The following is a 72,089-nucleotide window of genomic DNA, read 5'->3' on the forward strand; positions in this document are numbered from 1 at the left end:
ATCTCAACAGCCCAGCACATGAAGTATTCGTTTTCCTGTTCTAAACAAAAATTTTTACTTCATCTGACATTTTTCATAAGAAGGCAAACCACAGAGAAGTTAACTTTTGACCCAAGTAAAGGCTTCATTCATTTCAGCTTCCCTGCAAGTGAAAATAAATCCTGTCTTTAATAAATGCATTCTCCCTTTCTGCATTGAGGGGGCCAAGATGACCCAGAACATCAAATATTCCAGACCATTATCACTCAGGGAGAGAAAAGTAGGAGATGGTCACACTTTGGGTGCCTTTACTTCTGGATTCAACTTTTTTTTTTTGAGGAAGATCAGCACTGAGCTAACATCTGATGCCAATCCTCCTCTTTTTGCTGAGGAAGATTGGCCCTGAGCTAACATCCGTGCTCATCTTCTAGACTTTATATGGGACGCTGCCACAGCATGGTTCTATGAGAAGTCTGTCAGTGGCCGCCTGGGATCCGAACCAGCGAACCCCGGGCCGCTGCAGTGGAGCGCCTACACTTAACTGCTTGCACCATTGGGCTGGCCCTGGATTCGACTTTTAAGTGTGACTTAAAGTATTCCCTCAATTTCATGTCCTCCTTTTCCATCCTCCCTTGATCAACTCAGAAAGGAAATCAGTCAGGAATGGAAATGAGCCATTCTGGTCTCTTTCATCCTTTTCCACTTAAGGCCTGATTGGATTTATGAAAAATCCAAACCCTGCCAATGCTCATTCAGCCTTTTTCACCATCAAACTCAAAATTAACAATGACTTGAATCAAGATGAACAGACAACCCACCAGCTGGGAGAGAATATTTGCAAAACATACATCTGACAAGGGGTTAATCTCCATAATATATAAAGAACTCACACAACTGAACAACAAAAAGAACAAACAACCCGATCAAAAAATGGGCAAAGGAAATGAACAGACACTTCTCCAAAGAAGATATACAGATGGCCAATAGGCACATGAAAAGATGTTCAACATCACTAATCATCAGGGAAATGCAAATCAAAACAACACTAAGATATCACCTCACGCCCATTAGAATGGCTATAATCACCAAGACAAAAAACAACAAATGCTGGAGAGGATGTGGAGAAACAGGAACCCTCATACACAGCTGGTGGGAATGCAAACTGGTGCAGCCTCTATGGAAAACGGTATGGAGATTCCTCAAAGAATTAAAAATAGAGATGCCCTACGACCTAGCCACCCCACTACTGGGAATCTATCCAACGAACCTGAAATCAACAATCCAAAGAGGCTTATGCAGCCCTATGTTCATTGCAGCATTATTCACTATAGCCAAGAAGTGGAAGCAACCTAAGTGTCCCTCGACTGACGACTGGATCCAGAAAATGTGGTATATATATACAATGGAATACTACTCAGCCATAAAAGACAAAATCGTCCCATTTGCAACAACATGGATGGGCCTGAAGGGTATTATGTTAAGTGAAGCAAGCCAGAAAGAGAAAGACAAACACTGTATATGATCTCACTCATATGTGGAATATAAACCAACACATGGACAGAGAAAACTGTATTGTGGTTACCAGGGGCAATGGGGGTGGGGGGTGGGCACAAGAGGTGAAGGGAGACATATATATGGTGATGGAGAAACAAAAATGTACAACCCAAAATTTCACAATGTTGAAAACTATTAAAACATCTATTAGAAAAAAAAAATCAACATGACTTGGGAGTAGCTACAACAAAAGGTCCAAACACTAGTTTCCACTGAGGCCTCAATTGTTGAGCAGTTCTCAAAGAATGAATTAGACTGTGATGCTTATGCCCATGAGATGAAAGCTCAGGAGAGAATCCATCTTGTGGGCACGAAGAGAGGGCTTCATGGATTTAGGGGTCAGTCAGTACCATAATCGAGCCCAAGCTTGTATAAAGCTCTAAAACCTAGGATCTCTTTGCTGAAAATCCCATGAGGTGGATGACCAGTGTTGTGGGCTCAGGTAACTTCTGCCAAATATAGGGCTGGAGATCATGCCACCCAGCAAACATCAGCACCAAGGACTTATGTTCAAACAGTGGCACAGGTCAACTGGAGGCTCACAAAAGGCCCTCAGTGGCCCTCCAAACATGTTTCAAAACCTACTACAGCTCTTCTTTCTCTGCAGACTTGAAATCTCAGTGAAGGAGAATCCCTAGAAGAAAAAATTAAAGAATTCCCCTCAGAGGAGAAACCTATTACTTGAGAATGCATGGTCAAGTTATATGGACACGTGCAAATTGTGAACCAATTACCTGTGAATGTTTTTGGAGCTTCAACCTAATATGGTAATGCGGCCCTCTGAGAGAGGTGCTGGCAACCACCGGGGTAGAGAGGTCAGATGCAGGTACATGAAACCTTTAGAAAGATCAAGCTTACAACAGTCTTCAAACCCACATCAAGGATCTGTGTCCTCATACTTGTGTCCTTATCATACAAGGCCTTAACATTCCCAGTAGGAGAGGACAGTCTCCTAAATGTTCTCACAGCACTAATCCTTTTGTTTTTTGAGCTTCATCAAATGTCTGTTTGTAACTGAACATTAGCAATTTCTTCTCAACACAAGTCTAGGAAAGAAACTTGAGCGGTCAAGGCTGCCTCTGTATTTCATCACTGTGGATACAAACCCCAAAATGGCCATGGCTTAAGATAATACAGCCTTTAAGATGCTGCTCCATTTTCTAATTAAATTCTTTATGCTCACTGAAAATGGAAATATAAATAAATATACATACTTCTCTTTAAAGACTCTAAATGGGAAAGCACTTTCAAGAATTTTAAATGCAAAGATAGATGACTCATTGAGACAAAGTTATAGTTCAATATTACTCTTAATAGTTTCTGGGAAAAAATGGCCTCTTTTGGGAAAATGTAACCAAATACAGGAAACAAAAAGAGATCATAGATTATTACACACGACAATTAAAAATACAGAGACTTTATTTCCATCTTCTTACAGTCCCCAGTATCACATCTGGTAAGAATTCTCATGTCTATGAACACAAAAATATTTCAAGAAAGCATGTTACAAGATAGTGTACATAAGCAACAGTTTGGGAGAATTTTATCAACTCTAGTTTCATACCCACCCAAAAAAACGAATTTTAAAATTCAAAAATAACAGTTAGCTTTATTTAACATATATTACACCTTGACACTTAAAATACCATGCTCTAGTTAAATATATCATCGACAACACTGTATACAAATAAAATATTACACAAAATATATTTAAGAAAACATTTTGGTCTTTGATCTGAACAATAAATAAAAACACAGGCACTTCTACACTGGGACAGGGAAGCAGTCACTAGTCACAATAGTAATTTTGTATAAGCAACGTGAAAACATGGCAAGAATAAAATCATGGAATTTTTAAACTGATAAACCACATGAAAAAGTCTGCAAGTTCAATCTTTTCACTTACAAAAGTTACATTATGCTTTCCTGGTCCACACTGAAAAATCATAAAACAACATGGTTGCCAAGGTCAATTCAATCTTCAAAGTTAAATTTTCTCTTTATTAAAACCATAAGACCATTACAAGATAAAGTAGATAAATGTGACACAGTGATTCTCATTTTGCAAAATTAACTGATTAGATTAACACACACACACACACACACACACACACACACACACACACACGCTGTTGGGGCGGCAGGAAAATTTGACAGAAGTCAATTTTTCTAGACAATTTAAAAAATTCATCCAAATTTCATGAAAATACATATAATTCCATTTCACAAAAACCACCGAATCACGTATAACAAAGTCTTTGTAGCCAACAGGTTTATAAACACCTAAATTGCAGATAATTCACCCATTATAATGGAAAGTAGGAATATCATGAGAGCAAAACAAAAATAACTTAAAACGGTCAAATTCCAGAAACTTATGATTTCAGATGAGAAGGGGAGCAAATTAGAAAATAATGACCACTGAGCCAGTAGGAAGGATCAGAACCAATCGTCCTGCCATATCCTCCATAAAAAATTATGATCTGCTTTCCTTGTTCAGAAAGTACCACATTGCAGGGTTCAAAGGCCCTCAAATGGATACTACTTAAAAAGGCAATTTTTATGATTTCACATAGAAATTACCCCTAATGTGAGAGAACATGGAAACTATTCAAGATATGTCTTTCTAGGCAAAATTTCATTTGTGTATATTTTAGCAATTTAAATGAGCATTTTGCAACCGAGACCAAATATCAATCATCTCTTGAGGTTTTCTGCTATGCACTAACATCAACTCTATATAGGAACAAATGTTATTCTTGTTCTTCTCTTCTATATCAAATGTCTTGAAGCCTTTGTGTTTCTCCGGAACGAGGCCAAGTTTCTGAAGGCACATTCCAGTATAAACGTCATCAATGGGGTAGAGAAGGACCTGGTCAGTTACATTGTACAACCTCAGGGCCAGATGGCCGGAGTAGAGGAATCCACCTCCCCCCGCATAAGGCGGGTAGACACCAGTGTAAACAACTTCTGGGATGTAGTACTTCAGTTTCTTATCCCGATGAGGTCCAGCATTGTGGATCACATCACCTATAAACAAATCTTTGGCTTTGTTCTTGGACAAGCTATTCAAGTAATTCAGGATGTGATGTGTATTCACAAAAACATCATCATCACCCTTGAAGACAAACTCGGCATTTGGGCAGGAAGTGCTCACCCACCTGAGAAAGAGCACTTCTTTCAGAGACAAGTTGAAGAAAGTGTCCCTGTAGTTCCACATAAGAATGTCTTGGTGCTTCTCACTCTCAAATTTCAGCATGTCTGAAAGGTCGGGATGGTTGTCCTCTGGGGGGGTCTGGCCCAGTAAAAAGACTCGCACCACTGTTTGGTTTGCCACATTGGTTTCTCTGCCCCAAGATTCCCGAATTGCTTGCCTTCTAGCAAAATGTGAAGTGAGGGACTTAATTGCCAGCAATAAGAAGGGTTTCTTTGCACATTTATCCGGTTGATCTATAAGCAGTGAATAATTTCGACACCTCAAATACAGCAGAAAGTCTTTAAATCTGTCAGGCAAATTGTTGAAGCCTGAAACTACTGACGTGACCCTCAGGTCAGGTTCACAATAATTCAGATGGCTTATATTGGAAAACCCGTATACTTCCCCTGTCTGGTTGGTCAACATGTTCAAAATGGGATTGTACCGCCTATTCAGCTTTTCTTGTTCTCTGTTCCAATATGCTGCAGGAGGTTCAGATATCTTCCAGAACTTTTCTTTGGGTATTATTACTTCCCCCTTTCCATTTTTTTCTTGGTTACTGCTTTTGGAGACTTCCACAATCAAATAAATGAAGACATTTAACATCATGAGGATACCCAACAACTTTATTCTTCGACGTCCAACACTCATTTCTCATATCTGGAATAAAAGGGAGGAGCATTGTATTAATTAGGTAATTATTAATTTGCATTTGCTCACACGTCTTTATCTTTCCCAGAACAGTGGTTTAGAGCACAAATTCTAGACTTGCACTGCCTAGGTTCAAATCATGGCCTTACCATTCTAGCTCTGTGACTTTAGGCAAGTTGTAAAACCGACGTCTCACCTTCTCCATCTATAAAATGGGGATAATAATAACTCACTTCATAGGATGGTTGTGAGGGCTATGCGATTTTGTTTGTAAAGCTTTGACAACAGTGACTGGGCCCATAGCAAGCCGTACATAACTGACTGATAACACTGTGGCTGTTTTAGACACCCAAGGGCAGAGATATGCATTTACTAAATAATCTCACAGGTGTTCAACTTCCTTGCTTACAAGGACTTAACCATAGTGAGTGTTCAGAGAGATAAAATGAAAAGACTCATACTAGCTTTATCCTAATAGCCAAAAACTGAGAACACCCCAAATATCATCAACAGAAGAATAGATTACCAAATCCTGGTGTATTCATACAATGGAATAACCCACAGCATAAAAAGTAGAACTACTGCTACTGGCAACAACAGTATATTGTGAGTGAAAGACCTCAAATTCCATTTGTGTTAGGTTTTGACTGGAGACAGGCAGGAGGGAACTTTCTAGGATATAGAAATGTACTACGTATGTCAATCTAGATGAGGGTTTCATGGGTGTATACATTTGTCAAAATTCAATTTGTATAGTTAAGATCCCTGCCGTTTATAGCAGAAAGGAAAAAAGAAATGAAAATCACATTTCAGTGAAATATCAAAGGCCAAGAATAGATTTCAGGCTGTGGGCAACAGAAGAACAAAGAAAGAGTAATGAAACAGTTTGCTGAGGATTTAACTCCAGAGTGCTGACACTATTGAGATGGATGACCTACAGAAGAACAACCATTTAGATAAGCTTGACATTAAAAGACAATCCAAAAAAGTGGAGTGGCAATACACTGTAAACAGTTTTCTTATCAGGTTAATTCTGACCTGAGAATTTATCCTTAGAAAAGAATCCCAAAGTATTGTGTCCCAGGTGCTATGCTTTATCTTATTTGATACAGTGAGCCTATGAGGTAGGTACTGCATTTTTATTCCCTTTCATACCTGAAGGGGAGATTTAAAGATGTAACCGTGTTAAGGGCAGAGCTGGAATCTCAGCCAAGGCAATGGGGTTCCAAGGCCACCATTCAAATGGTAGCCGCTCTTCTCCTATCTCTAGAACAAAGCTGTGTGATTTTTTTAATCAAGGGTGACGTTTACTTTTTTTTTAATATAAGAGGATTTTTAAGTTCTCTGGGTTCTAACAAATTGTCCCAAAGTAGAAGTATCTGTCATGCTTAGAATGCTGTGAAATTATTACGTGTTGTATAGCCCAGATTAGATCACTAGGAATTCACAAGCTATTTTGTGTCAAAATCTGTCTAGTAGATCCTAACCTAGTTGCTCATATTTACCACTGCTAAATAGCTTCAGTTATGGACATCTAAGTAAAAGCTGTTTTCAAAAGACCAGCCCCTACCCCACACTCCCACTCCCCCAAAGCCTTTCCAAGTCTAGAGAACATGGCAGATGATAAAGTTATGTGAGTGCCTCAGCTCACCCAAGTAAGCAGCCTCCCACTGCCACCGCATTTCTCCCCTCACTTCTCAACCACTACCCACCTCCACCCCTCAAGAATCCCACCACAGAGCTACCAAGAAACGGCCTTCTTAAACTTCCTCCAAAGAAGGTAGTAAAAAACCACAAGACATTTCTTACTCCTTAATTACAGTTTTAAAGGGCCCCAAGTCACACACAACCTGAATAATTCGAAACGTCCACACCTGAGTCTAGGATGCACACCCTCGTTAGGTCAGCTCCTTTCAAATAAGCTTTAGGGCAAACCTATGAGCAAACTGAAGGTCTGAGTCCAGCACATCTTCGGCAACCTAATCCTCTTTGCTATGGCCTTGCAAGCACCAGAGAGCTCAAATGGACACTTACAAGTATTTGCATGGGATACAGTTAAGGAATCATCTTTTTAGAAAATAAATCATAGTTTGAAGCTTTTCTTTTTTTTGGCTTCCAGATTTGAAATAAAACACTTTTCAAAAACAAACAATTCTCTCTAAACTGGGATAACGTTCTTAAAGCTAAAGTAGCACTTGACCCAGGATCTCTGATCTCTAGGTCTTGGGCCCTTCACGTGAACAGGCTGAAAGAAGGGCAACCAGGAAAAGCGTGAGGGTAAACGGAGAAACACTACAATGAGGAAAAAGATTTGGAAGGGTGCTCAGGAAAAAAACAGCACACACTGGGAACAGCTAACGATTTGGCAGAAATTTTCAACTCAGGAAAGGAATATGGATATCAGGAGACTATCCCTGAAATTTCTAGAATAAAAGAGGACGGCTTAAGGAAGAGAAAAGGGAAGCACAGTACTTTATATAGCAGGTTGTGAACCTCTAAGTTAATTTTCCTAGGAAAAGATTCAGGGTGAATAATACGTGAGATGATTCCAGATAAATGAGCCGGTTATGCATCCAGTTTATGGGGCAGGGCTATGGATATCTGGAATCCAGCCAGAACCATCTGAAGTGACGGCCTGAAGTTTCACAAAAGCACTAATCCTCCTTTTGGGGATACTCTGAGGAATTATACTAGGCTTGCCGACCCGGGCCAAGATTTCCAACTTCATCCACTGTGATTCAGGCTTCTATTTCCATGATCAAGACCTCTCATCACCTTGCCCAAGACAGGGCTTTGTGGCTTTCAAAGGAACATTATCCTCATCTTAAGTTTGCTCACAGATTCCAGTCTGCAGAGCATTTTCCTGCCCATTTCTCATTTGCACTCCCTAAGGGAAGCTGAGAGGATAGCACTTTACCAGCGAGAAATGGAGGCTTGGAGGGAGTTAATTAAGCTGCCTAAATGTGACATAAGAGTTATGTGACAAGGCTGAGGTGACACAGCCTTCTGGCTCCCAATCCAGGGCTCTTTGGATCTCCCTTTTCTTCAAGGCATGGCCACATTCTTGTAACTTGTCCAGGTCAACAGCAAAGTCTCAAGTGCTGGCTCAAGACTGAAAAGACCCAATGCACGGGGTCATGATGGCACATATGATCGTTCCCAAGACTCTCCAGAGAAAGGAAAACAGGAGCACCTAGAACCTCCCAGCCCCCCTTCCTTGTCCAAACTCCCCAACACACAGGTTGGGTTAACTCTTACCACTACTTGCTGAAGGGCATTTCTTCCAAACCAACCTGAGAAGGAAGGGTGGGAAAACCAAGATTCTCAATTATACATCTCCACCAAGTTTAAATGTCATCTTTCATTTGTGACCTGGGCACAGTCCCTCACATGAGAACTCTGCTTCTGGCCGACTCTTACAACAAACCCAAGTTTATGGAAAGGAGAATAAAACAGTGACCCCCTATAAAAATATCTGTGGGAAAAAGCTCTCTGAATATCTGACTAAATATTCCTATTGCAGACATAAAACCAGTTCCATGTCCTTTCTTGAGCAGGAAGTTATATTGCTTAAAAAGAATTTGAGTAAGAAAACTTATCCCAAAGCTGAGGTAGAAGTTATATAACCCTCACTGTGAAACACAGAATTCTCACTCTAACAGAAATAGGAGGAAATCTCATAGGCAAAAAAAGGAACCACCTTAGCCTTTTACCTTGTGCTTAGGAGTAACGTCTCCCTAACAGGGACTGAACGGTTTTGAAATTTCCCAAATGCTTCAATTGATTTTGTTTGTTTAACGAAAAACAACTTCCTTCTTTATTTTGCAAGATTTAGAGACACAAAAGGCAGAGACATGAAAAATATATTTGTTAGCTGAAAACGGATTACAAAACAGTACAGATGATATGCTTAAACTATGTGAAAATCCAGATAAAATATCCAAGACAAAACTGGCTTAATAAGGGGGCTAGGATTATAGGCTATTTTAATATTCTTTAATGCTGCGACACCATGTCTCCCCTTGAACTGAACAGCCTCTACCGCACACATCTGCCTGGGATGGGGGTAGGGAGCAAATCACACAAAATTCCTGATGCTGGGTTCTCGTTTCTGCAGCCCACGTCCTAGCCTGTGTCATTGCCTCCCAGTCCCACACTCCATCACTGTACTGGACCCCGCAGCGCTCAGCAGAGGCTCCCTCCCAACACTCATCCCTAGATCGCCTGCACGCCTTTCCTTGGGCCCGTGCTGTTTGCCTGGAGCCATCTATTAGAAAAGACTCCTAAAAATAATAGTAAAATATGAACACATCTGCTTTATTTTAATAAATACTTAGGTACCTCTCAGGCACCAGCAATCCCAGGGGGCAGATACTCAGAGAGGTGATTTAACTCGCCCAAGGTCACACAGGTGGTAAATGGCAGAGCCAGGATTCAAACCCACGCAGTTCAGCTCCAGAGTTTGAGTTTTACACCGTGATGCAAGTGAATGCTGCCACTCGGGTTATCACTAAAGGAACTAAAGGGACGGTAGCCTTATTTTCAATGGTTAATCTTCTTAAAAATTTATTAAACATTTTAAAGCTTTATATTTACACATTTTAACCCATAAAACTACCATGAATCAAAGTCACATCTGGAAGGCAGGGTGGTATCATAAGTAACACATTTATTGAATAATTACTCTACAGGCCAAGCTCTGGGTAAAACACCTCACACACCTCATTTTGCTTCCTAATACACAATCCAAACAATCCCAATGTTTCATTCATGGACACTAGACTGGGAACCACTGAAGTGGATGATCATAAAAGGTTCCCCCCAGTTCTGAAAGCCCTATAAACACTGATGCAAAGTTCCGGCCAGAAGACATTTTAATATGGCCATCAACAGCCATGAGGACTCATTCTCACAAAACGGAGTCAGGGATTGACAACGCCCACCTGAGGGGCTTGGGCAAGTGAGGTAGGTGGCCCCCAATAGCTAGTCAGGGACAGAGCCAGCAACCACACCGAGGCCTGACCCAAAACCTGTGCCTGAGACTGCCCTACCCTCTCCCCCCAGTACCAAGGTTAAGGATAAAAGAAAGGCAGGACCTTTTTGTAATCATGAAATAAAGGGACCAGCCACCCCATCCAGTCAGGCTGAGGCAGAGGCTGGAAATCCAAGCTCCTGATTCGAACACAGGAGTCTGAGCTAGTGGCCCCCGTGTCCAGGGGTCCTGCTTTCTGCACAAACTGGACACAAATCCTCCGAAAGAGAAAGAGCCCAAGCCACCGCCACAGCACTGGGGTGGGGGAAAACATGTTTACTCTTCAGAGAACTTGTACATCATTCTGCCTGTCCCCCTGCTGTCCCCCACCCTCCACGAGCCTGGCAAGAGTGGCTTTCCTAAATCCTTTCCTCCCAGGCTGCTCCCATCTGTTGCCCAGCCCTTGCCAGCCCTTTCTATCCAGGTTCTGCTCAGATAAACAGAGACAGGGATGGTTTATAGCTAAGTGGTTCTGGGAGAGATAACAGTTCCCAGTACTCAGGTAGACGGCCGGGTGATAAGTGTGTGAGTCAAGCAGCTCAGTGGGACCAGAAGAGCTGGCCACACCTAGAGCTTGTTCCTTAACAGGAGCTACAAGCCTGGCCTGCGTTCTTGCCCAGAACTGCCCCACAACCTCATCTAGAGGCTGGCACAATGCGCGAAAATGTGTCTGACTCTGCTTTCTGGTCTATAAGTCACGAACAACTACCAACTAAATTCAAGGAATGTGGTTCATAGCCATTAGGAGTACCTTTCATGTTCCAAATTAAAAGGGAAAAGTACAGGGGCTGGCCCAGTGGCGCAAGCGGTTAAGTGCGCGCACTCCGCTGTGGCGGCCTGGGGTTCGCCGGGTCGGAACCCCGGGCGCGCACCGACGCGCTGCTTGTCAGGCCATGCTGTGGCGGCGTCCCATATAAAGTGGAGGAAGATGGGCATGGATGTTAGCCCAGGGCCAGTCTTCCTCAGCAAAAAGAGGAGGATTGGCAGATGTTAGCTCAGGGCTGATCTTCCTCACAAAAAATAAATAAATAAATAGAAAAGTACAAATAATGAATCTATTCACCTACACATCCCCACAGGTGACATTATACATCAAAGTGTTTGGCAGGACATATTCTAGTCCCCATTGATTATAATTCCCCCAAAGCCCCCAGTGTGGCTGACTTCCTCAAATGATATTTATCATTTAAAATAAAATCAATCACTAAGTTCATTCTTCAAATAAACACGAAAAGAACTTTCACAAAAGGAGGAAGGAAAGAAGAAAATTTAACAAACGGTGACAGGGAATTTACCCACCCACAGGCCATCTTGCCCCTGCCTGTACTAAAACTGACAAGATTTTTAGATCTTCAGTGTAAAGATGATGTAATTCTGAAAGAAGGCTGGTAGATGTTTGAGGTGGAGATGTCCCAGATCCATTTTCACTTTGGAAAGTCAGCCTGGCATGTGGAGTCAGATAACCCAGAGTTAAATCCTGGTTATGCTACCTACTACTTGTGTGACCTTAGGCAAGTTATGTGACCTCTCTGAGCCTTGGTTTCCTCATTTGTAAAATGAGGACGATATAACCTACCACACCAGTTTGTTGTCTACCACGCAATAGGCATTCAACAGTTCTCCTTCAGAAGTTCTGATTCCTCCAACAGACACTAACCGACAGCATATTTCTCAAGTTTTGACGTTCATTGCTTCTTTTATAAATTTACTCTTATTAGAAACCCATCTGGGCCGGCCCGGTGGCTTAGCGGTTAAGTGCACGCGCTCCGCTGCTGGCGGCCTGGGTTCAGATCCCGGGCGCACACCGACGCACCGCTTCTCCGGCCATGCTGAGGCCACGTCCCACGTACAGCAACTAGAAGGATGTGCAGCTATGACATACAACTATCTGCTGGGGCTTTGGGGGAAAAAATAAATAAATAAAATCTTAAAAAAAAAAAAAGAGAAACCCATCTATCCCCTGCCTTAAGCTTCACCTCCAAAAGGAGGATCACAAGTCAATCCAGCTAACTCCAGTTATTAGCTTCTAAATGCCTTGTGGAGTCCCTCTTCCCGGGCCCCCATCTGCAATGGATCAACTTCCCAGGCAGCTGGGTGCACACTCCGTAACACTTTTACCTCTAACTATAGCAAACATGTTTATGTTCCACAAATCCCAGATTCTCTCTGCCACCTGCAAAGGGCCTTCCTTCTGCTATGCCTTCCTGGAGAGTTTCTACTCCTTCCAAATTAGCTCAAGTGTCACCTCCTGGCTGAAGCACCCACCTCCCGGGAGTTAGAATATCCACTCCTGGTCAAGTTGGCCTGCACCTGGGCATCTTCCACGATCAAGGTCTTCACAGTCTGCCACGTTACCCCAGCACGTGGCACCTGAGAGTCATCTAGCATTTGCTGAATGAACAGATATTTTGGTCATCCAGTCAAGTTCACTGAACACAATGAGATGTTCAGTAGAAACTGGATTAATATACACACCCTTTCTGCAAAGAGATGACACTGGAAAATCACTTATATGTGTGCTGGTAAAAGACACATGTATTTATATAAATCTGTCTCATTTTTTTAAGCACTAAAGTATAATAGAAAAAATTTAAAGGATTTTCTAGAGCTAGGTGAGATAAGAGTTTCAGAATTAGTGAGTCCATATTAGACCTGGGAGGGTAGGGGCAAGATCTGAAGAGAGAAACTGAGGTGGGAAGCACAGCCCAGCCCCTCACTTCCACAAACAGCCCCAGATCCACCAAAGGCAGCATCCATGTGGGCGAGCTTTGACTGAGCACGCCCGGTGTGTGGGATTCAGCAATGCTTCCAGGTGAGAGCTCCATCCCTCCTCCTGTTAGCCAACGCCTCCTCTATCCTATCCCCAAATAGGGGAGCCTCCATACCTCCTTCGGTGAGAGGAGGGCCTCCAGAAACTGTAACTCCCACTAAGGCCATAACAGTAGAGGGACAGAGTAAACGCGCTTAAAGGAAGGCAGGCACCTAGCATAAACTTAAAACTTGGGGGCATCTCTTACATAGTGGGGGAAATCATTTTAGAAAAGAAATGCCTCAATGCAATGCAGGTAGTCACTTCCTGGGGAGCTCAACATATTTTTGGAAGCCCTTGTTAAGAGCCTGTACATGGCTGTGGCTTGGTAAATGCTTCCACTCCAAGCTCCAGGACCTATGTACAAACAAGTATAGTCTGGCAGGCGCTCAATGAGCCCTCAGAGAAATCCCTAGAAGATTCATCCTTTTCTGTTTAGTTGACTGGGTTACAACGGATGTATTTCAGTCTGGGTCCAACCAGGAGGCAGAAACCACAGAGTAATTTAAGCAGGGGAAGTTTAATATAAAGAATATGATAACTGAGGAACTATAAAGATGGAATAGAACTTTACAGGGTGCCCTGTGGCAGATGAAAAGTATCTGAAAAAGGACAAATGTGGAAGAGGGGTGCAGAGCTTGTTGAAGAAGATATGGACAGCAGAAAAGTTCCAGGGTGCCCAAGCCAGAGATGGTCCAGTCACCAGGAAAGCAGGAACAACCCTCTGGGGTGCAGGCAAGCAAGGCTGGAGGGTAGACAGGCTTGCAGGCAGAGGGACTCAGGCAACACTGCAGGCACAAAGGCTGAAACACAGTGTCCCCATCAGGAGGCCTACAGGAAACAAACCTTGCGGATGCCGGTGAACCAAGACTGCTAGGTGGACGTGCAAAGGGAATGAGGGTGCAGAGGGAGGCACACACACTCACAGGGAGCCAGGGTGCTGCAAGGGGGGGGGGGCGGGGAGGAGAGGAGAGGAGAAGAAAAGAAAACGCCCCGTGTGTGGGATTCAGCCATGCTTCCAGGTGAGTAAATGACACAGGAATATGAAATAAGAGAAAAATGAAGAACTCCAAATTGGATGTCCATGTTGATTACAAATATAGATGGCTTTTGTGTTCGCTGAGGTTTAATTTCTGTAAAGCAGATTCAGTTCACAGCGGGAGGAGAGTGTGATCTGTCTGAGAAGTTTGTCTTCTATCATCCGATCTCTAATGCACCTGACAGAATGCAGGTATCTGGTCTGGCTTACCAACCCCTAACTCATGAATTGTTTCTGATTTTCCCTATAATCGAAACAAAACTGATGAACAGCCTCATATGTATGTCTGTTTTCATTGTCTTATGATTTCCTTTGGAAAAAAATACAGAGAACACACATTTTTAAAGTCATTTAGAATATAATCAAATTATTCCTCTCCCCTTCCATCCTCCCACAGTGAGATCGATCCTCTCACTGTAACCCAAGAGCAAAGAGCTATCCACACAGACGGTGGACACTGTCCTTCTTTCTAATCTTCACAAAAAAAAGACATCTCCCTGTTTTAATTAACACCATCTTTTCATATGCGTCCTCCCTGGTTTTCCTACTCCTTGTGCCCTTTGCCCATTTTTCTGTCAGGATGTTCTCATCCCTTTTAATCTTCACAACAAGCTCAAAAATGTGAAGCAATCCATCTGAGGTCACAGAGCTAATCCGGTGGAGCCAGCACTTGGACCCTGGACCCGACCCCAAGTCTAACCTCTTACACTCTCTGCGTGCAACGCTGTCGCTCAAAGAGGATTTCAAGAATCCCCAAATAAAGGTGCATTTGTGGATACCCAGAAGATATAAACAATTCCAAGGAAAGCCAGGGGGTTGAGTTTTTTTTAATCAGTATGAGAAAGGAATAATGTAGACAAAATCGCCAGCTGGGTACTCTTCACTGGTTTCAGGTGCTCAGAGGTCCTGGTCTGGCAAGGCAGGCACCTTCCCTACCAAGGGGGACGTCCCTGCAGATGTGTGCTAGGTATTCATTCATACCTAGCATGGATGAGAATGAGAGATTGGCAGGGGCTTAAACCGGCCAAAACACACACCCATCTAGGCAAACCCTTTTGTCAGAGCTGTTTACAAAGAGAAAATGCTGCCCTTTCATTCCCCTCCCCTCTGGCACCACAGCCCGAGGTGAAGGGAACCCCCACACAGTCCTCTAATCTGCTACAGGTCAGTGCGGAGCTGGCATAGAGCCCAGCTCTCCTGGCTCTGAGAGGAAAGGACACCAGCTGTGTCAGAAAAGGTGACTGAAGAACAAGTGTTGGCCACAAACTGTACCGTCTCACCCTTTTACTTGTTTTCTCCATAACATGCACAAGCATTGTACACACAGATCATACCCCAATTTCATTACCAAAAAAGAAGCTACAAGAATTTCTTTTCCAGGGCCTTATAGCTCATCTACTCCTCATTTACAGGAAGAGGACACCGAGGCACAGAGTCTTCCCTAAGGTCACCCGTAGGGAAGAGAACCAGGACACAGGCAGGAGAACCAGGACAGTGAGAATTATCATTAGTGACAAAGTCTTACTCTCATAGTCTACAGCTTCCATTCTGGGCCATCAATGTAAATAACAAGAAGGTCAACTGCCCCAGTACCACCTCCTGTGGCCCTTCTCTGATCCCTCCCACGGGCTGTGTTTTTACTACCTCCCCTTGCTGTTACAACACCTATCTGACTTATCACACATATCTAACACCCTCACAGGAAGGTGTGAGCCTCAGGGGGGCTGGGCCATATTCACTTCTGTATCTCTAGCATCTGTCACCCAATTTACTGACACTCAGTCAATGAACGTGAGGACAAGAAGGACATAAAAGGGCAGGGGCAGTAAAGAAACAAGGGCTAAGTCAAGGAGAATTTTTGATCTTTTTGATCAAGAGTCTTCAACACTGCTCTACACAAATCACTGCTGAATAATTTCACACACAAGCCCTACATTTCCAGCCCCCCATCCCTGCTTCAGAGTACCCTCCTGGCCTCTGGCTATCTATTTGCCAGTCCCGGCCACTCCTCTTCATAAGCCTTTTCCAATTTTGGTGCTTTCTCCTCAACGTCTCACCCCTCATACACCAGGACAGCATTACCTGGTGTCATCTAAATGCAGAACCTCACCTAAAAACATCTCTCAGGAAACAGTCTCACATGATTAAATAAATCAGTAAACAAACATAGGCCCAAAGGATGGGGGAAGGAGAGGAAGAAGGCAATTAAAAACTAGTAAAAACACAGAAACATAAATTACAGTACTGGACTAAATAAAAGCAGAATCCCATTATATAAACTAAGTTATTAAACTGAGCTTGCATTAATGCTTCTGGAAATAAGGTGTTCAAAGATGGGAAGGGAGGAGGTAATTTGGTGTCTGCTATGTGAGCTACTTGCGTCTACAGACACATGTGTCTATACACAGAAAAGCTGGTGAAATCAATTAAGAAAGAATATTTTCATATAGGTATTGGAAAAGAGATTACTGTCATTTTACATAGTAAAATCCGTGAAAAATTCAATTAAAGACTAATTAACAAAATTAAAAGTTGACTCTCCTCAAAGTTTTAAGATCGACTCTCAAAATTACATCATTCTCCACCTCTTAATTCCATGGGTTGTGATAACTGATCACAAACAGAAGTAGGCATTTTAGATTTTAAAACAATCACTTTAATGTTAAGCACTAGGCAGCCAATTCAATCTGCCCTTTTCCCTGGCATAATCATCTATGTCTCTTCCAACAGGTACCCTACAGACAAGCTCTCTCAAAACAACCACTGCCCTGCCCAATTCTATTAAATTATCTTTGGCAATTCTTGTCCCCATGAAATGTAGAGTTTGAGAGCATCTCCATCAGTTTCCTGCAAAATAGAAGTTTCCATTTGCCTCCTGTCCAAAATAAAAATATAACCTCACAAAATCAGGAAAATATTGTTTGAATATGCTGCAAGTTAGGACTGCATTTGGCATATTAAAAATAGCCTTCCTGGGCCAGCCCCGTGGCTTAGCGGTTAAGTGCACGCGCTCCGCTGCTGGCAGCCCGGGTTCGGATCCCGGGTGTGCACCGACGCACGGCCTCTCCGGCCATCCTGAGGCCTCGTCCCACATACAGCAACTAGAAGGATGTGCAACTATGACATACAACTATCTACTGGGACTTTGGGGGAAAAAAAAAAGGAGGAGGATTGGCAATAGGTGTTAGCTCAGAGCCGGTCTTCCTCAGCAAAAAGAGGAGGATTAGCATGATGTTAGCTCAGGGCTGATCTTCCTCACAAAAATAAATAAATAAATAAATCTTAAAAAAAAAAAAAAAAAAAAAAGCCTTCCTTAGGGCCAGCCCAGTGGCGTAGTGGTTAACTTCACAAGCTCCTCTTCAGTGGCCCAGGGTTCACAAGTTCGGATCACCAGCTCAGACCTATGCACCACTCATCAAGCCATGCTGTGGCGGCATCCCATATACAAAATAGGGGAAGATGGGCACAGATGTTAGCTCGGGGCTAATCTTCCTCAGCCAAAAAAAAAAAGAAGATTGGCATTGGATGTTAGCTCAGGGCCTATCTGCCTCACCAAAAAACAAACAAAAAAAACCCCACAACCTTCCTTTGTAACTTTAACAAATATTTTAATTAATACAAATGAAATCCACTGTGTTTAAATAATTTAATAAATTGTCTTGGAAAGTCTCAATTTCTTAGCTGTTAGGATGAAGGTTTTGAGTGACACGTTTTCTTAAAGAGTACTTGCCCTTGGTCACGTGAAGGGGACACCAAGGAGCCTAAGGTTCCAGCCATGGTAGGGCTCCAGGAATCCTGACTTACCCTTTTGGAGTCTTTTAGAGGAACAGCCTTGAGATAACTGCCTGACTCACCCTTCTAAAAATACGCATGAAAATCACAGAAAGTTGTGCAGAGATTTAAACAATGTTGTATTAAAATAAAAGGAATCAACAGGTCTGACACCTTAGGGGAAGGGGAAAAAAACAAGAATGAAGAAATGGGGTGGACATACCAAGGACACTCCTTATAACAAGACAAATTAAGAACTGCACACCAGCCCCACCCATTCGCCAAGGGCTTGTCCTTGTGCTGGGAAGCATGCCAAGGGCCCAGCTGGATACACAGACCTGCGAAGTGGTTACTGAGGTATCCTCATTTTACAGATAAAGTGAACTGCTTCCAGAAACTTGTCCCTGGTTCCCAAGAGGAGAGTGGAGGGGGCAGGAACTGAGAACCCAGATGGGCCGTTTCCAGCCTGCAAGTCCATCCTAGCTGCTGCCAAACTTGAAGACAGGCATGGAGCTTCACAGTTGGCACGGCCAGGGTGGAGGGGAGGCAGGCATCTCCATTCTCATTAAGCGTTCTCAAAAAGACCTGACCCTAGCTCCAGGTATGCCACCCTCACCAAATCCCCTCCTAGAGGACTCTGGGCACTAGCACCCCTTAAGAGCAACTACTGTCCTCGCCACCCATGCCTTTGCTCATGCTGGCTTCTCCCAGCCTGAAATGTACATTCTCTTGCTTCTCAATCCTACCCCTATCCTTGAAGACCCAGGTTCAAATCCCACTGCCTCATCTTCCACGAGGACATCCTCGATTCCCTCAGTGCATTGTATTTAATCCCCCTTCCTGGCACTTGGGATTCCCCCAAAACTGGAGCCTCTCAAAAGGAGTACCAAGAGCTAGTTACCTGGAACCCACCCCCGTCCCCAGCAATGCTTCCCAGCCCATGGTTCAGGTGAGCCGAGATCCCACTCTCCTCAACCCCGAGGGAAGCAGACAGAGGTGCCCCACCCTACAGGTGCTGTGACCGCTGAGCGCCAGGCACTGTTCCTCACTCATACTAAGTATCCAATTAAACTGGGCTCCCCCTGGGATGCCACCTCCTCTCCAGAGTCAGGGACCAGTCTCCTCCCAGAAGACAGCCTTTCCAGTGACAAGTGACCCTGGGGTGGCAACTTCAGAACAGGGTACCAAATAAGGAAAATGGCTCCCTCTCTTCCCCAGCTCCCATCTCCCAGATTTCTTTCCTGCCTCTTCTCCCTTTCCCAAATGTTGTCCAATTTCAATATAGGTGCTTGAGAATTGTTGTTTCCAAGTTTGTTTTTTTTTTGTAATATCAAAATAAACCCTATGGATTTAACATACAGATCCTCAAAACAGTGACATTTTGGTCTTTTATCCTAATGTTCCACTAAGGGGGGAGCTGTTCAATCAAGACTATGTCTACATATTTAAAGACATGAAATAGTAACATCACTTTCTCTAGCCACCTGCCAAGAAAAATTTATGTTGCCAAAATAAAAGAGAACATGTTGTTTGCTCAATATATGGGCACACTACTGAGCAGCTTAGAAATTGGGCCTCTTTTACCAGGCAGTTTAAATCATCTAATTTTAAGTATGTCTGTGAATGTCACCTTCATATGTCGTAGGCTCTCACCTACTTGGAAACATCAGGGACTATAGTAATCCCCGTGTCTCCCTCTACCCACTCCTCCTCCTCCTAGGGGTCCAATCCCTCCCACAGCTTCTATTATCTCCACACTGATGACTCCCACACCCGGAGGTCCCGTGTGGGACCCACTCTGGGTGGTGCCCACACAGCTTCCCAGTCATGCATGGGGTAGGGACGAAAAAAGAGAGGCCATCATGCTGACACCAGTGATGGACACCTGAGGCTTCCTTATATCACTCTGTATCTGCATTTGTTTGAAAATTTCCATTATGAGTTTTTTTTTTAAGAGGATCCATTAGAACCTTGAGAAAAAAAATTCAAGAGAGAGAAACACTCAGTTAAAAATAGGAGTATTCATGAGAGATATTTTAAGTTCATTTAAAGAAAATAATTCCTTATGTGATGAAGAGAAAAGAAAAGTACTGCATCTTATTTACACAAAGAATAAAAGCTACAATAAGTTCCTTATAAACAAGCGTCAAATTCAGCCATAAAATAATAAATGTAAAATATATTTCATTAGTTCCAAATGTTAAATATTTAGAAAGAACGGTATTTGTAACAAACCCACTTTGACTCTTTTAATGCTAGACAAATATATTTGCTTCTAAAACCATCACCAGGCTTCCCACTGAAAAATCTAAAGCCAGACTTGAAAGTTTTTTGGGTTTTTTTTTCCAAATACAATTGTGTTACTCCCTGATTAGGACTCAAAAAAGAATCACTTCACAGAAGCATTTGGATGTTAAGTGCTTTTCAAAGAAAATAAATAACAAAATTCTGAAGCACAAATTATAAGCCTTAGCAAGTTTGTCCATAGAAATAACCTTACAGGAGTGTTAACACTTTCACATTCACAATTGCATTGAATTCAAACAATCAACATGTGAGGTTGGCTGTGCAGGTTTTTTCCTGTTTTTTGAAGGGTTGGGGGAGGGAACAGAAGCTAAGGTGGTTGCCATAGTTACAAAGATATTTGATTTCAGCTCTGAGACCAAAATCTACTTCAAGTTCTCCACATGGACCAGTCTCCTCTTTTCAGTAAGTCACTCCCCAGCCCCCACAAGACCACAGTCCCGTGACAGCCCTTGCTGCTCCCCTGGGGTCCTGTATCAAGGGCCATCTCCACTTTCTCCTCCACCTCAAAGCTCTCCCTCCTCTCCAGTGGCTGCAGGCACAGGTAACTCTTTTCCTTCTCCACCAACTTCTTGAAAAGGTTCCATTGCTTGTCATAACCTTTTGTCATGCCTTGACCTTCCCAATCCCCTTCATTCTCTAGAATTTTCAGTCCTCAGCCTCTCTGACTTCCCAGGGCACCTAACACTGCAGGCCATGACTTTTCTTTCATCTCAAGCTCAAGACCACCCCCTAACCCTGATTCTCTTCCTGGTTCTCTCGCATCTTGGCAGCCTTTGCTCCTGGCGCCAGCCCCTCAACAGGTGCTCTCCACAGTTCTGGGCTCAAGCCTATTGCTGGGTCTTCCCTCACCCCACACTCCTATCCCCTGGACCCTCTTAGACACCACTACAGTCTCCAATGTCCTGAATGTTAAAAAACACCCCAGTGTACCTTATCTGTAGCTCACCTCCTTCACACCTCCCTGAGTTGGTTTCCAAATCCCACTCCACCCACCACGAGAGTCTTTTTATCTTTCACTCCCTTTCAAATAAATCATACACATACACACTTTAATCCTGTACCATCCCTGGGCTAGCGTGGGCCCTCAGTTTTCCCCCAGCAAGAGTGATGAAGTGACCTAATTCAACAGGTATCAAACACCTACTTTAAACTGAGCAGCATTTAAAACAAACGAAGAATAAAGTTATATGGTCCATTATCATAAGTTGATAAGCACTTAGACAAAATATAAAGCACAGTACAAGCGAAAAGGATAAGGATGGTCAGAGAAAGCCTCCTCAGAGAGAAGGTAGGGGTAGGAGGGCAGGACAATTCCAGGGAGAGGGAACAGCCAGTGCAAAGCCCGGAGGCAGGATAGCTCAGAGGCCAGTGTGGCTGCCGTGATTTGAGCCAAGGACCTGGTAGGCGACATAAGAACTTTGGCTTCACTCTGAGGGAGACTAGGAGCTACTGGAGGATTCTGAGTAGAAAAGCGTGTACAATATTTTCAGTTTTTAAAGATTCCTCTGGCTTCCTTCTGAGAATACCTAGACTGTTGTGGGGCAAATGGGAAGCAGGGAGCCCTATTAGGAGACCGTAAAACAACCCAGGCCCATGATCACACCTGCCTCGCATCCACCTCTCTGGCTCAAGCTCATCTTCCTAAACACAATCCTGACCATGACATGTCACCACATCATCTCCACAAGAACTTCCCCCTGCTCCCCAAGACCTCCATAACTATCAAGTGCCACTTCTCTGCATGGTCAGAGGCTGCACTGTGTCCTATCACCCCTTCCTGAACACCCTGACCCCCAAACCCCCGGGGTCACCTGCTGTTTCATTGACACACCGCCACAAGCCTGCAGTCCTCTAACTGCCTCTGCCCTCCTTCCTCTACCACTGAAAAGTTATTTATTCATCCACCAAGGCTAAGCCCAAACGCCACTTCCTCAGGAAGGCTTTCCTGACTGCCCCCAATACTGCTTCTACTAGAGCACTCTTTCATCAGCTCCTGGGGAGTTTCCACCAGACTGCTAACTCCTTGAGGGCAAGAACTGTGCCTGACCCATCTAGGAATACACGAAGGGCCAAGCATAGTGCTAGGCATACACTAAGTGCTTAATCAACGCACGCTGGCTAAGCGAACAAACTGCCCATTTCATTACACAGCACCTTGAGGTCTTAACAGGGGTGGGGGTAGGGAGCTTCCAAGCACAGGTTTTCCCTCTCTGCTTCTGTAATCTGGAGGCCAGGGGTCCCTCTGATGGAGCCTCTGGGGACTCCTGACAACAGTATGGCCACAAGTAGGAACCAGAGTGGGGATGGATTTGAACCCAGATCTTCAAAGTCTCCCCCTCTCAGCCAGGTATCTCTAGGCATGCCCACACAATCTGTTCAAAATTTGCCTAACGTGTTGGCAATATGTTTTGCCTAAGCTCATTCTAGAAGTGTACAGATGCAGAGAAAAGCACCTAGAAGGAGCCAAACCAAGTTAACATTAGTTACAATGTTAAGAGATGGTGGAATAAAATTTATTTTCCTTTATCTATCTTGATTTTTTCCCCTAAATAAACATCATAAGAAAAAGGTCTTTTAGAAAGAATGTCAAAGTACCACCCAAGTTACATTTAAAGAACGGCTCCAAAAATAAAAAGTATCCAAAAAATCCACCAAAACATTTGAGAGAGGAGACCACTGAATATATAATACCACTTATAAAGGAAGATTATAAAAGTTGAAAACATTTTAAATGGCTTGTCTGAAGCATGCAATTAACAACTGGCCCTGTGCTTTTACTCCTGAAATAATTACTTCACAAATCAAAGCAGTAAATGTTGTCCTGGGCACTTACTGATGCCTCTGATCTCAACTAAACTCTTTCATGGGCTTCATAATTGGGTGTAAACCAGCTGTCGTCACTGCACCGTAGCTCACATCACACAGGTGACCAATCAGCTCTAAATGGGACATTTCAATGACTGTCACTTCACGACTTACAGAGGAGAAATGTCAATTTAAAATAACAGGAGATCAACTATTAACAAATAATACATCGTATTTAAGCTAAATGCTACATCAACAAAGTGTTGAATCAACAAAGATCTGGCTTCTAACTTTCAATAAAAGACGTACATAACTTTTATAATGAAATCTTGTGTTAAAACACGGAAGAGGGCGTGGGCCAGTGGCGCAAGTGGTTAAGTGCATGGGCTCCGCTGCTGGCGGCCTGGGTTCGGATCCTGGGCCCCTTGTCAAGCCATGCTGTGGTGGTGTCCCATATAAAGTGGAGGAAGATGGGCATGGATGTTAGCCCAGGGCCAATCTTCCTCAGCAAAAAGAGGAGGATTGGCATTGGATGTTAGCTCAGGGCTGATCTTCCTCACCAAATAAATAAATAAATAATAAAAAATAAAAGATTTAAAAACACAGAAGATATAGTTGCTTTAGTTGTCTACCCTTTTAAAGAAATAAAAGGGGGATAAAGAAACTGCGTGTCAGGCACAGTGCTAGGATTTTAGATGTATCATCACATTAATTTTCTTAGCAAACCTGAGATAGGGCTTTATCTCCCCCATTTCACAAATGAGGAAACTGAGGCTCAGATAGGTTAAGTAACTTAGTCACCCAGTAACCACAGTCACACAGTAAGTGGCAAAAGTGGAAATCAAATCCAGGTCTGTTTCACAAAAGGCTCCACACTGTATGATTCTATAATTCCACTTATATGAAGTTTAAGAACAGGCAAAACCAATCTAGGATGATATAAGTCACATCTAAGATGATCAAGTCAGAAAAATGGTTCCCTCTAGAGGGTAGATACACATTCATGAGCAGCACTTCATACACTTTACTGCATGCTATACCTAGAGTTAAAAAAAACTGATCAACTCCAAGTTCATGCTCTTAACCGCTAAACCACCACACAGCCACTCTGACAGAACCTGGCCACACTCTAGAAATGATTCCCTTGTATAATCAGTTTTTAAAAACATTCTGGTAGGCAACATACATTCTAATCACATCAAAGTGAAGACATCGGAACAATAAACCTGCGTTTAAAAGTCAAGAAGGAAAAGTAGAAGCTTTCGATTTCCTGGCTACAGGGAATTTCCCCTCTGTTGCCACGTCAGAATAAAAAAAAATGTTAAACCCTGCTCTAAGGGAATATTTATAGATGCACAGAAAATAATTCATTAACAAAGTTTGTAGAGCCATCCATGGAAATACCCAAAGCTGAAATCACACAAAATATTTCAAGACATATGCTATAACTTTACCAACAATGCTAACTCTCAAAAGAAGTTTGAATTTTGTTACAAATATTAAGGAAAGGCAAGAAGACAAAGCTGAGGCGCAAAGAGCTTAAAACTCTCAGTAGGGGCAACACACAGTGAGTGCAAAATCTCAACCCAGAGTTGTAACAAATAGAAAACTTGTACAATTAACTTTTTCCAGCAGTAAAGTAATTGTGCCACATATGCTCTAATAACTAATTCTCCATTCAAGTATCAAGTTCTTCCCACCAAAGCTTTGTTCAGACTTGCAAAGTTTCATCACCAGCGGGCAATGATGAAATCATTACATCAATCCTCTCAAACCCTTATCCCACATGTACCCATACCTTATTCAAACGGTAATTGCCTCTCCAGAGGGAGGAATTTATTCATCCTACAATTTGGAGATATATTTGGCAACAACCTAGTAACAGTTATTTCATGGGGGGAGGGGGAGGGGCACAGCTGGATCCACACCTGTTGGGTGTACGTGCTATCATCTTTACTGCGTGCTTTCCATTATGTAGCCAGGAAGCCCAACTTTCAAATTGTTAGAGCCCAGTTTAATTCGATTTAACGTTCTGTACACACCAAAAACGCCAGGCAATTGATTCAAATGATTTTTAGGCCCTGGGCATTTGCATATAAGACCAAAAGGCCTTTATGAGAATTTTTCAGTATTGGTAATTTATGCACCACCATTGGGCGTGCTGCAATGGTTTACATAACCAAATATTATCCCAGTTGCAAGAATCACAATGTTTATAAAAGTAACCATTTATATTTATTAAATTAAAAGTCCTTACAAACTGCCCAATAAGACCATCAAAAAAACTAAGTCGAGTCAAATATTGTGGCTATTAAGCAAGTTAAGACAGAATTAAAAGAACTGACCTAGTATGTTAAGAACAGAGTGTGCTTCATAGCCCTGGGTCAGCATCCCTAAATTACGGTTTTCAAAAAACAAACAGCATTACTAGAAAACATTAACACTTAAAAGTCCAAAGTTTCTTTGAGAAACGAAGGATTCTCTTTTCTCTTAGCCCTGCATCAGCTGAAAAAGCCCCCAACATTTCTCTCCAGAACATCTTAGCTTTATACCAAGAACGCATCATGTAAAGCAAAATGATTAATTTTTTGGATTCTCATTCATTTCCTAATGTAACTTTTTTTTTAAAAAGCCACATATTTGAACAAACAGTATAGTGAAAAATCAAACGTGAATTATCAGTTCCACTTTCCTACATTTAGCAAAACTTTAGTATCTTAGATTTAGAAAAATCTAAATTGTGGTTTTTTTAAAACAAGGAAATCTTCAAAACTACAAGCCACCTATATACTCAGCTCTCCATCAGACACTCAGGAAAAAAATCAATTCATAATTTTTACAAGCATATGTTTATTTTCCTCAAAAGATTACCTCATTTCTTGGATTTTAAAAACTTTATCTGCATCTGCCAAATATGGCTGATTTCAGCCTCAACCAGACTAATCTAAACATTACCCACACAGTTACTGTTTTGGTGAGGGGAAGCAATGCCTAGAGGAAGTTCTACACTGATTACACAATGACCACCACTTATTAAGCACTTCTTAACTCCCATGATGCAGAGCCAGGAGTTTGGCAAAAGTTATCCTCTTTGTCCTAAAAAACAATCCTCTAGAGCAGACACTACCATCCTCAAAACCAGATACGGAAAACGAGGCTGAGATAATAAACAACTTCTCTAAGGTCAGTGAACAGAATCAAGACCAGTGGCAGAATCAAGACCAGTGAGCACTGAGGGTGGGAACTCGTAACCTAGGGAGAATTAGGCCTTTCATCAAACACATGCCATTTGCACAAAAACTAAACGAGGAGCAGTGAGCTCTTGCTGTAGGGAGACTCGCCAGGGAAAAAGCAGTATTCCAAACTGAAAAATTAATTCCAATCAGAAGATCTAAAGATAAAGACATTTGTAAAGGCTGGGGAGGAGGGAAAGGTTTACTCAAGTAGAATTCTATAGGGCTCCTGCTCTTCCCTAGTCTTAAAATCTAATCTCGGTTAAGAGCACAGGGACCCTGTATAACTCTCTCCCAAATTCCACCAGACTTAATAACCTCTATTCAAAAGAAACAGAATGGAAACTAGGGCAGTGGGAAGAAATGACCGCCCAGCCCTGTCCTCCCTCCAGGTCAGTTGCCAGGTCAGCATGGGGACGACCTCGAGCCCATGAGACGGCTGGGCTCCGGGCTCGACAGCCCTTGGACTGGGCTTGGCTCGGTTTCCCGGCCTCCTGCTCCCAGTACCGGCCCTGCCCGCCACCTCTCTAAACATCCCATCACCTCTCGAGGCGAAATTACACTAGAAGAATTTGTTGTAACAAGCAGAAGCCCATATTCACCAACTGGCTTCGCAATCTGAAATCTACAGCAAGGCTCCAAAAAGGGAGGGGCCGGAGAATACGGTATAATTGTCCAGCTATCGTTTTACGAAGTTGGGGAGGCCATGGGGGCGGGGGGAGGTAGGGTAGCAAAGACAAACCAGCTCTACGTTTTAAGCAGGAGAGGGAGCCTCCTCGCCAACCCAGGTTTAAAATGTATTTATTATTTTCAGAGACGACCTTTCATGCTGTGACACTTGCGGGGAGTCTCTCCGCCGCTCCTCCTCACTAGCTGGGAAGACAGTGGGTTCTAGGACTCCCCAGCCCTGAGTGTAAAATACCGTGGCCTGGAAATTAAGGTGATTCGGTTTTATTGCCTCCCGAAGGGTCTGACTGCAGTCCCGGGGTGGCCGCCTGTGCCCGCAGTCCCCGCGGGGTTCCCCCCGAGCGCCCCCACGCCCACCCTTCTCGAGAGGCGTTTCGCAGAGGCCGGCGCGACGCGCTCCGGCAGCATCCACCCTTCCCCCTCCCCAGGTCTCCGGCAAGTCGCCAGGTTAATCATTCAACGCGGGCAGCGTGGAATATTTTTTTAGAGGTCAAAGCGAAAGGTTCTCCCTAAGTTTCGGAGAAACCAGCCTTTGGGGACCCGAAGGTGGCAGTGGTAGGCGGCTGAGGGTGGGGAGGGGTTGCTGGCAGCTCTCTGGCTCACAAAACACCTGATCTCCCCATGCGGCACCGGAGACGGCGCAGTGCGAGGGTGGGGTGCGAGCGAGAGCGCGAAATCACGCACGGCCCCCCTCCCCAAAACGCTGGCGCAATCCAGACGAGGACGCCCGGCTCCAGACGCCCCTTCCCAACGCCTGCATCAACCCGGCGCGGGCTCCCCCGGAAGTTGGGGTGTAACGGGGAAGGAGGATGTCCCCCGGCGCCGGGAGGGGGGGTGTGGAATGGTGCAAGAGGTTCAAAAGACACGCTGCCGCGGGTTTCGTTATCTTCTTCCTCTAGGGCAAGGAAGGTGGCGAGGACGAGGGTCGGGGGGGCGCCAAAATGCGGCAGAAGCCACCTCGAGAGGGTTTCCTCCGCTGGGGCGCCGACACGAAGCCAGAACCCGAGAGGAACCGGGTTGTGGGCGGCGATAGGGGAGCGGGGGGGGGAGCGGGGGGGGGGGAGCAGAGAGGTGGGGGAGAACAAAGCGGACCGGGGGAGGTGGGGGAGGGGAACGTGGGGAGGGGAACGTGGGGAGGGAAGCGGCGGGGGTGCACACCCACCCGACCCTACCTTGTCCGGGAGCAGCTCCTGCTCAGCGGGGCGGGGGCGGGAGATCGCGGCCGCATCCACGTCCCGGCCGCTCGGCGCGGCTCAGCCCGGCGACCGCCGTTGCTCAAGCTCCATGCGTTGCACCCGAAACGGGCGGCCCGGCGGTGCCGGAGGCGGGGATGGCTCGGGTTCGGCTAGTCTCCGGCACTTGTTGCCGCCACCGCCGCTGCGCCTCACTCCCGGCTCCAGCTCCAGCCGCCGCTGCCGCCGCCCCCGCCCCCGCCTCCGGGCACCCCGCCCCGCCCCGCCCCCGCCCGGCGCACCAATCAGGCCCGGCACCGCCCCTCGCGTCACCGCCCAGCCCCGCCCGCCCCCTGTGCAAGTTTGAGGAGGGCCCAGCCGCCGCCTGTCTGTCAGTGGGCGTCCAGGCTCGAGCTCCTTCTGGTTTCCTGGGGCCCTCAGGGCCCCCGGGCTCACACCTGGAAAGCAAAGGGTTAAAATGGGTGAAGGGGACCCCAGGAAGTAGATCCCTCGGAAAAACAGGGCAGCTCGAAGTTCAAAAGAACTATATTGCAACTCCGGTCTAACCTAAATCCCTCCAGCTGCAAGTCGCTCCTCTTGTAGTACGTCTGATGTTGGGGGACTAAGCACATGGCCTGGTGAGGGCTCCAGTGACTTTCTGGTCGGAGCCAGTTTGTGCCTGGGCGTAGACTGGACCCCGGCCACTCCTCAATTGCTTGGGCAGGTATGCCCCCGCAAAACCCGAGGTTCCATCGTGGAAGGTGGGGGAAGGGGGAACCAGAGCCAAAGTGGGACTTGCCCCTTGGTCTCTGCCCACCCAGTACCTGCCGTCACCTCTTAGGTGCCCAAATGACGCCCTAGAGCGCAAGGCCTAGAGTGGTGCCTACTAGGCACTGCCACTCGATCTTCGGATTTATGAAGCTGACAGGACGTGGTCGGCGGGGGTGGAGGGTGGGGGAGTCTTAGTTCTCCTTCCCGTGTCTTGCAGAGGGTTTCCTCGAGGTTTCACGCGCATCTCGGGGAGCCGGAAACGCAAGGTACCCAGAGGCGGGCCTCGAGCCTGTGCCGCGGCCCAAGGAACAGGGTGGACACCTAGGTGCAGCCTAAATGACAGAACTCATACACACACCTTTGGCTCCCGGGGGCTGCGCGAGGACTTAGCGCCAACCACACCCACCCTCCAACCACACCCACCCGCCAGAACTCAGCAGACAGCAGACACACCCTGCTTAGCCCAGCGTCCCCGCCGGTTGTTCAGAGCACTGCATTCTTAGGTGAATCTGAGCCGCTGTTGACACAACTTTGGAGGCCCCAAGTAAGCCGGGTGAGACTGGATGGAGAGGTTGCCCTGGTTTGAAAGGCCCAGAGCAGCCAGCTCGTCCAGCGTGTGCGCCGCAGGTGGCAACCCTGGCCTGAGGCGCACCCTTGGTCCTTATCTCTCTGAGAAGAAAGCAATCCCCTTTAGATAATCAGACTGAGAAATTAAGGACACTCCACTTTTGCATTTTTCAGAAGGCTTCATGAGGCGGAATTAGCTGAAAGGGAAAGAATTGCTAAGGTAAGAATTCCAAGCACCTCTGAGCTCAGACCACTTGACTATGGCCCTTACTCTTTGCAAAGTCAGAGCGAGGGAAGAGCATGTTGCTGCTGGATGCACTGAGCCACATGGGTGCGGTCTTCTAGAAAAAGGAATTTTTGTGTGTGTGAGGAAGATCAGCCCTGAGCTAACATCCATGCCAATCTTCCTCTTTTTGCTGAGGAAGACCGGCCCTGAGCTAACATCTATTGCCAATCCTCCTCCTTTTTTTCCCTTTTTCTCCCCAAAGCCCCAGTAGGTAGTTGTATGTCATAGTTGCACATCCTTCTAGTTGCTGTATGTGGGATGCTGCCTCAGCATGGCCCGACAAGCGGTGCATCGGTGCGCGCCCGGATCCAAACTCGGGCGCCAGTAGTGGAGCGCGTGCACTTAACTGCTAAGACACGGAGCCGGCCCCTAGAAATAGGAATTCTGAGTCAGATCTGTGAAAGTTTTAATTTGCAGCCTTCATACCATTTTGCTTTTATGTTGATCACATGATTCTCCTAAGACTTCGATATCAAGTCCAAGAAACAAGCCAGATTTTTGTTTATTCATAGAAAAACATCTGGAAGTATGCACACTGACTGTTAACCACGGTTATCCCAGGTGTGGGATGTGGGTGTCGGAAGGAAAGGAGATGAATTTTATACCCTTACTGACTTTGAATTTTGTATTTTTCCAGTTATATTAACTTTCATAATTTAGAAAGCTAACAAAATATTTTAAAGAAATATAGAAATTAGAAATTAGAAATCCTTTAAAAACTCTTACAAAAAGTATAAATTAATAAACAAATGAAGCCTATGTCTTTCACTCTATGTCAAAATAATTAATCCTGAGTCCATGTTCCTTGGTTGAAATAAGAATATCTCTAGGCTGTTGTTCTGATCTTTAAATGCTGTGATGGGACAAGACTGACATCTGAAGAAGATTTGTCTGTGCCATCAGATTGGTATATTGTTTCTACCCTTTTGTGCCTTCCCTTTAAATGCACTCCCAGTAGCCACAGACATGCTTTCAGGGACTGCCAGCCAAGGAGTTTTTAGTCAAGGAAATGCTACAGTGTCAGCGGGCAACCAACAAGGAAATTAAACTTGTGTCCTTTGCAGCTGCCAAAAGCTGTTCAGGCCCTGAAATTAAAAAATAAGGGCATTTGCTGCATCTTGCCATTAATTAATGCAGCTGGGAGTATATCTTTAACAGTTACACTGTGTCTTTGGGAGAACTACTCAATGCTAAATTCCACATCTGCTTGGCTGTAGTGTTCATTCTTGGGTTGGGGCCTGCGTCCATCATCAGTAGGTAAAGATGTATTATTCATTTATTTAACAAATATGTGTTGACTACCTACTAGGTGCATGGCACAGGCCTAGGCACTGGAGTGGTGACGTCCAGACACATTTGGCAGACACACTTCCCTTTTGGAGCTCTCTAGCTGGAGAAAGAAAGGCTTAACAATTAAATGCACTATCAATTATGTAATTACAATTGTGATATGGGCCAAAGCGAGCGCAAGGTGGCAGGACCATTTGTCTGGGGAGTCCAAGAGGAGGTGACATTTGAGTAGGGCTCTGAAGGGTGAGCAGGGTTTACTCAAGCAAAGAGGAAAATGGAACAGAGTTCCTGGCTTGTTCAGGCTGCAAAGGGGGATGTGGTTGAGGAGGAAGTTGGAAGAGGTAGGCAGGGGCTAGATCATGCAGGTCCTAGTATACCATTTTCAGTAAGATCACTCTGACTGCAATGTGTGGAAGGAATACAAGAGAGGGAGGAGTGGAGTGGAGACAGTTAGGAGGCTATTGCTATAATGTAAGTGAAAGGGGCTGTTTGTCTAAGCAGTGGAGCAAATGGAGAGAAATAGATAGCAACAAGACTTGGTAATTTCTTAGCTAGGGAGGAATCAAGGGAAACTCTCAGGTCTCTTCACCCAGATGGATGGTGGTGCCATTTTCTGAACTGAGGGACCCCCATGAAGCCAGGTACCTGAGAGTTACTGTAAATATTCTATAAGATTACCTTTTGACCTTGTTATAAAAAGAAGTTAATCTTGTCAATTTGCTGTTTTCCTGTTTAACCTGAGGGGTAACTAAAGAGTCACAAAGATTTATGAGCTTGTTTTACAGAAGAAAGAATGCCTTCAAGGATCACCAGATAACCAGTCCCCAGCTGCCATTGATGCTCAGAAGTCAGATTGCCCAGGGGATTATCAAGAGTTAAAGAAACATAGATTATCCTTTTGTTTCTCTGAAGCTCCTGCAGCCACACCCCTTAGCTCTATAAAACTCCCTGCTTTCTTCTCTTGTTAAGGCAGATTTGAGAGAACCCATGCTCCTCCCGCCTTCTCATCTTGGCCAATTCAAATAAACCTTTCTCCATCTCCAAGCACCAATGTCTCAGTGTTTGGCTTACTGCACGTTGGGCACGTGAACTTGAGATTAAGAGGTTCAGTATCACCCAGGGAGGAGGACTGAGAAACCCTTCCCAAGGTTCACATTTGGTCAAGGTGGGTTTGAGGTGCCTGTGTGATGTCCAAGTGGAGATGTTGAGTAGGTGGTTGGTTGTAGGGTCTGGTGCTCTGAGGAGAGGCTGGGGCTGAAGTAGCTGGTGTAGAGGTGGTAATAAAGCCACGAGAGTGAGGTGGTTTCCCAGGAGAGTATAGAGTTCCACCAGAAGAGGGCCTAGGACCTGAGCCTTGAGGAGCCCTTATCTAAAGGCTAGACAGAGGCAAAGTATCAGGCAGAGGAAGTAGAAGAGCAGCCAGAGAGGCAGGAAGAAAACTAGGAGCTTGGGGAGGGGGATCCTAGAGCCCAGGAAAAGAACGTGTTATAAGGAGGCAGTAGTGAACAACACTCAGAATGGCTGAGAGACTCAAGGGAAATGAGGACTGAATAACACCTACCGGATTGAGTGACCTTGGTGTCACTGGCACTTTCACAGAGCAGTGGCTGGTGGAGTGAAGGGGTGAGAGACTGGAGTGGAGTGAGAAGTGAATGAGAGGTGAAGAAATGAAGAAAGACATTGAGTGCAGGCAACTCCTGAAAGATTTGACTGTGAAGGGTCAGAGAGAAATAGCTGGAGAGGAATGTTATGTCAACAGTGGGTTTATTTTAGTTTATGTATTTTTATTATTCTTTTTAGGATAGAATAACTCGAGTGTGTTTACATGCAGATGGGGAGGATCCTATAGAGAAGAGGTAGATGAAGCTACAGCAGAGAAAAGACAATGGACAATAAAAACAGTGGACTCCATCCTCTCTCCTGTGACCATGAGAGAGGATGGAGCCAGAGTATGGGTAGAAAGGCTGACCTCAGTCTGACCTCCTCTGTTATAAAAGGAGGGAGCAGGTTGGAGGAGGACTGAGCCAGGCAGGTTTGATGTAGGACATTGAATCCTTCCACCTGATGACTTCCTCCTACTTTGTGACATACAGGAGGCCGGGGGTGGGGCAAGGAGAGATTTGAAAAGAGTGGAGAAGTTTTGACACAGTCCTTGCAGAAGGTGGGAGGGTTGAGATGACCAAAGAAATGGCCAGATGGCAATGCAGCATAGCAGCCCACTTGAGGATGGTGGCTTGAACTTGTAAGGTGCTCTTTGCCCCTCTTATTAGATCCTCCAGCAGAGCTCAGCTGTCTGCTCTGGTGCAGGCTCGGATGAGGGAATTGCTAGGTCAGAGGAGCAAATTCCTTTTGCCAAGAAATTGAGAACCTTGGCAAAAGTGGGGTTGACGTGATGCATGATCAGAGAGAAAGGACAGAAGTCAATGGGTGGGTGGGATCAAAGGAGTCAAGGCTCAGTGATGCTAGAAGGAGAGGGGGTTGGGTCAGAGATCTGGGTGCTTAAGTTAATGGTTCAGGAGGTGGAGAAGTTTAGGACCATGACAAAGCTAGGATGTGATTGGGGAGAGCAGAGGAGAAAGTCACTGGAGAATATGAGGTCAAGGATTGAGAGGCAGGGTATCGGATGGGTTATCTGTGTGGACAGTGAAGCCATCCAGGATGATGTGGGCAGGAATTAGGGTCAGGTTCATGGTGTGAAGGCCATGGAGCCAGGAGCAGAATTATTAAGAGAGTGAGAAGAGGGAGTGACCAGGAGGTCAGAAGATGGGAACCATCAGGAAGAGGAGAGGGAATATGGCTAGACAGCAGTCTCCTCAAAGGAACAAGAGTGTTTGCAAGGGGTGGAAAAGAAATGATCAGGGGGAGAGGACTCACCCTGCCTCTGAGCCCTGGGGGACACAGAGGTGAAAGGGTGAGCAGTCTCATCTTCTAGTGCTGCAGGGAAAGCAAAGAAGCTGGGAATTTCATCTGAGCCAAGCTTAAGGATGGATGGATGGACGGACAGATGCATGGATTGATGAACTGACCTTTGATTCAGTTTTCTTATTCAAGTCTGCAGTCCCAGAAGACCATATTAAGAGATTTGGAGGGCGGGAGCGAGTAGAGGAGAGAAGTCAGGTGCCAGGAAGAGCAGAGCAGAGCATTGTGGGATGATAGCAAGACAGAGGATCCATGAGGGAATGACCATGGAAACAGAAATGAGTAGCACAGTCGATTTTGCCCCAGTAGTCTCATTATGAAGCCTGACCCACTAGCTCTGCAAACCAGGGCCACTTCCCCTCACTTCCTTCTCCTCCCCAAGATTTCCATCAGGGAAAGGCATGTGAAGGCTTCCCTCTCCCTCCTCCTCTTCTCCACTGGGGACTTTGTTGTCACCAAATGAGCCCCTTATGGGACCCTGGCTGTGAATCAGGAATCCAGGCTTATCTCACCTCTGCTACTCACCTTCTCTCCTCCTCAGGCAGGTTGTTGACCTCTTCTGTCTCAGTTTCATTGTCTGTAAAATAAGGATGCTAAAACACACACACACACACCTCTCAGGACAATTATAAGGAAAGCACTTTCTAAACTGTTAAGCGCTGTAGGAATGTGAGTGATTTCCCTTGTACAGAACCCCCTCACATACACCCACATGTTGGCCAAGAGCCCTCCCAAAAAGATCGTGAGTCCCTGCTCCAGAGGAAACCATAATCGTGCCCCAGAGACAGGACAAACACACCCAGAACAATTAGAGAGGAATGCACAGCTGTATATGATTAAGTGTTAAATTGTAAGGTTCAGACAATAAGAGCTCTGAGATCAGAAAAGGGAACAATTAGCCAGAGTTAGGAAAGTCTGGGAGGCTTCCTGGAGAAGGTGGAGTGGAAGGCACCCAGACTGCTCACTTATCCTGAGGAGAATATTTGCAAATATGCCCATTCCTTTGTGGCTAGAAAGAGTGTCAAAGTAACAGTCTGGGTCTACAAAAAGTTTCTAAGTCACAGATTTCTCTATTGTCACCCCTGCTTCCCAAGCCATTGTTACTCCTATAGCCCTGCCCCTTCTCAATCATAGTCCTGTGCTCCCCCCTGGTGGTTGGGCAGCCTGAGTTACACAATGAATCCTGTGTGCTTTGCCCTGGGCCTCTCATGTTTGAGTTCCCCTTGTTACCCATTTTCATGGTGAAGAAACAGAGGTTGATCTTCAGCAAGTTTCCTAAGCCCTCTTTGGTTCCAGCACACACCTAGTATTTTCGCCCAGCCAGACTACAAGCTTTTGAGCAAACTGTCCTGGCTGCCCCTCCCTTTGCTATTTGCCTCACTGCACCTGGCTGACCTAGGGCACCTGCATGTCCACAAAGCCAAAGCCCTGAGCCAGCTCCCACACCTGCCTCCTTTGCTGTTTACTGCCTCTGCCTCATTGTCCAGGAGCACCCACCAACCCACCATTCAGTTACAGGCCCCATGGAACTGCCACCCTGGAGCCCAAGATCTGAAAGCCCAGAGCTGGTTTCCGCCTCCTTGGTTGTGTTGTAGCCAACTCCTGCAGCCCTTTGGACACGGTTCAGAATGAAGGCCTCCTTCCTCAGTGGCTAGCCCCATGGCTTGGTTGATGCCTTAGCTCTACACCTCCCTCCTCCCTTCATCACAGGCCTGGAAAAGGTCCCAGCATGCCACAGGGCCAAGTGCACACGGGTAGCATCAGCAGCAGAAATCTCCAAGTCTCGTATATGCTGTGGACTTAGTTGCTCCAAAAGGACAGCAGTATTTTGCTAGTCTTTTAATCAGTCCCAGGTAGGGCCGTGAAAACAACAGCCACTTCTATCAATGGTTAATATATTAATTACTGAAGGAAAGTGTGGAATCTTGGCACTGGAATTCTTAGAACTCTAATCCAAATCCCTTGGAACTTAAAAATGAGAAAAAGAAGGCTCCAAAAGTAGCTTTCTGGAGGCCAAACACCTGATACTAGAGATACGATCTTGAATGTTGGACAACTAAGTCACAGGTTAAAAATCACCTGGCTCCTAAAGCAGACTTTCTCCCATGATTACTTTGACTTTGCAAGAGCAGAAAAACATAAAACCTCATTATCAGATGCAGATACTGGAAATCAATGTCATGATTCCCAGGGGATTTGCTCCATAGCCCACAGAGTCCTGCTGCTAGAAGAACTCAGAATTCCCAGGTGAGTAAAGTCCAGCTTGTATATGACATTGTGGTGGTGTATAAGGTCAGCAATTTGAAGGGGCACGAACAGTCATCTCTATTAGGGTCATATTGTTTGGGAAATGGAATGCTCATTAAAGAGAAATGTAAAATCATACTCCTAATTATTATGAAACTGCAAAATCACATTCAAGAGAAGAGGCCCAAAATTGCAGCATCAAGCATGAGACAGTGCCATTAATATGATTATCAGGGCATAAGCCTATTAGAGAACTTAATGCCTCTTTGCTGGCATCATCCTTTGTAAAGCTTCCCTGGGTCTGGAAACCATCTCAGTTATAAACACAACTGTTATAAAACAGTGATTTCCACAGGGCATAACAAAGATCTGCTGGCCTTTACCAAAGGTCAAAGCTGTCTGGCTAAGGAGAACAGAGAACATTTCTGAAAAATGAAGACTCATCTGCCAACTCTAGTTGGCTCTTATTGAGAAAGAAAGTACATCTAGCTCCAAGTCATCTGCAGCCCTGTAGCAATGCAGTCATGGGTATAACTGTGAGGTCTGTCACCTGGAGATATGCATGCACCATCTCAGATGGACACAAGGACCCAAGTCTTGGCTGCTGCTGGTCAAGAATCATGGTATGGAAGTCTACAAACCCAGGTTCAAATGTCACTCGGAACAAACCCTGTGTGTCCTCATGGGTATAGTAACACCTACCTCAAAGAGTTCCCAGGATGGGGAAGTGAGTTTACAATGCCTGTAGCCACTTGGTGCTTAATAAATGTTTGTTTCTCCTTTGGCCTTGACTGTGGGACCAAGTCCTCACCAAGATGAAGTACAGGTGGTATCTTTGCATATAATCCTGGAGATTATCAGCATTTGTCCTGGGAGCCCACAGGAGGAATTGCTATTCTACTCTCATGTCTTCACATGAGTACAACCATGTTTGGCCGTTCCATTAACTTACAGCCACCAGCACTCAAAGAAATATAAAGCTGCTTTCTGTGTGGTGGGAACTGGCCTTTCTCCCACGGAGATAGTTGCAATTTGTAAGAATTTCAAGGTCCTTTGGGCATCACGGCATGGGGCAGACTTGCCATCTGTGCCGGGCTGGGACAATAACCAGGGAAAACAATGCACATACACAACTGCCGGGCTGAGACGATAGCCAGGAGGCTCAGTGCACGTATGCCACTGATAACTATTTGTGCATGGGAACACTGAATGCTTGCTCTGTAAACTCTGTAACTGCTTATATAAACTGCTGGAAACCGAGGCCTGGTGAGAGTCTCACCTGTGGAAGGGATGCCTTGCTCAGGACATGTGATTCCCGCCCAGCCATGTCAATTGAAGGGACTCTCCTGGCATTGGGGCGTGGATGTTGTGAGTAACTGATCTGATGTGTTCTCTTTTCGGCCAACCTGGTGTTTCTCTTTCTGGTTGATTTGTGTCATTTCCCTTCAGTCGATCTGGTGTTTCCCTTTCCGATCGAGCTGGTGTTTTTCCCTCTTATTATTTGACCTATTCGGATCTGTTTGCCGACTATCACCTTTACTCGCCTCTATATAATAAAATATACCTTCGGTCCATTTGTTTGGAGTGGAAAGTTTCTTTTATGTCTCCAATCGAATCCCCCGAACCTCTCATAACACCTCATTACAAAGAGTTCAAACATCATCCATCATCATCACCATGTAGAATGGAAAGATCAATTGGCTGAGCCTGGGAGCCACCTGCTTGGTCTTTAGGATCCAATGACTTATGAAACTCACATGGCAAGTTGTTTCACAGCAAAACCATGACCAAGAGGGGCAGAGCCCCTTCTTTAAATATGACGATCCAAGAAATCAGAGAGCAATGGACCCCAGGGAAGCAAGATACATGTAACAATGTGGATGACTCTCAAAACATGTTGAGTGAAAGAAGTCATACACAAAAGAAGATACGTGAAGTTCAAGAACAGGTAAAAACTAATCAATGGTGATAGAAATCAGAACACTAGTTGCCTCAGGATAAGGAGAGAATTAACTGGAAAGAGGTATGAAGAAACTTTCTGAGATGAGAGAAATGTTCTCTCTGTTGACTGGAATGATGGTTACATGGGAGCATACCATTGTCAAAACTTATCACACTGTACACTTTGGATCTGTACATTTTAATGTTTACAAATTAGACCTCAACTAGCAAAAAAAAAAAAAAAAGAAGAAGCAGGAGTCTTTAGGCAGAGGGGAGTATGGGCAAGTGGGAGAAAGAAGGAGGCTCCCCACCCATCGGTCCCACTACCATGCCAGGCAATTTCTCCAATGCCAAACTCTAGGGCAGCTATGAACTGACATTTCTTTTTTTTCTTTTTTTTTTTTTTGTAAGGAAGATCAGCCCTGAGCTAACATCCATGCTAATCCTCTTTTTGCTGAGGAAGACCAGCTCTGAGCTAACATCTATCGCCAATCCTCCTCCTTTTTTTCCCCAAAGCCCCAGTAGATAGTTGTATGTCATAGTTGCACATCCTTCTAGTTGCTGTATGTGGGACATGGCCTCAGCATGGCCGGAGAAGCAGTGCGTCAGTGCGCGCCTGGGATCTGAACCTGGGCCACCAGTAGCAGAGCGCGCGCACTTAACTGCTAAGCCAAGGGGCTGGCCCATGAACTGACATTTCAAAATAAACTACAGATAAGAGAAGATGTATTTTTCTAAATATGAATATCCTATTCTGGGCCAAACGTTAGGTTCAAGCCCTTGTTCCTCTACAATTTGAAATCCTTTTCGTTACATTTCCTTCTTTTCTCATCTAAAGCCATTCCAGGACATGGCTTTCCAGAGTCAGCATCCTTTACAAGTCATCCTCCCTCCACCCCTAGCTGCACATACACGCTATTGCATACCATTAACACTATAAACCTCAGGCCCATAATGCCATAGAAAAAGGAAGAAGAGTTTAATTGATCAACCAAAGTAAAATTAATGATCATCAGAAGTCAGAAAAAAGAGAGTTTGGGTCATCAGGAAACTTTCAAGAAGAAAGAATCCCGACCATCAAACATTTCAAAAAGCACAGGCCCACAAAGGGTGGGAAAATGGAATGAGCAGTTGGAACTGGAACAAAAATCACAGATTGTAGACCCAACTCCATCATTAAGTACTTGTGTGACAAATCCCTTTGTGCTGTCAAAGAGGATTTATTGCAGATGACAAAAAGATCACAGACAGGGTGGGCTCTGCTTCAATTTGATTTCTCTGCTATTCTCTTGGCTCCATCTTCTTCTATCCCCATCCCTTTCTATAGTTATTTCTGGCATCTCATTCAGAGCCAACATCCAACAGAAAACGGACTCTTTTTTCCCTTGTTCCTTTTTATGATCCAGGAAATACCTTTCCTACAGTTCCCTACCAGATTTCCCTTCCCATCTCATTGGCTGGGATGGAGTCACATGACCCTTCCTAAGCCAGTCACTGCCTAAGTGAATGGGACTATACTGTCTAGACAGTTATGGTTTATTCCTAAGACATCACATGAAGAAGGTATGGATCCCCAAACACAGTCAGTGCTCTATCAACCAGGATAAAGGAGGTATTGCAGGTAGGGTTTCCCTGGCCCTGAGACAGAAATTTGCATGTAGGAAGTTTATTGGGGAGTACTGTCAGCACCAACACCCAGGGGTAAAGTGAAGTAAGCAGAAATGGACAAAGAGAGAAGTTGAACTGCAATGCAATCATAATAAAGGCCTTACGTGATCTTTCAGGGAGCTCTGGTGCTGGGATGGCTCAGAGTTGTCCCAAATTGGGGTGAGAGACCTGGGCCTTTTTACTACTGCATCAACCAGACATTAGATGTGGGCTGCCCTTGGGAACGAACCATGACTATGGGCAAGGTGTCTCTTTTCAGCAGAGGGAAAGTCTCAGAGAGGGACTCAGCTGACAACTGCTACTGTCAAGGCTCCCAGTAGATGGGGAAATGAGTGCTTCAATCGTGGAGGGAGGATCTGGGCTGGGTGGCACAACATGTCATCCACTATAAGGGGGATGGATGTCGCATGCACAATCTCTCAGGTCTCCTAGAAACCAACTAGGAGTCCACACTCACATCCAGAGAAAACATTATATATCAGCCTTTACTAGGACCATCTCTGGAACCCAATTATCTCACTACCCTTCTACTTCCTTAGGAAGAGGTGACAGGAAAGCCTCTAAGTATCAGCTTACCACCCCAGTTTTTAAGAGTGAGACAGCTGGGAGATGGTTGTGTGGACTCATTTTGGATGGGACCCAAGCCCTCAGACTTAAGGGGCGTGATGCCCACAAGAATGAAAATCCACAGGATTAGTCTTGAACAAGCTGGGAGCCTGCTAAGCCCTGGCATCTGCTGAACTTCCCAAATTATACACATTAAGCTGTTCAGTTCTACATTTCCATAGTGTGCTTCCTGCCAAGCATCCTAGCACAGTCCACCAATAGGAAAATCAAAACGAGCAGTTAGAGCAATTACGGATACGACAGGTCAAACAAATAAGGCTTTATCTAGGACTTAAGCAGACACAGTCAACAAGAGTCTAATCCAAAATCGACATTTGGACAAAGAAACGCTTTACAAAACAAAAAGAGGGGGATGAGGGGAGAGTAGAAATATTTGCATGAATTTTTTCTCTGTGTCACTGAAAATACTAAAATAACATTTTATCCAGACTTTCCATGCTGCTCTGTCCCCCCACCCCTGACCCCCAGCCCCATGAACATTCTCTAGCTCTGTTACTAATCTGGCTGTAGGGCCAACTCATAGGAAGTGTTACGCAAGGGTATGAAAATATTCCTCACTGAAAGGAACTGGGGAATTTACTTTGTTCATTGTTATATATCTAGTTAAATACCCAAGAATTAAAGCCATACCCATGAGTGTTTGTGTGTATATTCAGGAAGTGCTGAGACTATGTGTTATAGAAACCCCAAGCATTTCAGCTAAGTGAGAAATTCTAGGTAGAGTGCTTGAATCTGATACACTCACTATTGTAGTAGGGAGCCAGATGTGGTAGAAGTTTATTATTTTATTATTATATTTTTAACAAGAAAAACTGTTTACAAGTTTCTGGTCACTCCTCATTCTAACAATAGAGACCTCAAGTCTTGTGGATACTCATTGTTCTGTGGAAAGGGAAATACAGAACAGTTTTCTTTATCTTCTTTCCCTCTCTGGACTGACAAAGGCCACCTCTCCTCATGCAGGTCCATAATCTTCTCTGCAATTCTGAAGTCCATAAATCTCTGGAAAATGAAAGTTTTTTCATAAGGTGGCACTTAAACTTGGCAGCAATATCTGACTAGAACTTAGTCATAGTTTTTATTTATCTCATGTTTCACTACAAATATGTTAATGTGTTTGACTACAGGTGCTGCTCCAGATACATCCATAAATCTGAATGAAGATATATATTTTTGGGGAATTATCAGCATATAGTTGGTAACTAAAGTCCTAGGAACGGTTGAAATGGTCCAGGGAATGAAAAGAGACTGAGAAGAGAAGAGGGCCTAAGACAGAGCCACTAGGACCCAAAGTAGTAAATGAGCCCGAGGGAGGATCCAGCAAAAGGAAGCCAAGAAGAAGTGAGAGGAGAAGGAAGAAAACAAGGTGTGGGGATGCAGCAGCCCAGAGAAGAGAAGGTTTCAGCAGGGCAGGGTGGTTATCAGCGTTGGCTGCATGGAGGTCAGTGGCGGAGGAGAAGGCAGCTAAGGGATTTGCAGCCTCCAAGGTCTTGTCTCCTACAAGGCTGAGAACGCATCTTAAACCCATTTTATCTTTTTAACAGCACCGAGCTGTGCTTTGTTCCTTCTAGGTGCCTAATAAAGACTTGTTAATTGAATATGTCATTTAAAGCCATAGATCAGAGAGGCAAACCCGCTTTTGTGAGGCCTCATATGGGATAAAAGGTTGGGAAGACAAAAGAAAGAGCACAACAATGACTAAGAAGTGAGCTGAGTTTGCTCACTGGCATGAACAGGTGGAAAGGAGGCCGTGTCACTCTACTACATGGAAGAACGGTACGAATGGGTAATGAGAAACGGTAAACCTGGTAGGTCTTTGAGCTGAAAAGAGTAAGAACCATGGTGGAGAGAGGAAGTAGATTAATCAAATAAACATTTATTCTTAAACTGTGGGTTAGGGCAATTTATAGAACCTCAGAGATAATCAAATCAACTATTATTTTGCAAATGATAAACACTCAGGGAAACTGAGAGACTCGTAAGGGAGCAGCTAGTTACTGGCAAAGCCTGGACTCAAACCGAGGGCTCGGGCCTCAGTCCAGTGCTTTTCCATTATAAACATAAAATCTCACTGCTGGGCCCCTTTCCTCATTTCCTGCCTGTCCCTGGACACTTTTATCAGTAAAATTTGGTTAAAATGAACATCTGGGCAGCTGTGATCATGTGCATGAAATCTTGGGCACTGGGGCTAAAGCACGATAGAGTAGAGGGTCAGAGATGGAGGAGTTTTTGATCTGCCTCTTCTGGAAACCCCTGGGAGGGAAGAGCCAAGCATGGCTTCAGAAATTCACCCAGGAAAATCATTTTTAAAATGTAGTGGGGGTGGGGAAGTGTGTATTCTCTTTTCCAAATGGTATTTATTATTTTTATATTCAGAAAATATTCATTAAAAATGTTTTTTTAAGGAGGGAGTGGGCAATTGGGGAGGAAGAGTTAGCATGAAACAGGCTTTTTGCCAGTGTGACCAGCAACCACTTAAAATCAGGTTGTGCCAGATGAAAACCAGGTAGTGCTCAAGGGAAACCAATTCTACTTTCCCTTCCCTCTTGTTCTCTTTTGGTTTGGTTTGTAGGTGAATTTCCGTGCAAGTCAACAACTTGCAGAGAGAAGACAATGCATGCATTTTCTTGACTTTGGTGAGATGAGAGATCAGTTAAAGGAAGGAAAGAGAAAGAAAATGGACACTGGAGAATGGGTGAAGCCATGTCACTTTGGGAGAACCATTTCAGTGAAATATTACCTGAGTGTCTGTTGTAAGCAAGACCAAGGAGGGTGAAACATGGTCCTTGCCCTTAATATGTGTGTGACTGTTTGCTGCTCTATCCTCCAACATCCAACATATGCCTGATGGGCAGAAGGAGCTCAATCAACCTTCCCTGAATGAAAGAATCAGATGTCCATTCTTGAAAAGATGCAGCACATCTTTTCAGGTGGAAAAAAGTTTCCATACCCTTTTCCTTGACTTTTTTAGATCCATTAGTCCCAACAGATACCCTCTGCTCTGAGATGTCAGGAAAACCAGGCGTCACCTTAGTGAAGGGCCACCATATTCCCTCTGTTGGTATTCAACACTGCCCAGGTGGCTATTACATTTGCTAGCTGTCCCTCAAAGTCCCAGGCATTGTGAGAAGACCCAGGCCCTAGCAGAGGGTCCAAGACTGCCAAGTCCTCATGTCTAAGGTCAAACATGCCATTCTGGCTCTAAGGAGACTCCAAAGACAGTTTCTCCCCATTTAGTGGCAAGATCCAGGCCTGGCTGATGTGCTGTGATATCAGAGGCCAAAAGCTGTTCTTATTTTGCTTCCAAAAGTCAGTTTGGGATGCCAGAAAGAGGAAGTTTAACCTCTACAGAATAGAACACAACATTCCAAAACAGCTGGAAAGTCCTTGGAAACTCCTCAGATGAAGTTAATTAAAACCTTCCTCTGCCCCAAGGGTCAAATTCTGCTGTTCATGGATAACCTTCAAGCTGCTGTCCAGCTGAGTCTCCAGAAGAACGAGTCTCCTTAGGACTTGAGAATTTGGTTTGGAAACCACGTAGAGAGTGCCAGCTGTCCCTGCAAGGGAAACAGTTGTTTTCTGCCACAGAAGTTCCAGGCCACAAGTGTAGGAGAGCCCAAAGTTGTTTCTGCTAGCAGCTTTTATTATGGCTCATACCCCCAATTTTCAGCCAAAGGAGTTCTATCCTTTAGATCCACCCAGGAAGAAAATATCTCTAGGATACACAGTATTGAGCCCTGCTCACCATCAGAAAGGCCAGCTTTGCTCTGGGAAGAATAGATGGTGTCAGTCTCTCTGTACAATGTCAATAAGCTCATGTCACTGAAACGGAATAAGAGAGTTACCATAGCAGGAAAGCAGTGCCTCACTTGCTCTCCTGCTAGGATGAGAGATTTCTTAGTGCAAGGAACTGAGCCTAGCCCTGGCTTGACCACACACAGCTGGGAGGCATTTCAGGAAAAAAGGAGCCATTGTCCCCAACAGGATGCACACTTTGCCAGCTTGTCTGTTCGTCAGCCGAACACAGGTTGGCTTCTCTGACTGTGGATCAAAAAGTCCTTCTCAACAAATGTCAAATGTCTTTATCCTTTAAAAGATCCCCAAGAACGGATGTGGTTGAGATATCTAATTGTAACTTAGGCTTTATTTTTCCCAGTCTTCTTCAGTAAATATCGACTGAGTGGCTGACTTAAAAGAAACAATACCACATGCTACTGGAAAACCAATGTGAGACCCAGGTCCCTGACCTCTAGGAGTTTATCATCTAGTAGTAGGGGGCCCTGGGCATGTCAGCTATGGGATCTGCCACACCTGATATCTCCTATAGAGGGGGAACCTGCCCCACCTAGAGCCCCCTGCTCAGAGAGAGAACATTAAGCTGTTCTATATCCAGGAATGGCCACCGATTGGCCAGGACCAGGGAGCTAGCCCAACGGCCACCTCCCATAGGCTAGGCAGTGGCCTCAAGTGGGCTGGCATGGAAAGATGAGCTGGGTCAAATGTATGGGAATGGGAGCTAGAAGCTGGTTGAATGTGGAGGAGGCAGAGGGCATATTCATGGGTAGGAGCTGGATCCTTAAAGGCCATGCTCTGGAGAGAAGCTCCTGTGACCTGGCTTTACCACTGTCCCTGCCTTTGCTGAGGCCCAGCTGTTTTTCCTTCTCTGAGCTCCTCTGTATATGTATCCTTTTAATACCCACACCTAAATACACATACATACCCTCATTACCATCACTACTTATGGTAACAAGAGAATCTCTATTCCTGACCAAGAGGGAAGAGGAAGCAGAGAAGTCATGCGATGACCATGGTAGGAGTTGGAGGGCTTGTGATCTTAAAGCTTTAGTCTAGATATAGTTTGAAGCTTTCCCACGCCTGACATGGCCACAGGGATTGTAAGCTCCATGAAGGCTGCCTTGTTTACTGCTATATCTCCTAGTTCAGTGCCTGCACAAAGTTGGTGATCAATAAGTGCTGGCTGAATGAATGATTGAATAGACTGGGAACCAGAAAGATTAACTGAGGTTTAGCATTGGCTATCTTCTGTGTGTCATGATCTCTCTCACTGCTGCTCCAGGCTGACCTATAGTTACTATATTCAAGGTCTTCCTTGCCCTCTGACTTCCAGTGGGGTTCAGCCAAATGGAGAACCCTAGCCAGAGATCAGAAGGAAGGAGGCAAGTGATAACATGGTATTCATACCCCCACGAAGGCTACATTCTTATAAGGCAGCCCTCTCCATACCACCCCACTGCCTCTCAATTCTCTTACTTTTTCAGGCCTAGACGTGGTAATGACTCCCAACCCAACGTTACTGGCCAGGTAACATCAATCCTTTGTGTTTCCCCACCAACCTTTGTAAATAATGCCTTTAGTAAACACTCCTCAAAGCACCCAATTTCAATGTACCATCTGCTTCCTGCTGAGACCCTGACTGATAGAGGTTCCAAAAATCAAGTGTGCGCTTTTTGCTCTCTGGTTTTCTCTATGTGCTAATACATTCTGCTCAACTCTATCAGCAAACACTCATTGCTTCACAGAGGCAAATTGGCTGGGAGGATGTTTGCTCAAACTGGCCCAGTATGAGGTGAGGGAGGTAGAGTGGCAGAAGGAAAGCAAAGGAGTGTCCTGCCTCAATGCCAGTAAATACACCGCATAAACTCTAAGTGAGGAAGACATTTAACTTGGTAGCTACCTTCCCCAGCATGAAGACTGGGTCCGAACTGTCCTTAAGCAAGAAAGTTTTCCTTCGCAGATAAAATTAGTTTCTTTGCCTATAAATGCTTTGTTTTGTGTTATGTTTTATTGCACAACCACAAAATAATAATCAAAAAGATTTTCTTGATGTGAAGGCCACTGCTCTGCTCCAACTACACAGTTAACTTACCCAAATTAATACAGCAGAAGCAGAGTGGGGGTGGAATTTTCTTGTCTATGTCATTTATGCCTTTTTAATATTGATAAGCTCTCGAAAAGCAAGGGTTACTGAGCATATCCAGCTGCGTTCCTTTTTCAGCCTTTACTGTGGGGTTAGGGAAAGTGGGTGGAAGCAGTACGGCTATTTTTATTTTTATGACAATTTATCCTCTGTGAACATACTAATGGGGAAAAGTACATTTTAAATTTCCTAAAAAGGAGATTAAAAGAGTCTCGAATGATCAGAAGCTTTCTCTCACCTCTAAGAAAAATATCTTTCCTCAGCAATTTGGTGCATATTATCTTGTCTACTTGGGATCTACTTTTAAAGCAGGCTTCACACCAGGCAGATGCAACAGCAGTCTAAGATAGAAATGTCTGATCTCCTGCCTAAGACTCAAATGGAAAAACACAGCATCTGAATTTATTTTTCTCTTTTTTCCCCCTCCCTCATCCCTTTATAAAAAAGATATACTGGTTTTTTTAGTCCTCAGTCTTTTGGCAAGAGTCATTTAAAAGAAAGAATCACACAGTAATTATTAACTTTGCATGGGATCAACTCTGGCCTCAGCTTTCATTTGAGATGCAGTTACATGAAAAACAGACTGCATTAATTTCATCCCCTTGGGGTTGCTTGGCAACAAGGCCTTGTTCCAGATCATCTCTTCTTCTTGGCCCAGAGTGATCTCTTTGGGGTGTCGCTCATGCTAAGGCAATCATTACCCTGTTGCCGTCACTTCTGAATGTTGCCCTGTGTTCCTAATGGCACGGGGGGTTGGTGGCTTGGTCAGGAATAGAGATTCTCTTGTTATCATAAGTAGTGGTGATAATGGGGGTTAGTACTGTGTTGGTGTCATACTGCTTGGGATCTGTAAAAGCTCTCAGCTTTTCAGCACAGGGAATGAACTATGCTTGGGGGATTTGGGATTCAAACAATTGAGGTTAGACAGGAAAGAGGGATCATGAGCAAAGTCTGAGGCGATGATAGAGGGCAGTGGAGCTAAGATGGGATAAATACTAATGGGGTAAATACTGAAGCCCTTTAAAAAAAAAAAAGCATTACTATGTTCTGATTTGGAAATCTTTCTAAGCTATATTATTAAATGACAAATGCAAGGCCCAGAACAGTATGCATAGGATGCTAGCTTTTTAGGGGGTAGGAAGGGAAGAGGCGAAGGTATGAAAATATTTTATCTGTGTTTGCATAAAGAAAAATAGAGATGGTCACCTGTGAGTGTCTGTGAGAGGTGAGATTGATGGGGTAGAAAGGGCAGAGGTGAGAACAAGATTTTTCACCTGTGTGTCTCTTTATATTGTTTTGCTCTATAAGCCAAAAGAGTATGTTACCTAGTCAAAAAAAATTTTTTAAATAAACATTAAAAAAAGTATTAGCAATCCAATGCAAGTTGTTAATGTTTGGGAGAGCTGGGAAAGTTGGGTGAAGGGTAGATGGGAATTCTTTGTACTATTTTTGTAACTTTTTTGGTGAGTCTGGAATTATTTCAAAACTAAAGTTAAAAGAAATGTTTTCAATATTAGCAACCCCAACAAATTTTCTAGTCTTCTCTTCCTGTTTAAACACCATTCTTGCTATCCTTTATAAAGGAAGTCAATCTGCACATTTTGAACATTTTGAGTGACTTGGTAGAGGATGGGGGTATCTTTGAGCGTTCTGAGCAGCAGAAAAGCCCTCAGTTGCGAACATTAGCCTCAATCAGAGTGTGGTTCCATCCTTGTCCCAAATGGCTTCAGCTGTGGTCCCTAAAGATCTGAGGAGAAATAAGTGACAGCCTTCTTAGGGACTGGCCTCTCTGAGTATGGAATTCCCATGGTGAAAGCATTGCTCTTCAATTCATATAAGCCCCTAATCATGCCTTCATGGTTTTCCTGGATACCTTTCAGTGTTTTCTCTCACCTCTGCAGCAGGCAGCCATCTCCTCAACTTCTGAATCACTCTATTTGTATCTTTCTCCACTAGACTAAGCTCCTTGTGGGTAAGTACAATGGCTGAGTCATCACTATACACAACTCCTCTGGCATAGCATAAGTACATACTTTTTATTAAGTTCTTATTTTGAAATAATTATAGATTCACATGAAGTGGCAAAAAAATATATATACAGAGAAGCTATAAATGCCTATATTTAAAAAGAAGAAAAAATCTTAAATCAATAATCTTTCATCTGAAATAACTAGAAGAGGAAGAGCAAACTAAATCTGCAGCAAGTAGAAGGAAGGGGGAAAAACGATTAGAGAGGAAATACATGAAATAGAGAATAGAAAAACAATAGAGGAAATTAATAAAACCAAAAATTGGTTTTTGAAAAGATCAACAAAATTGACAAACCTTTAGCTAGACTGGTGAAGATAAAAGGAGAGAAGACTCAAATGACTAAAATCAGCAATGGAAGAGAGAACATTACTATCAACCTTACAAAAATAAAAAGGACTATAAAGGAAAACTATGAACAATTGTATGCCAACAAATTAGATAACAAAGATGAAATAGACAAATTCCTAGAAAGACAAAAGCTACTGAAACTGAGTCAATAAGAAATAGAAAATCAAAACCACCATGAGATATCACTTCACTCTCACTTGATGGCTATAATCAAAAAGACAGACAATAACATGTGTTAGTGAGGACATGGAGAAAGTGGAACTTTCGTACACTGATGGTGGGAATGTAAAATGGTACAGCGTCTTGGAAAACTACATCAGTCCTTCAAAAAGTTAAACATAGAGTTACCACATGATCCAAAAAATTCCACTCATAGGTATATACTCAAGAAAATTGAAAACAGCTTGTACATAAATGTTCATAGCAGCATTATTCATAATAGTCAAAAAGTGAAAACAATCTAGACGTCCATCAGTGAATGAATGAATAAACAAAATGTGGCATATCTATATAATAGAATATTATTCAACCACAGAAAGGAATGAAGTACTGATACATGCTACAATATGGATGAATCTTGAAAATGTGCTAGGTGAAAGAAGCCAGACACAAAAGAATATATATTGTATGACTCCATTTATACGGAATATCAAGAACAGGCAAATCAGGGCTGGCCTGGTGGCGTAGTGGTTAAGTTTGCATGCTCCACTTCAGTGGCCCGGCATTCCCAGGCCTAGATCCTGGGTGAAGACCTACACACTGCTCATCAAGCCATGCTGTGGTGGCGTCCCATATACAAAAGCAGAGGAAGATTGGCATAGATGTTAGCTCAGGGACAATCTTCCTTAACCAAAAAGAGGGATTGGCAACAGATGTTAGCACAGGGCCAATCTTCCTCACAAAAAAATAACAAATGAAAAAGAATAGGTAAATCTACAGAGACAGAAAATAGATTAGTAATTTCTAGAGGATGGGGGAGGGGAGAATGGGGAGTGACTACTAATTCTTATGGGGTTTCTTTTGGGGGGATGAAAGTGTTCTGGAATTAGTGGTGATAGTTGCATAACTGAATATACTAAAAACCACTGAATTGTATGCTTTAAAGGGTGAATTTTATGGTATATGAATTATATATCAATAAAAAAAAAGAATGAATACAAGCAATAGCTAATGCCTTTAAAAATGTAATGAGGGGCTGGCCTGGTGGCGTAGTGGTTAAGTTTGTGTGCTCCACTTTGGCAGCCCCTGGTTTGCAGGTTCAGATCCCAGGTGCAGACCTATGAACCTCTCATCAAGCCATGTATGGCAGCATCCCATATACAAAATAGAGGAAGATGGGCACAGCTGTTAGCTCAGGGCTAATCTTCCTCAGCAAAAAGAGGAAGATTGGCAACGGATGTTAGCTCGGGCTGATCTTTCTCACCCAAAAAAAAAAAAAATGCAATGAGAGATTCCATTTACCCTTTACTCATTTCCCCCAGTGGTAACATCTTACATAACTATAGTCCTGTATCACAATCAGGAATGACATTAGAACAATCCACAAAGCTTATTCCAATTTCACCAGCTTTATGCACTCATGTGTGTGTGCATGTAGTTCTATGCAATTTTATCACATGTGTATATTTGTGTAACCAACACCACAGTCAAGATATAGAACGTTTCAGCATCACAAGGATCCTTCCTGCTACCTATTTGTTCTCATGCCCTCCCTCTCCCTCCATCCCTCAACTCTAGCAGCCACTAATCTGTTCTTCATCTCTATAATCTTGTTATTTCAAAATTTTAATATAAATTGTTATATGTTATATAAAATGTTATATAAATGTAACCTTTTGATTTTGGTTTTTTCACTCAGCATACTTCCCTTGAGATCCATCCAAGTTGTTGTATGTATCAATAGTTTATTCCTTTTACTTATTTTTTGGTAATGTAGTATTTTATTTATTGTGTCCATTAATAACTAATATTTAAGAACATTTACAATATTAATAGAACTTAATCTAAGAGAATTTCAACTTTTTTTTTACATCTCAATATTGGGTATTAATGAGAGTCAAAATAATTATGGTCAAAATTATCGTTTCAAAAACTTATAAATAAATGCTTAGTGTTAGTATGTCTACATATAACTCAGTTTTTGGTGTAAAGTTCTTTGGCTGCAAGAAAGAACATTTGGTTTATTTCACCAAAAGGAATATCTCTTAATGCTGGGATGGCCTCTCTTGGTATTTCTTCTGCTATGGATTTTTAGCATAGTTATCTGTGACTATATGACTGGAGTTGAAATGGAGAGGTACTCATCATGTTAACTCCAAATAAGAGTACATAGCTGGTTACTGAAACCGATTACTATAGGATTACTATAGGATTACTATAGGATTACTATAGGAGGTAGATAGGTAACACAACTGCCCAGTATTTTTGAGGCCAAAAAGTTAAGCCTAAGGGGTTTGGCCAAGATTTAGGAGTAGAAGCCCACAGGAGATACAGTGTGAAGCCAAATTGGGAGCTTAGGAACAAAGCTGTGGTGCTGGCCTGCTGGTGTAGTGGTTAAGTTCCTGCACTCTGCTTCGTGGCCTGGGGTTCGCCAGTTTGGATCCTAGGCACGGACCTACTCACCACTCATCAAGCCATGCTGAGGCAGTGTCCCACATAGAAGAGCTACAACTCTACAACTATGATACACAACTATGTACTGGGGCTTTGGGGAGAAAAAAGAAAAAGAGGAAGATTGGCAACAAATGTTAGCACAGGGCCAATCTTCCTCAAAAAAAAAAAAAAAAGGAACAAAGCCATATATTGCTCTTTCTGGCAACGATGACAGTGAATTTTCCACCATTTTCTCAGTGTCTTTAGACAATGTCAGCGCTAATCCTCTGCACAAGTGCTGCAGGGAGTGGGAGTAGAGAGGAAAAATTGAGGGAAAGGCCAAAGCACGCAATGGTGTCCCCAGAACGGGCGCAGGTGCACTGGGACCCACTCCAGGGCAGCAGACGGATCACATCCATTCCTTTTATCTTAAAATAAATTTTTATTTTTAGAACAGTTTTAGATTTACAGAATTAATGCGAAGATAATGCAGAGAGTTCTCATATACGCCACATCCTATTTCCCCTATTATTAGCATTACACATTAGTATGGTACCTTTGTCACAAATAAGGGACCAATCTTATTAAGATTAATGGATACAGTCTTATTAACTAAAGTCCATACTTGAGATTTCCTCACTTTTCCCCTAATGTCCTTTTTCTCTATCAGGATCCCACCCAGAATACCATATTATGTTTCACGGTTGTATCTCCTTAAGATCCTCTTGGCTGTGACTGTTTCTTAGACTTTCTGTTTTTTGATGACCCTTCTGAGTTTTGAGGAGTCCTGGTCTGATATTTTATAGAATGTCTTTCAATTGTGATTTGTCTGATGTTTTTCTCATGGTTAGACAGGGGTAATGTGTTCTTGGGAGGAAGACCACAGAGCACAGAGGCAAAGTGCCATTCTCATCACATCGTATCAGTATGACTTATCACTGCTGATGTTACCCTTGATCACCTGGCTGAGATAGTGTTTGTCAGGTTTCTCTACTGTAAAGTTACGCTTTTTTTTTCTCTCTTTCCCTACTGTACTCTTTGGAAGAAAGTCACAATGCACAGCCCACATTTAAGGAGTCGGGAATTATGTTCCACCCTCTTAAGCAGAATATCTACAGCTTGCAATTCTTCTGTATGGGAGGTGTTATCTAATCTCCCCAATTTATTTATTTATTCAATCATTTATTTATATCAGTATGGACTCGTGAATATTTATTTTATACTTAAAGTTACAATACAATACTACTTTACTACTTTATTCATTTTGTTGCTCAAATTGTTCCAGCTTTGGCCATTAGGAGCTCTTTCAGGAAGGCTCCTACATCACTTTGACATATGACCAAAATTGTGGGGTTTTTGATTTTTGGTTTTGTTTTTTTGAGCATTCTTTTACTTCCTGGCACTACAAGATGCTCTAGGCTCAAACTGTATTTTCCTGTCCCATTCCAAGAATCAGCTTTTTCTCCAAGGAGCTCTGGTTCCTTTTATAGGAGAATAGTATTAGAAACCAAGATCTGGACTCTAGGTATGTTCATTGCTACTGGGGTGTCATTTCTTTTAGGCCCTCTCAGTTGACAGAGCAAACAAATATGGGTGTTTCAACTAACCCATATATATATACACACACATCTAGAAATGTATCTATCTGTAACCACTTGTACCCATATTAAGTTAAACGTGAGTTCATACTGATATTTCCAACTCAAATCCATTACAACATGGATTAGCTTCTTCCCCTTGCTTATCTGTAACCTCTCACTCCAACAACAACCTGGTTCCCATCACCCATCATTCATTTATTTAATTTTTCAATTCCAGTATACATGTATAGTGGTTTCAGAATTGCTAACCCATTCCCCCATGGGAAACAGTACTTACATACAATGCCTTTTGCTTTTAGTCTTATAGATTCCTATCATTTCCAAAGTTACTTAGGTAAGCACCTTACTTTCCTATCCCCTTCAGTGAGATTGTTTCATACATTTGGAATGTATTTATATTCTTTGGTCATATTCTGTATTTCATCATGGGATCTCCAACTTCGTAAATGATTTTTTAAAATTTGCATATACCAAGATTTACTGTTTGTGATACAAAGTTCAATGGGTTTTGAAAAATGCTTAATGTCTTGTATTCACCATCACAATATCATACAGAATAGTTTCACTGCCCTAAAAAAATCCCCTGTGTTTTACCTTTTCAAGCCTCCCCCACATTAAACCCCCAGCAGCCACTGATCTATTTATCATCTCTATGGTTTTGCCTTTTCCAGAATGTCATATAACTGGACTCATACAGTATGTTGTTTTTTTTTTCAGACTGGCTTGTTCCACTTAGCAGTATGCATTTAAGATTCATCCATGTCCTGAACAGTTCGTTTTTTGAAAATTATTATTGCTGTGAAATATTCCACTGTATGGATGTACCAGACTGTTTAGTCATTCACCTATTGTAGGACATTTTAGTTGCTTCCAGTTTTTGGAGATTATGAATCAAGGTGTTATAAACATTTACATGCAGGTTTTTGTGTGGCCATAGTTTTTGAATCAGGTGGGACATCAGTTTTCAAATCAGGAGCAGGATAGCTGGATCATATGGTAAGACTATGTTTAGTTTTGTAAGAAACTGTTTGTTTTCCAAAATGGCTCCACCACTTTGGATTTCCAACAGCAATGAGTGAGAGTTCCTTTTGCTCCTTATCCTCTCACACAGTTGGTATTCAGTTTTGGATTTTTTGTGTGTGTGTGGGAGGAAGATCAGCCCTGAGCTAACATCCATGCCAATCCTCCTCTTTTTGCTGAGGAAGACTGGCCCTGGGCTAATATCTGTGCCCATCTTCCTCCACTTTATATGGGACACCGCCACAGCATGGCCTGACAAGCGGTGCATCGGTGCACGCCCGGGATCCGAACCCGAGCCGCCAGCAGCGGAGCCCATGCACTTAACCGCTATGCCGGGGGGCCGGCCTGGGATTTTTTTTTAAAGCCATTCTAATACGTATGTAGTGGTATCACACTGTTGATGTAATTTGCAATGCTCTAATGGCAAATGATGTTGAATATCTTTTTCATATGCTTACTTACTATTTGTAGATCTTCTTTGGTGAGGTATCTATTCAGATCTTTTGTTCCTTTTTTAATTGGGTTGTTTGTTTTCTTATTGTTGATTTTATAGACTTATTGTTATATATTCTGTATAAAATTCTTGTGTCAGATATGTATTTTACAAATATTTTCTCCAAGTCTTTGGCTTGTCTTTTCATTGTCTTAACAGTGTGTTCTGCAAAGAAGACTTTTTTTGTTGTTGCTGAGGAAGATTAGCCCTAAGCTAACATCTGTGCCAATCTTTCTCTATTTTGTATGAGGTCGCCACCATAGCATGGCTGACAAGTGATGTAGGTCCCCCCCAGGATCTGAACTTGTGAACCCAGGCTGCTGAAGTGGAACGCACCAAACTTAACCACTACACCACAGGGCTGGCCCAAGAAGATATTTTTCATTTTAATAAAGTCAAACATTAATTTTCCTTTCCTGGATCATGCTATTGGTGTTATATTTAAAAAATCATTACCAGGGGCCAGCCCTGTAGTATAGCGGTTAAGTGCGAGCACTCCGCTGCTGGTGACCTGGGTTTGGATCTAGGTGCGCACTGATGCACTGCTTGTCAGGCCATGCTGTGGCGGTGTCCCATATAAAGTGGAGGAAGATGGGCACAGATGTTAGCCCAGGGCCAGTCTTCCTCAGCAAAAAGAGGAGGATTGGCATGGATGTTGGCTCAGGGCTGATCTTCCTCACAAAAAAAAAAACCTCATTACCAGACCCAAGGTCATGCAGATTTTCTCCTATGTTTTCTTCAAGAAGTTTTATAGTTTTGCATTTTACAATTAGGTCTATGATGCATTTTTTTGTGTGTGTGTGAGGAAGATCAGCCCTGAGCCAACATCCATGTCAATCCTTCTCTTTTTGCTGAGGAAGACCGGCCCTGAGCTAACATCCTTGCCCATCTTCCTCCACTTTAGGTGGGACGCCACCACAGCATGGCCCGACAAGCGGTGAACCAGTGCGCGCCTGGGGTCCAAACCTGGGCCACCAGCAGCAGAGGGTGAGCACTCACCCGCCATGCCACAGGGCCAGCCCTTGAGTTACTTTTTATATAAGGTGTAAGGTTTGTATCTAGGTTCCTTTTTTTGCACATAGACACCCATCACCATTTGTTCAATACCATTTATTGAAAAGACTATCCTTTCTCCATTGAATCACCTTTGCCCCTTTGCCAAAGATCAGTTGGTTATATTTGTGTGGGTCTATGTCTGGGCTCTCTATTCTATGTCATTGATCTACGTGTCTATTCTTTCATCACTACCATGTTGTCTTGATTGTCGGAGACTTATAGTAAGTCTTGAAATTGGGTAGTATGAGTCTTCCAACTTTGTTTTTTTTCATCAGTAATTGTTTTGGCTATTCTAAGTCCTTTGCATTTATGTATAAACTTTAGAATCAGTTTGTCGTTATCTACAAAATAGTTTGCTCAGGTTTTGATTTTGATTATATTGAATCTACAGATTAAATTGGGAAGAACTGACAATATTGAATCTTCCAATCCATGAACATGAAATATATCTCCATTTATTTAGATCTTTTTTGATTTCTTTTCATCAGTATTTTCTGATTTTCTCCATATATGTCCTGCACATATTTGGGTAGCTTTATACCAAAGTATTTCATTTATTGAGTGCTACTGTGAATGGAATTGCTTTTTAAAATTTCAAATCACAATAGTTCATTGCTGGTATATAGGAAAGCAATTGACTTTGGTATATTAACTTTGTATGCTGCAACTCTGCTATACTCACTTATTAGTTCCATGAGGTTTTTTTCTTGGTTCTTTGGGATTTCATATCATCTGTGAAGAGTTGTATTTCTTCCTTTTTAATCTATATACCTTTTGTTTCCTTTTCTTATCTTAATGCACTAGCTAGGAATTTCAGTACAATGTTGAATAGGAATGGTGAGAGAGGATATCCTTGCCTACTTTCTAATCATAGGGGGAAAGCATCCAGTTTCTCACTATTAAGTATGATGTTAGCTTTAGGTCTTTTTGTAGGTGCTTTTTGTCAAACTGAAGAAATTTTCCCTCTATTTCCAGTTTGCTGAGTTTTTATCACGAATGACTGTTGAAATTTTAATTAACTGTAGATTCACATGCAGTTGTAAGAAAGAATAGAGAGATCCATGTACTGTTTACCCAGTTCCCCCCATACTAACAGCTTGCAAAACAATCCACCAATCTTATTCAGATTTCTTTAGTTTAACTTGTACTTATTTGTGTGTGTTTATACAATTTGATCACATGATTAGGTTCGTATATCCACCACCACAGTCAAGATACAGAATAGTTATATAACCACAAGGATCTTTCTTGTTGCCTTTTATAACAAAACCCATCTCCACCCTGCTCCTTCTTTCTACATCACTAATCCCTGGCAACCACTAATCTGTTCTCCATTTCTAAATTTTATTTTAAGAATGTTATATAAATTGAATCATACAGTGTTTATCTTTTTGGATGGTTTTTTTTTTTTTTTTTGGACTCTGTGAGATCCATCCAAGTTGTTTCTGTGTATCAATAGCTCATTCATTTTCATTGCTGCATAGTATTCTATGATATAGAAGTACCAAAGTTTGTTTAGCCATTCACCTGTTGAAGGACATCTGGGTTATTTCCGCTTTTTGGCTATTAAGAATAAAACTGCTATAAACATTCACATACAGGTTTTTGTGTGCGCATAGGTTTTGATTACTCTAGGATAAAAATCCAAGGAGTACAATTGCTGGGTCATATGGTAAGTGTGTTTAGGTCTGTAAGAAACTGCTAAACTGTTTTACAGAGTGGCTGTATCATTTTACATTCTCACCAGTAATGTATGAGTGATTCAGTTTTTCTGCATCTTTGCTGGCATTTGGTGTTATCACTAATTTTGTTTTAGCCATTCTGATAGATGTGTACATACCTTCTTTTGGAACGCCATAAACATCTTTAAAAAATTGAGCCAATACTAATAGCTAATGTTTCCTGTATGCCCTTTAACTTGTGAGGAGACCCAGCTCAATGCATGCGAGGGACTGGAGAGACAAGACTAGAGCATGAAAGGACACCAGTTCCTCCAAAGTCATTCCTACGAGGCTTGTGGTCTCACCAGTAATGATGTGAGTTGGATGTTAAACCCTGAGCTCCTGACAAGGACTTGTGTCAGGGAAATCTCTGTGGAGCTTGGAGGGAAAAAACCCCAATAATTCTGTAGAAGGGTTAGAGAAGAAAATCACTGTCTGGATCTGCCAGAGGCTCAAAGTCGGCTGTTTGAAACTCCAGATAAAAGGAATGGCATTTACTCTCTGGGTCTCCAAAAACGGATTCAGATTCTGCCTGTTTTGCAAAGAAATAGGACAAAACTAATGAAGGCCCACCTGTGGCAAAATGGGACTGATTTTCAACCTGAGAGAGCAACCTATCCCTTTTTAGTGGATTCTGTTAAAGAAGATTCCTAGATTATCATCCAAGTTCAATTCTCTCATTTTCCTCAACTTCTGTCTGTTGTATCAAGCCTAGGGCATTAAGTTCCATTCACTGACAGTTGTGAATATGGATAAAACCATGTTACTGTACAGTTATTGGATCTCAGTTATCTAAAGAGTAGACGGCCTTGATGTATCAAAAATATTTGGCTTTCAAAAAAGTAACTCTTTCAACAAAGGTCAGTTTTGTCTGGAATGACACAGAACACTGTGCCCAGGACCTCAAAGAGGCAGAATGCTATCAGGGGACTTTCCGTCCTTCCTGGCATAACTTTCTCCACCTCTGCCCTTCCTGACCTTCACCCCAGGGGGCAGGGGACATCTATTGTCCACACTCTGGTATGATTTTTCAAAAAGTATTTATTTATACCCCATCCTACTCCAAAAAAGCTTTGAAGAAATTAAAACATTTTCCTATGTAAAACAGAACCAAAACTAGTTAAAGGGAGCAGAAAAATAGATGTGGCCAAATTAGTATTTAGCATCCACAATGATTATATTTTGCTTTAAAGAATGCTCTTAGCTTCTAATACTCAAATGCAACAACACTCTTTCAGAAAACCATCATTTGACTTTCCCATATGATGTTTTCAAAGTTTTAGGTTTAATTTATATGCCCATATTTTCCATTTCACTATTTTATTCTTCAATTACTGAGCTTTTAGTGGCTTATCCATTTAAATAAACATCTTCAGAAGGTTTTTCCAGCAGTCTAAGACTCCAGCAGATGGCTGTTAACCCTTCTAGAAAACTCAACAGACGGCCCCTCAGTTGCTCCCATGCACAAGCATTATTCACCTCCAAAACTTTCTGATGATAACTACAAAGATATGATAAAGCCAGTTTCTCAGAGAGAAAAATCAGCTCATGAATAAACATATACTGAGGTACTCCTGTTACTATACGCTACCTGAAGGTAGGGACCTCATCTCTCTCGTCCACTAATGTGCCTCATACAGTGCCTAGGACATAGTAGAGACTCAAATATTAACTGAAAATTGTCAAGTGGGGCCGGCCCCGTGGCGTAGCGGTTAAGTGTGCGCACTCCGCTACTGGCGGCCTGGGTTCGGATCCTGGGCGCGCACTGACACACTGCTTCTCTGGCCATGCTGCGGCCGCATCCCACATACAGCAACTAGAAGGGTGTGCAACTATGACATACAACTATCTACTGGGGCTTTGAGGAAAAACAAAAAGGAGGAGGATTGCCAATAGATGTTAGCTCAGAGCCGGTCTTCCTCAGCAAAAAGAGGATGATTAGCATGGATGTTGGCTCAGGGCTGATCTTCCTCACCAAAAAAAAAAAAAAAGAAAGAAAGAAAATTGTCAAGTGCCCTCTCTGAGCAGGATTTTCAGACATTTTGGGAATACGCAGAAATAAAGGATTCAGGTCTCCTCTCAGACATTTTGGGAATATGCAGAAATAAAAGATTCAGGAGTTCATGACCAGTACCCTCTCACACACCCACCCAAGGCCCATCATGGCACATATATCTATATAATGGTAGGTGAAAGCTTAAACTTCCTATGCAAAGGCCTTATAGAGGAGCCAAGATTCCCTTTGTGGTCCCCATCTTTTCTGGAGGCCACAGACACCCTACACAGGCCCATCATGTGGAACTGGGAGGGCCATATCCACTGAAAAGCCTTGGCTAGTTGCATGTAGAGATATCCTAGCATGTAGTCACGCCCACAACCACTGAGCCTCTAGAAATGGCCACAATGCCACCATTTCATGATGGAAACACAGTAGCAAGACGTCACATGTGAAATGACCTCTTGGATCCTCTAAATTCTATGGTTGTGGTTTATCCCAGGGCCATGACAGGGCTGCCTCAAATTGGGACCAGATCTCCCAAGCCACAGGCTTTGCTATCCCTCTGGACTGTGTTAATTCTGCCACCTGACTTCCCAGCTGCTGCCCTATCACCTTTTCCAAATACTTAAGTGCCCATTAGTTTATAGTGCTGCTTAGATGCTTTATGTCTGGCTTCTGCCCTCTCAGGCAACAGGCAAATGTTTAGGGTGGGAGAGCCCATTGAAAGACCAACTAATAAATAAACCATATGAGATACACACATACCATGCTCTAAAACCCTAATCTGAGAGTAAAACCCCCTCTCCGTTTAACCAGACCATAATACTTCTCTTTTTGATAAATACACTAATAGAGTACAGCAAGTTTCTCAATCTTAGCACTATTAGCATTTTGGTCCAGATAAGTTTTTGTTGGGAGTGCTGCCCTGTGCATTGTAGGATGTTTAGCAGCATCCCTGGCCTCTACTCACCAGATGCCAATAGCAGCCACCCCCCAAGTGTCTCCAAACATTGCCAAATGCCCCGATTGAGAACCACCGGAGTAGAGTAAACAACATAATCTAAAATCCAGGCCTACAAAAAAAGCCAATGAATACATCAACCCAAAGCTGATGAAATTTGACCTAGAAAATAGGCAAAATGTCAGTAATTGATGGATCTCGCAACTTTTTGTAACTTGAAATTTTTTCCAAGCAAAAAGTTCTTAAAAAAGAGTGAGAAAGAGAGAGAGCTTGGATTCAAGCTTGATTCTTTTTTTTTTTTAGCTTTATTGAGATATAATTCACCTACCATACTACTGACTCACTTGAAGCGTAAAAGTCAATGTTCTTTAGTAAGTTCACAGATTTGCACAACCATCACCACAATCTAATTTTAGACATTTCCATTCTCCCCAGAAGAAATCCTTTACCCATTAGCAGTCACACAGGTTGCTCCCAGGCAACTACTAACCTATTTTGTCTTTGTGGATTTTCCTATTCTGGACATTTCACATAAATGTAATTGTAAAGGTAATAAATGTAAATGTAATATGTGGTCTTTTGTGACTGGCTTCTTTCACTTAGAATGTTTTCAAGGTTCATCCATGTTATGGTATGTATCAATCATTCCTTTTCATTGTGGAAAAATAGTTTTTGGTGAATGCATATTTTCATTTCTCTTGGTTATATACCTAGGATTAGAATTACTGGGTCTTATGGTAACTCTATGTCTATGATTTTGAAGAACTGCCAAATTGTTTTCAAAAGTGACTGCAACATTTTACATTCCCACCAGCTGTATAAGGGTTCCAATTTCTCTGCATCCTCCCCAACACTTCTTATTGTCTGGCTTTTGCTTATAGCTATCCTATCTCATTGGGGTTTTGATTTGCATTTCCCTAATGACTCATGATGTTGAGCATCTTTTCATGTACTTATTAGCCATCTGTATATCTTTGGACAAACGTCTATTCAAATCCTTTCCAATTTTTAAAAAATTAAGCTTTTTATTACGAGGTAATTGTAGATTCACATACAGCTGTAAGAAATACTATAGAGAGAGTCTATGTATCCTTTACTCAGTTTTCCCCATGTAACATCTTGCAAAACTATAACACAATATCACAATCAGATATTAACATTGACAGTCAAGATACAGAACACTTCCTTCACCCCTAGGATCCCTTATGTTGCTCTTTTATAGCTACACCTACTTCCCCCCTTCCCCCACTCCTCCTTACCCCTGGCAACCACTAATCTGTTCTTCACTTCTATAATTTTGTCATTTAAAAGTGTTACATAAATGAAATAATACAGTATATAACTTTTTGAGATTGGTTTTTTCCACTCAGCATAATTCTCTGGAGATCATTCAGGTTGTGTGATCAATGTTTCTTTTTACTGCTGAGGAGTATTTCATCATATGGATGTACCAGTTTGTTCAACCATTCACCTGTTGAAGGACATTTGGGTTGTTTCCAGTTTTGAGCTATTACAAATAAAGCTGCTATAAACATATGTGTACAGGTTTTGGTTTGAACACACGTCTCAATTTCTCTGGCATAAATGCCCAGGATTGCAATTGGTGGGTTGTACGGTAGTTGTTTGTTTAGGTTTTTAAGAAACTGCCAAACTGATTTCCAGAGTGGCTGTACCATTTTACATTCCCTCCAGCAATGTATGAGTGATCCAGTTTCTATGAGTGGGGGAAGGGAGACGCGGTCCTCTCTGCTGTGTATGCCTGTTATGGAGCTTTTGCAACAAGGGGCTGTGAGACAGGGGTGAGAAAACTGGCAGCCTACTCATCCTGGGCAGACTGAGAGACTCTGAGGAGGAGCCCCTGTCTTCTTGGCTGCACTTGTATGGAGTATAATGCCCAAGGTAGAACTTCCAGAACATGAAGCTGGGAGAAGGGGTAAAGGAGCTTGTCTATGTCTCAAACGCCATAGCCTCTTCCTGTTCTTACTGAGATGTAGTAGATTTTCTTGAATGAATGTTTCTTCATTTGCAGTATGCCCTTAGGACAATTCCCAGAGACTTGTCTCCCAGAGACAAATTGTTTGCTGGGGAGAGGTCTGCTAAACTCCTTACTTTGCCATTCTGGAAGTCCCAACCCCTCAAGCTTGATTCTTTTTTTTTTTTTTAATTTTTTTTTGTGAGGAAGATCGGCCCTGAGCTAACATCTGCCAATCCTCCTCTTTTTTTGCTGAGGAAGACTGGCCCTGGGCTAACATCCATGCCCATCTTCCTCTACTTTATATGGGACTCCGCCACAGCATGGCTTGCCAAGCGGTGCATCGGTGCGCGCCTGCGATCAGAACTGGCGAACCCTGGGCTGCCACAGCAGAGCGCGCGCACTTAACCACTTGTGCCACTGGGCCGGCCCCTCAAGCTTGATTCTTGATGTGACCAAGAGTCTGACAGAGGGAAAAATCCCCCATCTTGCCAAAAAGTTCTAAATTCCCCAAACAGTAGATCACCCCAGATCCTCCTGTGGCTGATGACAGCTGGAAGTGCTGTCACCTCTCTGCAGTCTCAGCAACCCACTAGGTTTGCAGAGGTGCACTGCCCAGACAACTTAGGGCTGGCCTGCCTTGACTAGGAAAACACAGATTTCTTTTTTTTTTCCTAAAGGAGATGGGATATGTCAGATCATGTAAAATGGATTCATGATGGAAGACTGAAGCTAGTACTCCAATTTTACACCAAAAATACCGCCAATTCCAGAAGCATGTTGTCTTGATGCACTCAGCCGAGTGGCTTATTAAGCTAGTCACTGACAGAGGAATCAGTAGATCAGGCTAAAGAAGTAAGGCAGGGACAAGCTTTTTTTTTGTTTTTTTTTTAGGAAGATCAGCCCTGAGCTAACATCCGTTGCCAATCCTCTTTTTGCTAAGGAAGATCAGCACTGGGCTAACATCCATGCCCATTTTCCTCTATTTGTTTTTTAAGTGGATAATACAGTAACATGGTTCACAGAATGGTATATAGTAGGAAGAATTCCTGTCATTCCTGTCCCTCTGCCACCCAGTTCTCTTCTTCCAACAGGCCATCCATGAAACTAGTTTCTTATATATCCTTCCAGGGATATTCTATAAAAGCAACTACAGATACATATCTTATTTTCCTCAGAAGGCCTAGGGTTGAATCTCAGTTTTGTCCCTCTCAAAACTAGCTATGTGATCATGGATATGTAACTTCACCTCTTTGAGCCTCAGATTCTTCACCCCAAAAATGGGAGTAATAGGGCCAGCCAGGTGGGGCAAGCGGTTAAGTGCGCGTGCTCTGCTGCGGGAGCCCGGGGTTCGCCGGTTCGGATCCCGGGTGTGCACCGACGCACTTCTTGGCAAGCCATGCTGTGGCGGCGTCCCATATAAAGTGGAGGAAGATGGGCACAGATGTTAGCCCAGGGCCAGTCTTCCTCAGCAAAAAAAAGAGGAGTATTGGCACATGTTAGCACAGGGCTGATCTCCTCACCAAAAAAAAAAAAAAAGGGAGTAATAGTACCTACTTCACAAGGTTAGGGTGAGCATTAAGTAAGACTATGTTTAATGGTATTTTCTACATAGAAAAGTGCTAAACCAACACCAGCTGTTGTTCTAATGGGAACAGCAACCATGTACCAACAGTGAGGTGGAGGCTGGCTGTACTCAGTAGATGCTCTGGGTCAGGAATTGGTGGTGCTGAGGAAGTACCCAAAGCTTGCGGGAGAGAGAACATGGGCCACAGGGAAACTCCAATATGGCTGAAGTAGGCATGAAATAGGTTCTGACTGGTTTGCAAAGAATGAACTTTGGGAAGCCAGTGACAGACAAAAACCACTCTGGAAGTGGTTGGAGAACTTTTCCACCTGTCTAGCATCCATGGCCTGAAGGAGCCAGCAGGGTTCAAGGCTAGCTGAGGCTCTAATAAAGAGAGGCACCGTCTCCCAGGAAGCGGCATACTTTTAGACCAGTGACAGTGTTGGGTTTAAGCTAAAATAGACTTGGGCATGTTGGGGCCTTCCAAAGACCATCCAGAAGGGCCTATTCTAAAGATCATCCAGAACCTAATTTATAATATGGCCAACTCAGGACATCTGACGCAGGCTCAGGCCAGGAATCACAAAATTAGGACCCAAATTGAGTTAAGCTTGCATCTGTTGTCAACTTTTTCCTTTTTGGCAGAATAAGTGCAGCAGCAAGGAAAGCAAGAGAAACCAGAGGGTGATGATAAGGAGTCCAAAAAATGTCTTAGTTCTTCCTATATCTGGGTTACCACCTTGGAAACACCCTAAAGGGAGTCTGTCCTAGCTTTCATTGTCCCTTCAAACCAACTTCAAAGGATCGTAGAGATGGTGGAGTGAGGGAGATGCCAACACTCTCTGAATAGGATGTGATGGACAAATCTCTGCCCAGGAGAGATGAGAGAGGTGTGTATAGCTGGAAGTCAGCTGGGATGCAGGTGGAGAGGAAGCCAGTCAGAGGCTGGAATTCCCATTGCTGATCTTCTGTTTTTTGAGGAGTTCTACATGCAACAAGATGAACAGTTACCTGCCATGAGGGCTACCTCTCAGGCCACAGATTCTGCAGCTTTAGCAAGCCTCTTACTAGTTCTGGCTGAGGCAGGTAGGCCTGGCAACTGCCTGAGGTTGGTTAATGGCTGAGAGAGCACCAAGTCAGACTCCAGAGACCAGCAGAGCTGACTGTCCCTCTGAAGTCTCAGAGATTGCTTTTAACAAGATGAGGCGTTTATTTCAAAGCCAAAATCAACTCCAGTTCCTAAGGCTGAGAAGTCTGGGTCACTACCACTCTAGCCTCAGGGGCACTTCCCAGGATAGGTCTGAAGCTTCCTGTCATGAACTCTGGTATGTTCTAGAAGCATTCCCTTTTCTCTTTCTCTCTGACTCTCTGACTCTCAGAGATTAAATAAGGAGTTGAAGAAGAAACAGAGAGTTTGAAAGGGACTGTATCTGTGGAGGACTGAGGGTGAAGAGGAGCAGGATTGGAGAGTGAAAAAGAGGACTTTACCTTTTTGTTATTGTTTGCCTTTTAATAATCATTTGCTTTTTTAAAAAAAAGGTGTCTCTGCCTTCTTTTTTTTTCTCCCAACTTTTGTGTGTGCGTGTGTGAGGAAGATTAGCCCTGAGCTAACATCTGTTGCCAATACTCCTCTTTTTGCTGAAGAAGACTGGCCCTGGACTGACATCTGTGCCCATCTTCCTCTACTTTATATGGGACGCTGCCACAGCATGGCTTGACAAACGGTGTGTTTGTCCGCACCTGGGATCTGAACCTGAAAATCCTGGGCAGCTGAAGCACAGCATGCGAACTTAACCGCTATGCCACCAGGCTGGCCCCTCTCCTAACTTTTTATCAGGAAAAATTTCAAGTGTTCAGCAGCCAAAAAAAAGAAGAAAAAGAAAAGAAAAATTTCAAACCCACAGAAAAGTTTGAAAAATGCGTACAATGACATCAAAAGAACAATCCATAAAAATAAACTGGAGTTAATCAAAATTAAAAGCTTCTGTTCCTTGAAAGACACTGTTAAGAAAAAGAAAACACAAGCCACAGATTGGGAGAAAATATTTTAAAAACACATATTTGATAAAGGACTTGTATCCAGAATATAGAAAGAACTCATACAACTGAGTAATAAGAAAACAAATAACCTAATAAAAATGGGCAAAAGATTTGAACAGACACTTCACCAAAGAAGATACACAATGACAAATACTCACGTGAAAAGATGCTGAACATCATAAGCCATTAGGGAAATGCAAATTAAAACCACAATGAGATGCTATTACACTTGCATTAAAATGGCTATAATCAGAAAAACCGACAATATCAAGTGTTGGTGAAAATGTGGAGAACTGAACCTCTTGTACATTGCTGATGGGAATGGAAAATGATACCACCACTTTGGAAAAGCTTGGCAGTTTCTTATAGAGTTAAACATCCTACTCCTCAACATTTACCCAAGAGAAGTGAAAATTTGTGTTCACACAAAAATCCATATGTAAATGTTTATAGTGGCTTTATTCATAATTGCCTAACACTTAAACAACCCAAATGTCTTTCAGCTGATAAGTAGACAAACAGAATGTGGCACATCTATACGATGGGATACTACACAGCAATAAAAAGGAACAAAGTGCTGATACATGCAAAAACATGGATGGATCTCAAATGCATTATGCTAAGTGCCATGGGTTCACTTTTGTCTCTTCCCAAAAAATATGAAGTCCTAACCCGCAATACCTCAAAATGTGGCCTTATTTAGAAAAACAGTCATTGCAGATATAATTAGTCACCATGCGGTCATACTGGAATATGACCCTTACTCCAATACAACTAGTGTCCTTATAAGAGACACACAGACAGAGCCTATGCAATGACAGAGGTAACACACAGGGAGAACACCATGCGATGACAGAGGCAGAGATTGGAGTTATGCAGCTGCAAGATATGGAATGCCAAGGATTTCTGGTGACACCAAAAACTAAGAGAAAGGGACAAATAGACTCTCCCCTAGAACCATCCAGAGTGCATGGCCCTTCTGACAACTTGATTTTGGACTTCTAGCATCCAGAACTGTGAGATAATAAATTTCTGTTGTTTTAGGCCACCTAGTTTGTGGTACTTTGTTATGGCAACCCTAGGAAACTATTACACTAAGTTAAAGAAGCCAGACTCAAAAGGCATTTATATGACATTATGGAAAATTCAAAACTACAGGGTCATTGGTGCCAGAGGTTGGGGTTAGGATGAGGGGATGACTACAAAGAGGCAAGAGATAATTTTCAAGGTGATAGAAATATTCTGGATCTTGATTGTGATGGTAGTTACATGACTGCATATATTTGTCAAAATTCATAAAACTTTATGCTATGTAAATTTAAAAAATTTGAATTTTATTCTATTATACCTCAATAAACCTGACCTCCCAAAACCACAAAACCACAAACAAAAAGCCTTGTACAGTGACCATCTGTATACCTTCCACCCAGATTCAATGGTCGTTAATATTTGACCATATTCATCTATATATGTATTTTATTTTTGCTACATCATTTGAAAATAAGTTGCAGACATCATGACGCTTCATCCCTAAATATTTTATCATACTTCTTCTAAGAATAAATACTTTTTTTTTATATAAGATACTTAAGAAAGGCAACAATAATTCCCAAGTATCATCTAATACACAGTCCATACTCCAACTTCTCCAATTGTGCTCAGAACATCTTCGTAATTGGCTTTTCTAACCTGGATCCAATCAAGGATCATATAATGCATTTGGATGTTATGTCTCTTCAGTCTCTTAATCTAGAATAATCTTCTCATCTTTTTCTTCTCATGACGTTTTGTCTAGGCCCGTTTTCTTACAGAATGTTCTGCAATTTCTGGGTTTGTCTGATTGCTTCCTCATGGTGTTATCAAAATATCTTCTATCTCTTTATTTCCTGTAAACTAGAAGTTAGGTACAGAGGCTTGTTTAGATTCAGGATAAACACTTTTGGCAAGAATAGTTCACAGGTGATAGAGACCTATTTTCCCATCTTGTTGGCCTTGGTGCAGACTTATTTTCCTGACTTTCTCTCTCATACCATAAAGGGCCTGTGCGACAAAATCTGGCGGAGGGCTTGGTGTATCAACTAGATACTGAGGCCACAAACATCAAAAAGACAGTTCCGGTTCTAATGGAGATGAATGAATGAGATAGCACCCTTTATCATCCAATAAATATTTAGTAACTGCTACAAAGAGCCAGGTACCACGTCTAGGTGCTGGGGATATAGCAGTAAGCAAATGTAAACATGATCTCTGCCTCCAAAAGTTTATAGTCTAATAAGCGAGACAGACATTCATGAAAAAGAAAATCCAGAAATAACTTGTGATAAATGCTATGAAAGAAAAGCACAAGAGAATATGGCTGTGTATAATGCGGAAAGCTGACCTAGAGGGTGTACCATGTGAGCTGAGGACTGAAGGATGGGCAGGTATCAAGCAGGAGAAAGGCAGAGGGAGACAGGGCAGGGAAAGGTGGGCTATAAGAAGTATACCGGGGCATCCAGATACACAAACAGGCAATTACAATCCTTTCCGGTGAAGTCATGAAAGGACCCCATGTGCTAGACCTAGAGGGTCAGAGGCAGCTTCCTTGAAAGAGTGATGTCTAAGCTGAGGCCTGAAGGGTAAGAAGTCAGTGGAGACAAACAGAGGAAAGATGGGAAAGCAAAGAGCTAACTAGTTATTTGCTAGAATTAAATCTGTACAGGAATTTAGGTTCAAGAAAACTATGAAGTATTCTTGCCAAAAATTTTAATCTAAACTAATCAAGATTCTAGACCTAACTTCTGGTTTACAGGAAATAGTGGGGACAGAGGAATTTTAAATCACATTGCTTGTTTTTTTTTTGTCATTAGTTTGGCTATCATTAGTTTATTATAAAAGAGAGACATGGAAATTATTTACATGATGAAAGATTTCAGTACTTCAGTGGAATGGGCAGCTTCACGTGATGCCATTTCAATAGTGATTTATTTCAGTCTACATACTTTCCAAGAATGTCACCATCTCTAAATAAGAAATCCTTGTCGTCTAGAACTACTTTGGTGCCTCCATATTCTGGGAGAAGAACTTTATCTCCCACTTTCACATTAACTGGTTGAATCTCTCCACCCTTTCCTTTAGAGCCTGATCCAACAGCCACTACTGTTGCTTGCAATACTTTTCCTTGAGATTTTTCTGGAAGCATAATGTCTCCTTTGGTTACAGTTTCGGCTGCACTCCTTTCAACCAATACTCGGTCAAAGAGAGGAGGAAACTTTCTAAATGCCTGTCTTGCCATGACTCCGGCCATTTCAGCCCACACTCCGCTCTTGCGCCGCTGTCGCAAGGAGAGACCTGCAGTCCGACCCTTGGGCCACGTGAACCTAAATCACATTGCTTTAAATTAAAAAACCCTAAACAGAGAAGTTCAGAATTATAGTCAGACCAAACCAGCGGTCTGTGCTGTCATCCAAAAGAACTGTGGATCCTGGAAGAAAAGATGGCCTGTTAAAGCCTTGTACTCCATTCCACTTTCCTGAATATTCAAGTTAGGCCAAAGGGCTCAAAGCCATTCTCCACTACAGTAAATAGCCCTGCTGTGTTGCTTCTAAGAGTGACTATGATAATTTTTTAAAAACTACATTTTCCCTAAGCCACACAACTAACAAGTAGCAGAGTCAGAATTTAATCCCAAATTGCTGGCTCCACAGCACCTGTATTTAACTATCACACAACACTGCCCCTAGTAATAATGATAATGGTACCTACAAAGGTGAAGGTAAGAGAAAGGGGCTTTTTGTAATGTAAGTCAAAAGAAGGGACAGATACTCTTTTAGCACAGTAAGGACACAGGAGTGATGCCAGCAGGAGGTTAACTGGCACAGTATGAATGGTCTGGTTATTTTTAGATGCTTCAACAGGAGGCCAGATCACAGTGGCCAGAAATCTCCACCCCCCACCCTCCTTATCCTCCATCAGGAACAGAAAAGGACTGTTCTTTTTAGTTGGGATCTCTGGGGGAAGGAACAGAGAAAAGGACTATGGGGAAGGGGAATATGAGAGAGGAGGCAGGAAGGAGGGGTTGGGGGGAAGTCTGCTAAGCAGAGGTTGGCTCTGTAAGTGCCATGGCCACTAAGCCCCTTAGACATGGTAAAACAGCTTACAGAGGCCACTCAAATCTCTGTCATGCCATGCACTCTAGGTTGGTTAGAATATCATGCATGAGCCTGAATAAAAAGATTCACTCACCATGCTCCATGATTCTGTGTGATCTTCAACAGTCAAATGGAAGATAGTTTTGTTGAACTGTTCCATAATGGGCTTCCAGTAACTTCTATTAACATCAGGCACTGTGCTAAGTGCTTTAGATACAGTCATTATTTCTAATCCTCTCAGTGACCCACCAGAAGAAGTCATTGAGACATACTCATCTAAGATCACAAAGCTACCAAACCAGAGAATTTTTAGTTGTGCCTGTCTGATTTGGACACAGCTAAACTAGTCTAGAACAGTGCTTCTCAAACTATCTGTGAGGAATGACCAATTTTTAAAATTTCCAATCCATCAAAGCCTGATAATTTTGTAAGATACACAATTTTGTAAAATATAAAATGAAATAAAAAATATATGCACAAGCCCAAACTTATTGTTACATTCAACAGATATGCTCTGTGAAATTGCTATAAATGCTTCTAAACATTTACTCTGAATATCTATACCAATCTTGTCATGGAATGGCACTAGTATGGAGTAGTGGTTCCTAGTCACGAGGGCACATCAGAATCATTCCAGAACTTTTGCCAAATACATATGCCGGCATCCACCCAGACTCTGATTCAGCAGGCGTGGCATGTTTAGTAGACACTGCCCAGGGGATTCTGATGTCCATCCCTGGTTAAGAACTACTCGCTGCTCTAACACATTACCAAAGCTACTGTTTCCCAGCTTGGGGCAAATTCAGAAAATCAAGATCCTCTTTCAGAATTCACTAAAACCAGCACTGGGCATAGTGGTGGGGGGCAGTAGGAAGGGTAATAATGCCAGGGAATTGGGGGTTCAAGAGTTGCCCTCCCTCAACTAGGCTTTTGGTAGTGAACATGATGCAGTCTACAGAAAAGCTGAAATATAATGATGTACACCTGAAATTTATGTTATAAACCATTGTGACCACAAAAAAAAAAAAAGAAAAAGTTGCCCTCCCTAACATCTGCATTACCACTCGTTGCTATTCCAATATCTTTTCAACTTAAAACTTTTGATGTTTGGTTCAAGTATGAAATCTCTCTGAGCAGCAAATTAGAAGCTGTCAAAATAGCATTTTGTAGATAACCACTCCCATCTAAGAGAGCACCTCTATTATGTTTCCTCCTACACAGCCCTGCCTTTGTAACAACAGACCATCTCCTGCATCCTGCATTTGAGGGATTCTGGGAACAGTGCACCCCAGAGAAAAACTGTGAGTTGTTAATTCATCCCAGATGATGGCAAACTGGTGGGGCAGCCAGTCATTTTCAGGGAGAAACAGCCTGGAGAGAAAAGCACTCCACCTTTTCAGATCAGGGCCAACAGTGAAAAGTAGATGTGGGATGAGGCCTCACAGGAAGACTCACAAGAGACTTCAGTGAGAACAGGAAGTGCTGATGTATGTACTCCCTTAAAAAAAAAGTCCAGGGCCGGCCCAGTAGCTTAGCGGTTAAGTGCGCGTGCTCCGCTACTCAAGGCCCAGGTTCGGATCCCGGGCGCGCACTGACGCACTGCTTCTCCGGCCATGCTGAGGCCGCGTCCCACATACAGCAACTAGAAGGATGTGCAACTATGACATACAACTATCTACTGGAGCTTTGGGGGAAAAAAAAGAGGATTGGCAATAGATGTTAGCTCAGAACCAGTCTTTCTCAGCAAAAAGAGGAGGATTAGCATGGATGTTAGCTCAGGGCTGACCTTCCTCACAAAAAAAAAAAAAAAAAGAAAAAAGTCCAGTGACCTAAGTGACCCCAATGGAAGTTAGGATCGATCAGATACTTGCGAAAAAAATGACACATAGGCTGACTGACCCAAAACATAATTTATTTTTTTATAGTAACTACTTTTTATTAGTATTACTGGTATGCAGGTGTGTGTTCAGCTGACCCTACCACAATGTTAAACAAGTACACATAGAGTTTGATGTACACAATGTGTACTTTTCTCTCTCGGTCCTAGTCCTTGACGGCTATGTTCATAC

General features: G+C 43.1%; 2 protein-coding genes and 1 pseudogene across 2 annotated transcripts; all 3 read right to left on the reverse strand.

Moving 5' to 3' along the window:
* Window positions 1-2,934: 2,934 nt before the first annotated feature.
* B3GNT2 (UDP-GlcNAc:betaGal beta-1,3-N-acetylglucosaminyltransferase 2) lies at window positions 2,935-28,447 on the reverse strand. Its single transcript, XM_058551130.1, has 2 exons — window positions 28,236-28,447; window positions 2,935-5,389 (listed from the first exon to the last, which is right to left on the reverse strand). The coding sequence occupies exon 2, from the start codon at window positions 5,378-5,380 to the stop codon at window positions 4,187-4,189; it is 1,194 nt and encodes a 397-aa protein (XP_058407113.1). The 5' UTR covers window positions 5,381-5,389; window positions 28,236-28,447; the 3' UTR covers window positions 2,935-4,186.
* A 22,482-nt stretch (window positions 28,448-50,929) lies between these two features.
* Window positions 50,930-52,055, reverse strand: LOC131411670 (phosphatidylinositol N-acetylglucosaminyltransferase subunit P-like; annotated as a pseudogene).
* Window positions 52,056-68,701: 16,646 nt separating this feature from the next.
* Window positions 68,702-69,179, reverse strand: LOC131411671 (10 kDa heat shock protein, mitochondrial-like). Its single transcript, XM_058550660.1, has one exon. It carries the CDS (start codon window positions 69,174-69,176, stop codon window positions 68,859-68,861), a length of 318 nt encoding a protein of 105 aa, XP_058406643.1. The 5' UTR covers window positions 69,177-69,179; the 3' UTR covers window positions 68,702-68,858.
* Between the last annotated feature and the right edge of the window lie 2,910 nt (window positions 69,180-72,089).

Source organism: Diceros bicornis, chromosome 12 (genome assembly GCF_020826845.1).
Source record: "Diceros bicornis minor isolate mBicDic1 chromosome 12, mDicBic1.mat.cur, whole genome shotgun sequence".
In the NCBI taxonomy this organism is placed as follows: Eukaryota; Metazoa; Chordata; class Mammalia; order Perissodactyla; family Rhinocerotidae; genus Diceros; species Diceros bicornis.

Bases quoted from the DNA above. Each gene is read 5' to 3' on its own strand.
- B3GNT2 (XM_058551130.1), bottom strand. From the start codon at position 5,380: ATGAGTGTTGGACGTCGAAGAATAAAGTTGTTGGGTATCCTCATGATG.
- LOC131411671 (XM_058550660.1), bottom strand. From the start codon at position 69,176: ATGGCCGGAGTCATGGCAAGACAGGCATTTAGAAAGTTTCCTCCTCTC.